We start from the raw sequence: 65458 nt of genomic DNA, 5'->3' as shown, positions 1-65458 counted from the left end.
AACTAACCTACTAACTAACTCACTACGTAAGTAACATAACCAACATAGTCAACCTACTCTCCCTCCCTCCCTCCCTCCCCCCCCCTCTCTCTCTCTCCCCCTACTTAACTAACTAACCTATTTCTCTCTCTCTCTTGCCTCGTCCTTTCTCTCTCTCTCTCTCTCTCTCACGCTCACGAATTTTATGGGTTGGTTAGTCGGGTAGAGAGAGAGAGAGAGAGAGAGAGAGAGAGAGAGAGAAGATGATGATGAAGAATGAGAGAGAGAGAGAGAAGAAGAAGAAAAAGGAGAAGAGGGAGAGAGAGGAGGAGAGAGAGAGAATAAGAAAAAGGGGAGAGGCAGAGAGAGAGGAACATGAAGAAGAAGGAGAGACAGAGAGGAGGAGCAGGAGATAGAGAGAGAACACGAAGGAGAGAGACAGAGGAGGAGGAGAAGAGAGAGACAAAAGAAGAAGAAGAAGAAGAGAGAGAGAAGAAGATGTAAAAGAAGAAGAAGCCTCCATACTGGACAAAAGGCACGTGTTAACCTTGAGAGATATATAAACCATTCTCTCTACCTAACTAACTTGCTAACTAACTCACGCAACCAATGTAGTCAACCTACTCTCCCTCTCTCTCTCTCTCCCCCTCTCTCTCTATTGCCCTACCTAATCGACCAACTAACATAACTAACCTACTTCTCTCTCTTACCTCCTTTCTTTCTCTCCTTCGCTCTCTCTCTATACCCAGCTAACCAACCCATAAATTTTGAGAGAGAGAGAGAAGAAGATGAAGAAGGAGAAGAGAGAGAAGGAGAAGAGGGAGAGGGAGAGAGGGGGAGAAGAAGAAGAATAAGAAAAAGGAGGAGGAGGAGGAGGAGAGAAAGAGGAGGAGGATGAGGGAGAGAGAGGGGAGAGAGAGAAAGAAAAAGGAGGAGAGAGAGTAAAGAAGAAGAAGAAGAAGAGAGAGGGAGAGGGAGAAGCAGAAGAGAGAGAGAGAACAGAAAGAAGAAGAGAGAGAGAGAGAGAGAGAGAGAGAGAGAGAGAGAGAAGAAGAGGTAGCTAACTAGCCAACTTACTAACCTGCTATCTCTCTCGCTCTCTCTCTCTCTCTCTCTCTCTCTCTCTCTCTCTCTCTCTCTCTCTCTCAACCAACAACAAATAGACCAACAAATAGAACAAAACAATATTACAAAGAGAGAGAGAGAGATCACCAACTTGGATAATTGTTGTCAAAAACTGCCAAAAGACCAATTCTCGCAAGCAAAACCCATTTGCCTACAAATACACAACTAAAACAACAAAGATTAATAAATAAATCAATACACATAAATAATAACAAACCTCACCCACTCTCCCTCTCCCTCCCTAACTAACCACTCTCCCTCTCTCTCTCTCTAACCAACCCCCCTCTCTCTCCCTCTCTCCAACCAACCAACCAACCCTCTCTCTCTCCACCCCCTTTTTACCCCCTCTCTCCATCTTGCATATACACACACACACTCTCACTAATCCTCTCTCTCTCTCTAACCAACCTCTCTTCCTCTCTCTCAAACCTCTCACCACCACACACACACATATTGCACACACACACACACACACACACACACACACTCTCTCTCTCTCTCTCTCTCTCTCTCTCTCTCTCTCTCTCTCTGTGGCTCCTGGGCGATCGACGATGGCATAGTAGCTACTCGTGGGCGGTGCCTCTCTGTCAATGATGGGCAACAAGGATTGCTACTAGGTGGCATCTCTCTCTCTCTCTCTCTCTCTCTCTCTCTCTCTCTCTCTCTCTCTCTTTGTGTGCTATGCTGCTCATGGGCCCCACAACGGTCTCTATTGCACGTCTCTCTCTCTCTTTCTCTCTATCTCTCTCCGCTATGATGTTCCTAGGCATGATGACAGTGGCTGTTAACCATGGTAGCCATAGCTCCCATGACAGTAGTGACGTCTCTAATAATGATGACGATGACGGCATGACTCCTGGCATGTGACATGGCTCTAGCCATGGTGGCCCCAACACCTCCGGCTCTTGGCCCTTGATAGTTCTAGCCATGTGACCCATGATGGCTCTTGGGCAGCGGCCCTAGGTGGTTGCTCCTGGATGCTTGACGACTCTTGGGCGCCTAATGACTCCTAGGCCCATAGGGTGGCCACAGAGAGAGAGAGAGAGAGAGAGAGAGAGAGAGAGAGAGAGAGAGAGAGAGAGAGAGAGAGAGAGAGAGAGAGAGAGTAGAGTAGAGTAGTTTATTATCGTCCATGGAAGGCCAAACTATGACCCATGGGACCTTTCCAAATATACAATGATTCTCCTCCCCCATGTTAGGAAAGGGTAGCTATAGTGAAAGAATGATCTATGTAGTGTGGTTCTCTCGAAGGCGTAACATGCGGGTGATGAGAGCTCCTAACTTAGATATAGAAGAAGTGGTCAAAAACTGGTGAAGTGGCCCTTGTAAAGGGATATCAAAGTCAGCTCGTATGTGTGCATATGCTGGGCATGTCATAATCATGTGCTCCTCTGATTCTACACTCTGTAGTCCGCACAGCTTGCATAACCTCGTCTCTCTTGCCTATCCACTCCATGCACATGTCTCGATCAATAAAGTGTGTGATTGAGTTCAAAGTCGTGCAATACTCTGTCTAAATACCACCGAGAGTGGGTTGGCTATGTATGGTTGCGTGTGTGCCTCTGCCTGCATGTAGGATTCCCAACATGAAGGATAGATATGCATATTGTAATAAGCAAGTTTGCCATTTGCTCCCTTGCTTTGATATTTTGCTTCATATGATTGTAAGAGGTCTGATTGAAATGTGTCCATGCATATATATTCGGATGCCCCAGCACCCATACTGTTGAAAGCACTTTACTTTTCCACATTTTTTGTAAGTGTGTGCTAGCATCTCATGCTCGTTTGGGGAGCCTACTGTCATCCATTTGACGTACTCAAGTGACATATCTCAGTACTCGAATCATAGCATGTACCTCAATTGGCCGACGACTAGTTTCCAAAAGCATAAGTACATATGGTGTAGTGCTTTTGATGCCCAAATGTCTACGAATAAAAGTTTTTTGCAGCTTTTCAATGTCATTCCATGCAGATGAGGAGATGCTCTCCCCCCCCCCAACTTCCACTCCATATAATATCGTCTGTAGAACATACACATAAAAAATCATACATCATATTTTCCAACATTTAGTATCTGTATGGCTGTAGTCATTTTGAAAGTGATAATACTTGCTTTTCCCTGTCGCTAATTGTGCTCCACACATGTATGCCATCAGTGGTTTGCACTATCTCAATCCCCAAGTATTATACTACCTCTATAGATTGTCCTGCATAATGTACTTTGGGTGGGGTCTTTGGTTGCTTGGTGCGCATAGCCATTAGCTTTGTTTTTGATACATTCACTGTCAAACCATTATCTTGACAAAACCGTTCAAGAATCCCCATGAACTGCTACATACATTCCCCAATATATGTAAAGAAGACCACATCATCTGCATAAAGCAGGAGAAAGATAGCAAACATCATCTTCATTCATAGCCGTGAGAAGTATTTCCTCTAGCTTATCGATGCATAAACCAAATAATGTAGGTGAGAGCGGGCAAGCTTCTTTGACTCCCATATTACTCTCAAATACTTGTGACAGCCCGTTGCAACCTTTGAGGTGGCACACCACTCGTTGATATATCTTGTAAATTCCCATATATAGATCATTTGGGACCCCTAATTCTTGCATTCGTTGCCATAGGCCAACCCTTGGTACGATGTCAAAAGCCTTCTTAAAATCCACAAAACAGCAATACAAGGTTGCTCCCTCAAGCCGACTCTCATCCATAAGCACACGTAAAGTAACCAAACAATCTATGGTGTTATGACCATGGTGAAAACCTGCTTGTCCATAAGCTCGTTTGTTATTACTTTCTGCCCATTTACTCAATTGCATTTCCAAGATAGTGCTGAATAGCTTTGCCATGGCTAAATTGACCATAATTGTGCGATAGTTTGTGATCAAATTGCGATCTCCTCCCTTATACAATGGTTGGATCCTATTCTCTTGCCATTCTTGGGAAAAGACATATGCAAAAGCATGATGTATCACATGCAACATAAACAGTCTCGTCTCCTTTGTTGTCCATTTCAACATCTCCACATTCAACTGCAAAGTATCACATGCTTTTCCAGTAGCCATCTTGTTGAGGGCTACCTCCAATGTTTCTAAATCGAACAGAGCACTAAATGACTACGTATGTACATCACATTTGATGGGCTGTACCCCTTTATGCATGTAAAGTTCTGTAACATACGATAGCATGTCAGCATCTGTAAAATCCCCCATAACATTTGACCGTTTGGTTTGCAATTTTCTCCATGCTTGCCTTGGACATTTCTCAAACTCCCTAGCATCTTCACTTTCTTTGGCCATTACAATTGTCGTCGCTTTTTACGCGTGAAAGCATTATATCGTTTTTCCACCTCACTTCGTTCTTGTCCCTTAGGGAGGATTTCAACTTTCTACTTGTAGCCTTACATTCATCATCAAACCATTTCTTGCATTGCATCTCTCAGATTAGCCCATGTGCTCCTAGTAAGATTGCTTATAAGATTATATATATATATATATATATATATATATATATAGAGAGAGAGAGAGAGAGAGAGAGAGAGAGAGAGAGAGAGAGAGAGAGAGAGAGAGAGAGAGAGAGTGTGTGTGTGTGTGTGTGTGTGTGTGCAATCATGAGCCTCATTTTTACCACTCGTCACTTTCACCTTTCTACCTTTCCCATCACTAATTCAAATTTGTTTCAGTTTGGGAGTTGCAAGTTCGAGAGTCAGTACCTCCCAAAACCTGTAGCTCAAATAATATAGTATAGATATAGATACATCTTTATTATCATTTTGGCATTTTCTCATTTAACATCTATTTCTTTCTTTACTTCTTTATTTTGTGAGGTTCTATGAATCTTAATCATGCCTCGTGTTGGCATACTCAATCATGACACTATGATTCTTCTGTTAATTTCGAGTAACTTTGCGTTGTCATCTTTCATTGGATATTATTGTTTGTAACATACAACATAAATCTCTATGCAATTTGAAACATATTGTTAGTATTATAACCTGATGATACTTGTATCGAGTGGTTAACTTTCCTTTCAAATTTCTCACGGCGAAAAAAATATGAAGTGTATTAATATATGCGAAAAAAATACATTTTGACCTATTCTCCTACGTGAATATCATAATATTCCTATTTTAATAACTATTAGTACTAAAATAATCTTAGGCGAGTTACATTGAAAGCTTGATATTATACACGTATTTTTGCTAGGACAAGTTCAAGAAAAATTTTGCTTTATTTTTGCTCTTGGCTGCACGTGTCTACGATGATGCCCACGTCTAGGCAAAAGCTTTCGGAGGACACGTTCGTTCTTTTGAACAGCGAGGGCTTGCCTTGTAGGCTTATTCTAGTGTGGCATTAGCAACAGTGGTTAGGCCAGCTGCCCACCCATAAACCCAAAACCCTGTTCTCTCTCTCCCTCTCTCTCGGCTTGAAGAGTAGCCGCCGTTACTCCCCCGGGCTCTCTGTCTCTGTGTGGTGGCTCGAGGCCGCTCAAGCTGCTCCTGTCCGACCGGAGAGCGAGGCTGGATGGTCTGACTGGAAGCCCTCCGATTGTTTCATGCAGCAGCAATCAATCGCTCCTGCTGCTGCTGTTCCAGTGCCCTGGCTTGCAGGAGTTCACCTCGTATCGGTCGTCATCGACAAGCAAAGAGACCGAAGCTCTGCAGTCCAAAGATGCTCCCTCAGCAGCCAGCATTTGGACCCGGTCCCCATCATCAGCCGTCCCTCCCGCCGGGCTTTGCCTCCCGGGCCTTCATCAACAGTAGCGGTATCGGCGCGGCCCTCCCTCCGCACCATGGCTCGCCTGTTCCAATGGGCATCCCCATTGGTGTGCCTGTTCACCTCCAGAATGGTCCACATAATAATGGCAATGCTGGAGCCGGACCCGTCTCCAACCATCCCCCAACGTCAGTGGCTTATCCTGCAGGCACAGCTACAGCGGCCGACCATATGAATGCTATGCAGGCAGGAGGAGCAGATGACATTCATCCTTTCAACTCTCGGCACAGTGATCATCCTGGTCTGCATCCCTCGATGCCAATGCTTACAGAAAACATGGCCATGGATGGTGCAAATTATCATCATCAAAACCTTGCTCTTGGAGGTCCGAATCATCACCAGCATCCACATAACCAGGCATTGGGAGGTCCAAATCATCATACACATCCCGATACTTCAATGCAGATGCCTAGACAGAAGATTGGCTTGGGACATCCAAACCATCATCCACATGATGTGGCCTTGGGAGAGCAAAATCATCATCTACATCCTAATTCTATGATGCCCATGTCTAGGCAGAACATAGCTTTTGGAGGTCCAAACCAGCACACACAGAGTATGGCCTTGGGAGGCCCGAATCATCATGACCCTGCAATGCATATGCCTAGACAAAGCATGGGCCTGGGAGGTTCAAACCATTATTCATGGCCTGATGCTGCAACAATGTCTAGAGAAAGTATGGTTGTGATTCATCACCCACATCCCGGTGGCCCTAACAACTTTGCACATCCCCAAACCTTGAGTAACAACTTTCCTCATCAAGATCCCACAGCTCAACATGCCCATTTTGTTTCACCTACATCAAATGTGCAGCTCTGTGATGCCAATGGAATTGCTATGGGGTATCCTGTGATGGGAATGGCCATGCACATGGATGGTATTCACACCGTACCTCCTGCAGTGGTGCCACAACCTTTGGCCATGTTTCATGGTCAGAAATCTTACCAATCATCTCCAGCTCATCGGGGAAATCTAGCGTCATCTGAAGTACAGTCTCAGGTAGAGGTCCTAAAACTTGATCATACAAAGCATTTGTAGTTCAAAACATTTCTGCCTTTTCTGTTGCACTGTTTGTGTTTGTTGGTATCTGTATTTTAAGGACAGTGTGGAACACCTGATACTCTAGTTGTTTGTGGAATTGTGAGAAACTCCCATTTAGTATGAGTCAATTTTGCAAGTCTAGAGTTTTGAATAAGCTAAGCACACATTTTTGCACTTTGGTGTTGATGGAAGCAGGGATTTATGAGTGCTTTTGCACCCAACAATCATTATTGGATAGACAGTCCCAAATCTTGTCCACCACCTAAGATAGAGAAGCACAACTCGCCAAATGGTTGGCAAGCAACAAATGCACAAAGGCGTGATCATCATGCATCTACACACGTGAATGAGCATGGTTGGCAGAGACCAGTTTGCCATACTGATTCTTGCAAAGGTCAGGAGCTATCAAAGGATAATAGAAGGCAAGAGTACCTCACCAATGGGGCTTGTTTGCAGCAAGAATGTTTGTCTTTGTGTAAAGTGGAAACACAATCTGCAAATGGAGCCCAATTTAGGATTGATAGTTCAAGCACCAATTCAGTCAAAAATGAATGTAAAAGGCAGAGTAAAGGCAATTATCCTGAGTCACATGACAATGCTAGAAGCAAGCATGAGCTTTTACAATGTAGTGCCAGAACAAACAGCTTCAATGTGGAGTCGAAATTGCGAAATTTCGAGCAAGAAAATTTACCTTTTAGAAATTCTAATATTGAATCTTGTGATTTTAGAGGAAGGAATGTTCCGGTGCACAAAGTGAAGGGAGAAAGGTGATTCCTCTGTTTACATCCTATTTATTCAAAATTTGATTCTGTGGCACATTGCAGCAGTGACAAAGAATATTTTGTGGAACAAATCATGCAGATTAGCTGGACATGCACCAGATCGTAGACAGTTGCGATGTGACACATGTGAGCGTTTTTTTACTAGTGCAGCGGATTTGGATGCTCATTTGGGCACACATGTTAAGTGTGATGAAGAAGGGTGTACGTTTGAAGCCATTGGTAAGCTTTGTGCTAACTTCTTTGACTCCTGGCTGCAAATTTGGCTTGGATATTTTATGATAGTCAATGCTTCTTTGGTGTTGTGATGGTAGCTGATAGAGGTTGCCCAATGTGATGATGGCTACCAGGGGTGAGTAATGTGGGTTGGTTCAGTGACAGTAATAAATGCAAGATTTGTAGAAATGGCTTTATATACGTGTTTCAAGATGCTATGCATGCTTATGTTACTAGGCTCATGACTGAAACCATCATGGTTTTTTCTCTGCTATCTGGAAGGGCTCTGTTTTTATCTGAGGTGCCAAGTAGTTTCCCCGGTAGTCAAGTCTGAGATGCAGCACACAAACTGTACTCCTGTCATGACCAAAACCGGCTAAAATTTAGTGCACTAGCATGCTTAGTACATGTTATTGGGTTTGCTTATTGAGGGTTACAATGCTCCAGCTAGGACAAGTTAGTGATATACACACTAACTTGTAGTCAAGTCCGAGCTGCAGCACACAAACTGTACTCCTATCATGACCAAAACCAGCTAAAATTTAGGGCACTAGCATGCTTAGTACATATTATTGGGCTTGCTTATTGAGGGTTACAATGGTCCAGCTAGCAAAAGTTAGTGTTACTCCCCTTCGCAGTATTCAAGTCGGTCAATACTGGTAGCTCTGTACATTCATAAGTATTAGGGCACTTTATCTGGCTGTTAGCTGGTGACATCCTTCTGCTCCTGCTTGGCTGTATTTACTGCATTGTGTAGACTGCTACAGGCTGTGGCAACAGTTTGCAGCCTGTGTTTCTGCTCCAGCCACCTGTCTACTTTGCAGGTTGTAGACCAGCACGTGCCGTGTGTTCAGTAGTTTCTTGAACCTCCAGTCTCATGTACTCTCCCTGTTCTCCACTTCTGCACACCAGATATTGCTGAACAGTAGATAGGTCCCAAATAGGCAGAAGTAATTATCATTCTGGACATCTTCCACATTAGCAGCCACTCTCTTGTGTGTTTTTGCAAGTTTTCTTGAAGGACATCTATGGTAGAGCAGTGTGGCTGGGGTGGTTGTGTGGATTGGGATTGTGAGGATCATTGAAGTGATGTCCAAGACTGAGAAGACTAGCTTTCAAAAAGCGGTGACCTTGATGATCGTGACATTGTTGTTTAGACCATTGAGATCAACATAGTGATTGTGACACAGATCGTAGGACGGATTGTGACTAGGTTCCAACCACCATACCATTCTATCCTTGCTCCATCTTTTGTGGCCACCAGTCCACGATTGGCTATTAAGGCATCCCTTGTGTAGATGCCTATCATACCCTCTTGTCTTGCCTCAAATAAGTTGGGACGAGATGAACTATACTCTTGTCCGGGTTCAAAAAATGGCTGGCCCCATTATTATCATCTTCATCTCTTGCCTCAGTTTGGCACCCACATTGATGCCTAGAGTTGCTTGTTGGGGCTGACTATTGCAGCCCTTTAGTGGTTGTTCTTTTGTCAGTTTGGCCCTTCTTTCTCTTGTGTTTCTTTCCGTCTGCTCTATTCACTTTGTGTTTACTTTCTTTCTTTTTGGGGCACTCTTAACAATCTTCGATTTTGGTGCTATTTGCTCATGTTTACCAACTATTGTAGGTTTGAAATCCAAGCAATAGTTACATTGTTGCGTTTACGAGTTTTGGCCCCAAAGATTACCGCGTTTCAATTTCGAGCCTGTTGCCATTTCATTTTCTGTATTATCTCAACTCTGATTGGTGGTTGTAGTGCTTGGGATTCGTCTCTCGTAGATATTACACTTGGACTATTGCCTCAATCACTTTGCCCTTGAGCATCTTGTACACTTTCCTTCATTTACAACATTCATTCATTCACTTCAAAGTTATCATTTTTTCTCTATTTGTGTTTGTGTTTGTATTTTGTATTTTGTGTTTTGTCACGGGGATGTGAAATTTTAAGATGCTTTAATCTTTCCGATAACTTTAGATTAAGTTATTAATCAAATGTGCAAGGTTGTTTAGCATATGTGATACACATGGTAGTTATTTCATGGTAATAGGCCAAGGACCCTGAGGGTGTAGTGGGTGTTAAAGGCAAAAGTTGTGATAAGTTATGCTATCTGGGCTTTGGGGGTTAGTTGGTGTTAGTTTTGACCTAGCATAGTTGTTTGGCCAATAAGTGTCAGTGATGACAGTAGAGATTACCATTAATAAATTGATTAATACCAGTCTAAGGATTAACAGAGATTGGGGACCACTCCATGTTGCAAATGGGCCTAGCCAATTGAATTATGGATGGGCACATTTAAATTTGGGCATGGTGAGAAGGGCTGAAATTAATTTTCAAAATGATCTAATTCAAAAAGTATTAAATGGTTGAATGATATTGAAAAATGGGTTTAGAAGGCTGCCACTTGGAAAAAATTCCCATTCAAACTGAAAAAACGTTTTTGGGGGCTAGGACTCAAGTCTTTCAGTGATTTTACAGCTTGGGAGAGAGAGAGAGAGGGAGTTGCCGGTCCATTTTTTGATCAGAGAACAACAATTTGTTGTAGAAGACAGCCATCTAGAGGCTTCGATAGGTGCGGGACATCGAGGAGATACCTTTCAAGGGCTGGCAACAGCATTGCTGATTAGGTGACAGCATTTTGGAGGTGCTTGGTAGCAGGTGATTGCATTAAATGTAGGTTGGAGCAGACAGCAACTAGATTTTAGGGTTTTCTTGTGAAGAAAATCAAATTTCTATCTCATCTTGACTTTCTCTCACCTTCTCCAGTAATTTCTCTATAGATCTTAGCATTTCTCAGCTGTTCTCAGCCAAATTTGGTGGACAAAAGAAGAATCTGTGGTGTAAACCCTCAATTTTTGTAGAAATTAGGATTTGACAGCCACCTAAGGACTCGTGACAACAAGAATAGGCATCATATACTGAAATCAGCATGTGAAATTTGCGGAATCGATAGGGGTTTTAGATGCTAGGTCATCCAATGTAAATTGGGATAGTGTTTGGCTAGTTGGTTCCATTGATGCAATTCGTGGGTGAAAATCAATGGGCAATTGGCCCAACTTTCTTGTTGATTGTGTGTACAACAAGGGGCTTTCGGACAAGCAAAAGAGATTGTGGAATCTTAACTTGTAATGTGTCCCCTAGCAATTAAACATAAAGAAATACCAAAAGAGGCGCCAGTTCTAGGGCCAATGGGGTGTATATTGTCCAAGATTGTTAAGGTAATGTGTGCATTTCAGTGTATACTAAGTTATTAATTGTTGTAATTAAGTGTTTGATGATGTTTTACTACCCTTTCCGAGGAGGAAGGTTGGTTTCAAGGTTCCATTGTTGGGATACCATTAATTTTCTCAAATTGGTGGGCTTGAGGTACCTAATTGAAGGTCAAAAGCTTTGCTTTAGTACTGAAATTGTATTCAGCTGAGCATTATATCAAGAATGTTTGCAGATAGTGAGATGGGATCAAGTAAGGATGATGCCTTATAATTTGAAAATTCACAAAGTGTTGGGAAAAATGCAATGCTTGGTCTTAGACAAGGCACGAAGTATAGGCAACAAGCTGAGAATGAGGGAATTGGACAAGAGGTGGGTTCTTCTAGGTCTCTTGAAGATGATGACCAGCAAGAGGAAGAGGAATTTAATGACCAGTGTAAAGATTAGTTGAGGACAACAACTGAAATGTGAATGCAATTGGCAAATGATCCTTAGTTCATACGCTTTTTGAACCCCGTAAAAGGAGGGCACTAAAGGCAAGAAGAGAAAATTGTCTTAAAGAGCTTCGGGGCAGCAAGATGCACCGAAGGAAGAGACATTACAGTAGCATGATGTTTCAGACGTGGATAGTGAGCATAAGCAAATGATGTTAGTGGAGCAATTGATGCATATGCAAGGTCAACTTGAATGTGCTAATCTAATGTTTTTTGGATAGTAGGTCATACATGCAATTATAGTGCAACCATTTTACTTTGGGGGTGGCACTAGTTTCCATGCTATGGTGGGTTAAGGACTATGTACGGGGATGTATGGCACAACTCCTTATGGTATGTAGCAACCAATGCATGGTGTGCAAGACCAAATGTATCGTGGTATGGCTAATAAAATGCATAACCCCATGTATAGCAATGTTGCCATGATGTCAGGGCACAAAGTGACAAGTTTGGCAATGCATATATGCGGGCCACTTTGTTTGGGACCCATGGTATTAATATTGGTCATGCAAATGCTTCATATAGTATTTGAATAATGCATGCAATGTATGGGAAAATGTATCTTGGTATGGTTGGTAGTATGTAAATTCCCATGTACAATCACATTTCAATGGTTCAAGGTATGCAAACAAGAATGTTCTCTAATGCATTTGGTGCTCCTAGCATGTGAGGTATACACGAGGGGCTAGTCAATTGGATGCAATGTTGCATATTAGTGAAGTTGGAATTGCAGTAGTATGAAAGAATAACGCATTGCAATGGTTAAGGGGAAGAAAGGCCTACAACCTAGTGGAGGTTCAAGGCAAGTAAGATTGAGGTAAGTTTGCAGATGCTTCTTGGTGAAGCTTTAACATTGTTTCACCAATAGATGCAAAGTGGATGGAAGAGGATGTCTCGGTAGACCGTCCTCAGTTGTTGTAGCTTTATCTAGATGCCTTTCAATTATAGTTGAGGTCAGTCTAGGCTTAGTCAGATTCAACAGAGTAGGGGTTCGGAGTATTATCTAATGCTTAAGGGGGAGATAGCACTTGTAAAAAAATGACAAAGAGACTAGAGAGACAATAGGGTTTGCGGGGAGAAACAAAGTATCTGTACGGAAAACATTGAGAGAAGAGAAACACAAAAACACAAGAAGAAGATGGTGATGATGCACTGAATCATGCTATGAGAAGAAAAGCTAATACAACAGAGCCAAAGCTTAGAAGATAATTGCATTGATCAGGCGGTAGCACTTGTGGGGAATCTGTACATGGAAGAGAGCGAAACTCAATCCTTTGGGAGGTGGGCTATCAACTAGTCACTAGAAGGTGAAGAATAGCTATCAAGGGAGTGAATTGCAATCCTTTGATGTCGTTAGGGATGAAGTGATCACTAGGTGTTGAGGGAGCGAATTGCAATTCTGAAATACTAGAAGTGAGCTAGGATGCAAAATGCGAATGTTGATGCCTGTTGACTGTCAACTGCAAAGATAGATATGCAGATACCAGGGTGACGCTAGATGGAAAGAAGAAGATGCCTACTGGTGGAGATGCAAAATGCAAGAACTTGTTGCTAGATGTGGGAGAGATGACGCCAGGCAAGAGATGGAAGAAGGCCATAAATTGCGATTTTCTTTGATAGGGGTGTGGGCTGCAGGGGTGCGAGGAGAGAAGAGTATTGGAGTGACAGAAGAAGAGTGGAGAATGACTGACGTAGAGGTGGTGATGAATGAATGAAGTGATAGTCTATTTATAGGCACAAGCTATTTAGGATGGCGCACCACTTTGTGGGCGCCCATTGAAAAAGTCGCCAAAATGTGGATATTAATCCTTTTTGGGGTTGTCAGTGTGAAACCCTAAATGAAGTGTGTAAACTGAAAAAGTTGTTTCTCAACACCTCCTCTCAAGTCCAAAAAGGGATGAAGAAAGAAGAGCGAAGAGAGAGATGATGAAGATGTAGAGGATCTTGTAGATCCAAGGTTGCCACTTGAAAGGTAACTTGCAGTAAGAAATAGTAGACGGGATGAACTATAGAACTTGTCTCCACCTCAGGAGAGAAGCCACTAGCTTCGTAACTCCATGTTGGAAGGAATTTGAAGGTCTTGTTACCAATTCGGGGTTGAACCTTCAAGGCATTGATCTAGGTGATACCTGAAGATCCTGAGTATTATTAGGTGAAATGGTTGCTCGAAGATAGCCATCCCAAAAGGGTGAAGGGTGGGTGACGAACTTTAGGATGAGTAGTGCTCCCCTGAGGGTGGAGGTGCAGGGCCCCCCTCTGAAGCCAAGGAAGAAGCAGGAGTCTCCTCAGAGGGCAAAAAGAGTACATCCCCCTCTACGAGAGAGAGGGAATATAAAAACTCATGGATCACGGACGTCGAATCATTTGACGGCAAAGGAAGTGCTGTTGTGCGGAAGAAGGTATTTGGGCTATCGAAGATGTCGAAGAATCCAAGAGATGGCCTTTCGAATCTGAGTAGACGAGGGTGAGGAAAGATGAGGCTTAGGTTGAGCCAATGGTGGACAATAGTCGCTGGCTCTTAGTGGAGTGGATTGCAAAGCCGAAGTAATGCAGGGTATCAAATAGCTATTGTCTCTTGAAGGACGGATTGTCTAGGAGATGATATCCAACAATCATTGTCTCTTGGAGAAGCAGATTGCAAAACCATGGGTTGTCCAGGTTGCATTCTTGAAACCCCAGAAGAGGTAGAAGCAATCTTTGTAGCACATCGTGGCAGGCATGAGGAGGAGGTGTGGTACTAGTTGATCCTCTTGTGGCTCAAAAGGGCTTAGGGCGCATGAGATGCGGCTTATTGCCTTGAGTATAAAAATTTGAAAGCTGGTGTATCTGTGGTCCAGAAGGGAGAGGTGGCACAAAGAGTGCGTATGGGTACACGTATATGCTTCAGCGGTATAGAGAGCAAAGGTCCATGGTGGCAAGTGAAACTAGTCTTTCTTCCATGAATGGGTGGTAAATCCTTGATTACAACTTAATTACAGTAGCAAACAATTAATGCAAATCTGAAAATATAAATTTACCTACTGATCTTGGACAATGGACACCTTGTTGGCCCCAAAATTGGTGTCCCTTTCGGTATTTATTTAACTTAATTGAAGAAAAAGTTGATGTACAATGGGATTCTCCCAATCCCTTTCGGTATTCCAACTCCCCTTGCTGTTCAAAATGACTAGCAAGTCTTCAATCTATTTTGCCCCTTGATTTGGGCACTTAATTGCCCCTCATCCACTTCATAGATGATGAAAATGCCCCAAATTCAATGGCTGGCTAGTCCTCCACCTGAATTTAGCTGAAATTCACCTTAAGCCCTGCAAAATCCAAGTCTCGGAGCTTCCAATTTTTGGCACACTTCCTGAGGCTGCTGCTAAACCCTAATTTTTGTTGTAAATTAGGGTTTACAACAGAGAAATTTGCAATTTCTCAACCGCCAAGGGTCCAAATACTGAGATCTTCGGAGCAAGGGTGTGAAATGATTGGGAGATGAGAGAGAAAGTTGTACAGAGAGAAAATTCAGACTTTCTTCGTGAAGAACTGAGGAAATTTGTCATTTATTGTTGTTGCTCTGTCTCAATAGCTTGTAGATGCAAAGAACTGAAGAAAATCAGTCATTTACTGCTGCTGCCTTGTCTTAACAGCTTGTAGATGCTGTCATCTGCTGTTGATTGGTCTTCTCTTGCCTATGGTTGTCTCTCAAGGTCCTTCAATGGCTGCAAATGAGACCGGCAGCATCTCCTCTCTTTCTCTTGCAGACTGAATACACTAAAAATGCTTCTCTCCAGCTTCTAAAGACGTTTTTTAGTCTTGCATGGGCATTCTTTACAAGTGGCATTCTTTCCAAATGTTTTTTTCAGCATTATCTATAATTAAATACTAATTTTCAGGTCTTTAAATATTGAAAATTAATCTAATATCTATTTCGGTGCCTTGAAAAATGATTTGATTGGCCAATAATTAAACTGGTTAGGCATCTTTCACTCTGGAGTGTCTTTGCACCATATTTGACCATCAGATTGGCGTTAGGTACCATTAAATGCCACTTCTCTAGTGTCACCAACTAACACTTATGGCCAAATGAATGATCTAGGCCAACAATTGGCACCAGATACCACCAAGTACTTGTGCGGCATAACTTATAGCAACTTTTGCATTTGATATCCGATGATTTCCTTGGGTCTTGGGCTCGTAAATTTACTTTAATCCTAGTTGCACCTCACATGTGCAACATTTACTTAATCATGTGATTAAAAATTAATCCACATATTAAGTGAGATTTCAAAAGTCCGGTGGGAGTTCCGGCGATGTTGAAAGTGAAGCTCCCAGTGTTTTGTCCATTTGCTCGTGGAGAAGTCATAGCACTAGAGTGTCAACTTGTAAAAGGGAGGGTGGGTGGGAGAGGAAGAGAAGGGCATCTTTGTCTCCTGGTGATTTAGTGGAAATAAAGGGGAAAATTACTAGATGATGTCGAATTTGCAACTTGTCTTTGCCTTCTCTGATGTAGAGGATCTTCGTGGCTTATTGACCATGTCAGAAAAATGACAAAGAGACCAGAGCGACAGTAGGGTGTGTAGGGAGAAACATAGAGTGTGTATGGCAAACATTGAGAGAGAATAGAAACTCAAAACACAAGAACACGGTGATGATGCATTGAATCATGCTATGAGAAGAAAAGCTCATACAACGGAGTCAAAGCTAAGAAGATAAATGCACTCTCTTGTTTGAATTAGGTGGTAGCACCTGTGGGGAATGTGCATAGTGAAGGAAGCGAAATGCAAATCCCTCAAGCAATGGGCTATCGAAGTAATCACTAGAAGGTGAAGGACAATTGTCGAGGGAGTGAATTGCAGTCCTCTGATGCTGTTAGGGATAAGGAAGATCACTAGATGTTCAGGGAGTGAACCACGTTTTTCAAAAGCCGAGGAGTGAGCCAGGATGCAAAACACAATTGCAAATGTCATGGATGAACAAGATGATCACCAACTGTTGAGGGAGTGAACCGCAGTCCTCAAACGCTGGAGAGTGAGCCAGGATGCAAAACGCAAATGCTAGATACCTCTTGACTGCCAAACACAAAGATGGATATCGACGCCTGTGTAGGAAGCCTAATGACAAGCTAGAGAATGACGACGCCTAGATGTGTAATGCCCTCCAAATTGCCAAACATAGATATAAGGGCGACGCAAAATGGGAAGAAGGTGATACCTGTTCGTCAAGATGCTCCGGAGATGCAAAATGCAAGAAGAACCTTGCTAGATATGGGAGAGATGACGGTAGGCAAGAGATGGTGGAAAAAGGCCACGAATTGCGATGTTCTCCGATAGGGGTGTGGGCAATAGCGGCGTGAGGATGGAAGAGTGTTGGAGTGACGAAAAAAGAGGAGTGGAGAATTATTGAAGTGATGGTGGTGACTGAAGAAGGTGGTGATGAATGAATGAAGTAACCGCCTATTCATAGACATAAGCTATCTAGAGTGACGCACCATTGTGTGGGCATCCATTGAAAAATTGGCCAAAATGTGACATAAGCCCTTTTTGGGGCTGTCAGTGCGAAACCCTAAATGAAGTGTAAACTAAGGAAGTGGTTTCTTAACACCCTCTCTCAAGCCCAAAAAGGAATGAAGAAAGAGGAGCGAAGAGAGAGACAAGAAGATGTAGAGGATCTTGTAGATCTAAGATTGCCACTTGAAAGGTAACCTGTAGTAAGAAACAATAGACGAGATGAATTGTAGAACTTGACTCCTCCGGAGAGAAGCCACTATCTTAGTAACTCCATGTTGGAAGGAATTTGAAAGTCTTGTCACCAAGTTGTGGTTGAACCTCCAAGGTCTCGATCTAGGTGGTACTTGAGGATCTTGAGTATCAATAGGTGGAATGACTGCTTGAAGATGACCATCCCAAAAGGGTAGAGTGATTGATGAAATTTAGGGGGATCTTCGTGACTCATTGAGCGCCTTTGGCTGTGATACTTGGTCAAAAAAATGATAGAGGCTAGAGAGACAATAGGGTTTGCAAGGAGAATTATAGTGTGTGTACGACAAACACTGAGAGAAGAGAAACTCAAAAACACAAGAACATGGTGATGATGCATCATGCTACGAAAAGAAAAGCTGATTACAGCGGAGCTGAAGCTCAAAATTAGGTGGTAGCACCTGTGGGAAATTTGCACAGTTAAGGAAGCGAAGCGCAATCCTCCGAGTAGTGGGCTATCGAAATAATCATGGAAGGTAAGGATAGCTGTCGAGGAAGCGAATTGCGTTTCTTTGATACTGTTAAGGATAAAGAAGGCGATCACTAATTGTTGAGGGAGCAAACCGCAGTCCTCAAATACTGGTGAGTGAGGAAGGATGCAAAACACAAATGCAAATGTCAGGGGTGAAGAAGATGATCACCAATTGTCAAGGGAGCGAACGGCAGTCCTCAAACATTGGGGAGTGAGCTAGGATGCAAAATGCAAATGCTAGATGTCTCCTAACTGCCAAACACAAAGATAGATGTTGACGTTAGTAGGTGAAAATTCATGCATGTGTAGGAAACTTGATGCCAAGCTGGAGAATGATGACGCCAAGATGTGTAAAGCCCTCCAAATTGCCAAACATAGATACGAGGGCGACGTCAGATGAGAAGAAGATGATGCTTGTTGGTTGAGATGCTCCGGAGATGCAAAATGCAAAAAGAACCTCGCTAGATGTGGGAGAGATGGTGCCAAGCAAGAGATGGTGGAAGGCGGCCACGAATTGCGATGTCCTTCGATAGGGGTGTGGCAGTAGTGGCTTGAGGGGAGAAGAGTGTTGGAGTGATGGAAGAAGAGGAGTGGAGAATGAATGAAGTGGTGGTGGTGACCGAAGAAGGTGGTGATGAATGAAAGAAGTGATTGCCTATCTACAGGCATAAGCTGTCTAACCCCTAAATGAAATGTGTAAACTGAAGAAGTCGTTTCTCTACGGTACTTTCACCAAGTCACATGGGATGGGGGATGGGGATGAGGATGGGGGGGACGGGAAAATGGGGGATGGGGGACATGGACCTAATAACGATATATTTTCTAGATACAATTGAGACACTTTATAATGAAACTAGACAAATATGATACCTTAACTAGAAACCTCCCTAAAATCATAAATGTCACATAAAAGTCTTGAAAGTTGAAACTTAACAGTTATTAAATGAACAATCAATACTCAAATTGAAGAGTACACGTGACAATGCCAAATGGTGACTTTAGTATGAGAAGTTGGTACACCAAATAAATACAAGAAACAATTAAGAGCAGAAGATTAGAAGTGATTATCAGGGATGAGTACTTGGCTGCTCACAGTAGTCATTGAAGACTACAAGAAAGTTAAATTAATACAAATTGATAAATGTCAAAAGACTCAAATGGCTAGGAACTAAGAACTGCGAATCTATAGCCTGATCATCAACTGGAAGGAGAATGCTCAATCTCATGTATGACATAATCATCCTCTTGGGGATCTCCTTGTTTGGCATGCTTTGCTTGCTGCTCTTGCTCATCCTCTTGTTGTTTCTCCCATACCACAAATGGATTTGCAGGTGTAATTGCTCTCTTTCTCCCAACAGGCGCAAATTGGCACTCACAAACACCAAGTTATTTTCCTTTTGCACACCTAAACTATTCCACTTTTTTGAAGCAATATGGGAATAGGAGCTCCATAGCTGCTCCAAACAAGAGGAGCTCACAACAGAACTGAATATACGTATAGCAAATGCTTGCAACTCAGGCCCCTTGGCTCCATAGTCCTCCCACCGTAAGGCAGCCCCAACTCTATACCTATCATCTTGTTCATCCTCACTACCATGTATGCTAGGACAAGATCTGTACCTTACAAGATTGTCTCTAATTTTGCGTCTCTTGTCAGAATTAGGCACCATCTTTCTCAAGACTTCCATCCAACCAACAACAATCTCATTATCCCTATTTTGACGACTCCCTAAAACTCAGGATCCGACACAAATGTAGCTGTATGTAGAGGAGAATAACAACTATTTCACTGTGTGACACGTGTGTATGTAACTCCTCATATCTTTGTGCCATCTCACAATCCTCATCATCATCATCAAAAGGAAAGAAAGAATGCAGCTTCTCAATTATTTTGTCCGTAGCCTCGTAGACTTTCCCAATGCATGGCTGCATACTGTCCACAAGTCTTAGCAAATGCATCATTGGCTGCATCATGGCATCAATCCGACGCACATAATCCCAAAATGAGGCATCTTTTGCACATTCAGCACATTTTATCCCTGCAGCAGTGGAAGATGATGCATTTGCACAATGCTCGTCACTAATGAAGATCTGTTGCAAAGTAGCATTGCATGTCAAGGGGACTCGTGAAGACGATGCCATGGCTTGCAAGTTGCTAGTCACTGGTGACTGCAGTGACTCATTGTCAAGTTTGTTGAAGTTTGAAGGCTGAAAGCCTGAAGCTGAGACAGAGAACTCTGCACAGTTCAAACAGCTGAGACACTAGTAACCAGTTATAATGTATCCTAATTTTACTTTTATGTCATTATTTTAAATTTTGAATTCATAACTTGTAAGTTCTTACTGTGCAACAGTCAACTGGTTACTGTGCACTGTGCAGGGCCCAGGTAGCTGCCAGCAGGGTATCTAACATTTTTACTTTTTAAAAAAATTATTTATAATTTAATAGAATATAGTTGTCAGCCTTGGGACCTGACTGCTGAAGATAATAGATTCAATAGTCCGACCAGTGACTCTACAGACTACAAGATAGCATAGGTGCAGGTTACCTGGATGCTCGAGCAGTGAAGCCTCTTCATGAGGGATGTGACACGTCACACGTGTGACGGTTAGCTACTCAGGTCAGTTGATTGACAACTGGCCATTGCAGGGGACTGGGGCAGACCGTGGTGTAGGCGACAGAAGGGACAGGTCATGACTGCAGTACGGGTCGTAGGAGAAAGGTATGGGTGCGGAAAAATGTGCTGAAAGTGATGGGTTTCAAACCCTGCCATGTGGTGTCCCCCATCGTGTCCCAAAGGGCTGTCCTCCGTCCCTACCTGTCTCGGGACGTGTCACTGTGTGACGAGGAGATGCATGGGAATGCTCGTGTTTCGAGTCATGTTGGGGTCGGTCCTGCATCCAAGTCGGGTCCTCGACGTCTCGGGCCCACATCCCTTGCATCCCTTGTAGCTTATGACTTTCACTCCACTAGTTTGTGGAAAGCTCTCGTATGTGGTGGATCTCAGATGTATTCAGCATGCATCCAAGATACTGTGTTGACAATATGTTTGCCATGAGGTTACTACTTAGTATATTAGTCACTGTGAGATGTATGCAGATGAGTATGAGTTTCACCCGGGCATTGAAACTATACTTTTGCATCAGTTCACGATCAATTGGGCATGAGCTTTTGCCTCAATTTTGAGATCAAATTTTGATCAGTTTCAGCTCAGTTTTTGATCAGTTTGAGAACCATTTACGGTCACTTTTGGGATTAGTTTTGCATCAGTTTTTGCAATTAATTTGTGATTAGTTTGAGGTCACATTTGCAACAGTTTGTGTTTAGGTTTAGATCAACAAATGATCCGATTATGCTAAGTTTTCAATGGTTTACAGCTGGTTTCATGGACATCAGCATGTTAGTAAATGCCATTGATAGTTTCAGCCATGGTTTATGTTGCGAATATGCTTTACTATGGTTGTGAAGTCAAAATAGTTGAGAAACATAAGTTATGGATACATCCAATGGGTTTTTAGTAGTAGTTTTGGGCTAATTCTTAAGATTATTTGATCTTATGTTGATTGGAAAATTTTAGCAAGGTTTGGGGCATATGGCATGGTTAGACAACAGTGGCCAATATTGTAACTGTGATGCTTTATTGAAATTCTAGTGCAATATGCTTTTGGATTGGCACTATATAATGCAATCAAGGACAATCGCAAGGATTTTGAGGCGGAGGTTTGTCACGAGGACATGAAATTTTAAGATGCTTTAATTTTGCCAATAAAATTTGATTAAGTTATTAATCAAATGTGCAAGGTTGTTTAGCACATGGCAATTATTTTATGGTAATAGGCCAAGGATCCCAAGGATGCAAGGGATCTCAAAGGCAAAAGTTGTAATAAGTTATAGTAGTTGGGTTTTGGGGGTTAGTTGGTGTTGGCTTTAACCCTAGCACAGTTGTTTGGCCAATAAGTGTCAATGGTGATACTAGAGACTAGCATTAATTAATTAATTAATTCTAGTCTAAGGGTCAACAGAGGTTGGAGACCACTCGAGGTTGCAAATGGCCTAGCCAATTTAATTATGAATGGGCATATTTAATTTTGGGTAGGGTGAGAAGGGTTGAAATTAATTTTCAGGATGATTTAATTTTGACAATTAACTAAATGAATAATGCTAAAAAATGGGTTTAGAAGGTTGCCAGTTCGCAAAAATGCCCATGCAAATTAAGAAAACGTTTTTGGAGGTTGGGTCTCAGCCATTCAACGAGTTTACAGCTTTGAGAGAGAGAGAGAGAGAAGAGAGAGAGAGAGAGAGAGAGAGAGAGAGAGAGAGAGAGAGAGAGAGAGAATTGTTGGTTCATTTTCTGATTAGAGAATAGCAATTCATTGTAGAAGACAGCTATCTGGGAGTCTCAACAAGCATAGGATAGTAGGGAGACACCTTCCAGGGGTTGGCAACAACATTGCTGATCAGGTGACAACATTTTGGAGGTGTTCGCAGTAGGTGATTATAATTAATGTAGGTTAGAGTAGGCACCAAGGAGATTTTGGGGTTTTCTCGCAAAGAAAATCAGATTTCTCTCTTATCTTAACTTCCTCTCACATTTTTCGGAAATTCTTGAAAAGATCTCAACATTTCTCAACCATTCTTCAACTTGGTGTCTATTGTCCAAGATTGTTAAGGTAATGTGTGCATTTCAGTTTATGCTAAGTTATTAATTGTTGTAATTAAGTGCTTAATCAGATTTTACCATCCTATTCGATGAGGAAGGCTGACTTTAAGGTTCCATTGTCGGGATCCTCATCTCATATGCTTTTTGAACCCCTTAAAGGAGGGCACGAAAGACAAGAAAGGGAAATTGTCTTCAAGAGCTTCAAGACAGCAAGATGCACTGAAGGAAGAGACAATACAGTAGCATGATGTTCCAATCGTGGGTAGTGAGCATAAGCAAATGATGCTAGTGGGGCAATTGATGCAAATGTAAGGCCAACTTGAAAGTGCTAATCCAATGTTTTTTGGATAGCGAGGCCAAGGCATGTATGCAATTATGGGGCAGCTATGTTACTTTGGGAGTGGCACTAGTTTCCATGCTATGGTGGCTCAGGGATTGCATAGGGGATGTATGGCACAACCCCTTATGGTATGCAGCAACCAATGCATGGTATGCAAGACCCAATGTTTCGAGGTATAGCTAATAAGATGTATAACCCCATGTGTAGCAATGTTGGCATGATGTTGGGGCACAAAGTGACAAGTTTGGCAATGCATATATGTAAGCTACTGTGTTTTAAACTCATGGTATTAACGTTGGTGATGCAAATGCTCCATATAGTGCTTGCAGGAGGAAAATTGTAGTTAGTAATACATGCAATGTATGGGGAAATATATCTTGGTATGGCTGGTGGTATGCAAATTCCCATGCATAGTTACATTTCAATGGTCCAAAGTATGCAAAAAAGAATGTTTTCTAATGCATCTGGTGCTCCTAGCATGTGAGGTCTACATGAGGGACTCGTTGACTGGATGAAATGTTGCATATTAGTTAAGTTGAGATTGTAGAAGTGTAAAAGTATAAAGTATCACAATGGTTAAGGGGAAGAAAGGCTTACAACATAGTGGAGATTCGAGGCAAGTGAGGTTGAGGTAAAGTTTCCAAATGCTTCTTGGTGATGCTTCAACATTGTTTCACCAATAGATGCAAAGTGGATGGAAGAGGATGACTCAACATACCATCCTTTGTTGTTGCAGCATTACCTAGATGCCTTTCAAATATAGCCACTCGAGTTGAGTCAGGTTTAGCAAAGTGGGAGTCCAAAGTATTGCTTGATGCTGAAGGCGAGGTAGAACTTTTCAAAAAATAACAAAGAGATTGTCATGAGGGCATGTGTCTTTGAAACCTTACTTAACATGTGCATTTAATTTTTAATCACACGGTTAAAGTAAATGTTACACATGTGAGGTGTAATTGGAGTTAGAGTAAATTTACGAGCCCAAGACTTGAGGAAATCACGGGATATCAAAAGCCAAAGTTGCTATACGTTATGTCGCACAAGTACTTTGTGGTATCCGGTGCCAATTGTTGGCCTAGGTCATTCATTTGGCCATGAGTGTCAATTGGTGACATTAGAGAAGTCATGCTTAATGGTACCTAATGCCAATTTGATGGTCAAAGATAGCACAGAGATCCTCGAGAATGGAAGTTGCCTAGCCAATCTAATTATTGGCCAATCAGATTATTTTTCTAGGTACCAAGCTATGTATTAGATTAAATTTTAGTATTTAAAGATTGAAAATTAATACTTAATTATGGATAATTCTGAAAAAAACCATTCAAGGAGCTTGCCACTTGTAAAAAATATGCATGCAAGACCAAAAAACGTGTTTAGAGGTTGGAGAGAGGCATTTTAGTGCATTCAGCCTACACGAGAGAGGGAGGAGATGTTACTGGTTTGATTTGCCTCCATTGGAGGACCTTCTGAGGCAACCAAGGGCAGGAGAATACCAATCAATAGTAGGTGACAGCATCTACAAGCTGTTGAGACAGGGCAACAGCATCAAATGACTGATTTTCTTCAGTTCTTTGTATCTACAAGCTGTTGAGATAGGGCAACGGCATTAAATAATTGTTTTTCTTCAGTTTTTTGTGAAGAAAGTTTGAATTTTCTCTCTCAGCATTCTCTCTCATCTCCTAGTCTTTCCACAGTCTTGCTCTAAAAATTACAACATTGAGATTACCAGAGGTTGAGAAATTTTAGATTTCTCTATTGTAAACCCTAATCTATAGTAGAAATCAGGGTTTAGCAGTAGCCTTGGGAAGTGCGCCAAAAATTGGAAGCTCCAAGACTTGGATTCAATTAGGTTGAAGTATTTTCAGTCAAATTTAGGTGGAGGGACTAGCAAATCAATGAATTCGAGGCATTTTTCATCTCCATCAAAGTGGGTGAAGGTCAATTGATTGCCCGAATCAAGGGGCAAATCAGATTGAAGACTTGCTGGTCATTTTGGACAACAAGGGGAGTGGGAATACTGAAAGGGATTGGAAGAATCCCATCGTGCATCAACTCTTCTTCAATTAAGTTAAAGAAATATCGAAAGGGGCACCAATTTTGGGGTCAACAGGGTGTCCATTGTCCAAGATTGAAAGTTATTTTGCATTTCTCAGTTTTGTAAAAAATGTTACTAGTGTAGCTAAGTTGTAATGAGGGAATTACCACCCATTCACGGAAGGAAGGCTAGTTTCATGGTTTTGTTGTCAGTTGCAAGCCAAAGCTTTGTGCTAGTGTTGATTTTTACTCTTAGCTGAGAAATTACAACAATATGTCTTCATACAGTGAGATGGACTTAAGCAGTGATGATGCCTCTTAGTATGAACATTCACATTGGAATGAAGGAAATACTATGCCTGACCTTGGACAAGGGCTCAAACCATGGACAACAAGAATTTGATGACCAGTTCAAGAATCGAGTTAGGACAGCAGCAAATCTATTCGATGAATAGACAAATGATCCTCAATTTACCCGAATTTTGAATTCTTTGAAGAAGGACAACAAAGGCAAGAAGAATAAGATATTCTCTACACCTTTGGAACAACAAGATGCATCGAAGATAATGCCAAACCTTTCATTTGAAGTGCCAAAGATGCTAATGAAACAAAACTGTCGGTACCTATGAGGCAAGGAATGCAAATGCAAGGCCGTTATAGAAGTGCCAATCCAATGGATTTTGGACAGCCTTGTATGCATGCTATGATGAGGTAGCGAGGATAGTTTGGTGGAAGCATGATTTTTTATGCTATGGTTGGATAAGGATCACATACGAGAATGCATGGCACAAATCCCTATGGTATGCAGCAACCAATGCATGGTGTGCATGGTCCAATGTATTCGGGTATGACTAGAAATATGCAAAACCTTATGTATGGCAGCATTGGCTTGATGCTTGGGGCACAAAGTAGCATGCTTGGTACTTCATTTGCACCTCTGAATGCTAATGGGGCTCAAGGATGAATGTTGGTAATGCAAATGCTTTGTTTGGCATTGGTTTGGATGTAAATTCGGCAAATGCACCCTTTTTGTAGTAGCCAGTGTATGACAACTTTGTTGGGTGTAAAGTCCCTTAATCTTCGTGTGTATAAACTTATATGGGTGTGAACACACCCTTATTTGTAATCTAACATATAAATACATTTTATTCTTTGTGTATCGTGACTTGCTGGTACACTCATCTTGGGATTCTCTCACTCTCACTCTCACTCTCAAGGCTACTCTTGCTCCATTTTTGACTCGCATTTCATTGTGTGCTCATCCCAACAAACTAGTATTAGAGCTGTGGCAAGAGTGTGCACGCTTCTTGAGGACAGTATGAGTCAACTTAGTGTGCATGTTCACCTTTGATTTAATCGAGGGGCAGCATGCATTCCTCTTGACCAGGTGACAGGTGAGGTTGGTCAATTGTAGCTTTTCTAGGCCAGCGTAGTAGCAGGCGTGTGCAACGGGTCAGTAGGTGTCCGTAGAAGGACCATGCGACAACTTGGCAGTTAATCGCAGGTAGGCGACAGGTCAACGACTGGCATTTTCGTCACATTTCAGGCATTTTTCGTCAATTTTTTAAATTTCTGCAATCAAGCTCCCTTCTCATTGACGGGGGTTGATACACACAAGCATAGTTCTCAAATTTGTGCATATTTGTGCTCAAAAATTCGGGGGTTTTCCTAGATTTGATGCTGTTTATACATAGTGACATTGGACCCAAACATTGCAAGAATTGTGCACATTAGCCTTGAAAATTTTGGGGCTTTTCATGTATTAGTGAAATTTTTCTTAGTTGAGCTGAATTTTGCCGACATTGGTGCACATTTGGACTTGAGAAATTTGGTGCTTTTGCAAAGTTTTGCAGAATTTGCCTATTTTATGCTCTTACGAACATGTACTAATGCAATTGTGGCAGATTGGTCAGTGAAATTTTGGGGATTTTGCTGAAATTTATGAATTTTGGTAAAATTGATGTGTGAAATGAACATTGGGGACATTGCTAAAGCAATCTTGGTGCCGTAAGTAGTGAAATTCGAGTTCATTATTTTCCACTCTTGAGATTTTGAAGAAATTGCAAAGAAATTTGGTGTTTTTTGTATATCAAAAGTGCTTTTGGGCACATATGTATACATTACACATGTTAGATAGCTCCTATTGAGTTGATGTATTGCTGAATATTCATGCTGGAGTAGTCTTAGTGATCATTTGCAGATTTGGGATTGTTGCAAATGTATTTTTGGTGATATTGCTGAAGTGGAAGTCACCTTGCAGTGGTGGATGCATGGAATGTTTGTTGAAATCTCAGTTATATTGATAAAAGTCATTCTTTCTACTGCTGTACATGTATTTGGATCAAATCTTGCTCTTATTTTCTGAAATTTTGGGTTGAAATTAGTTGAGTATTCAGCTTGTAGTTTACTATCATAAAATACAGCATTGGTACTTGGCACTTTGCTGAATAATGACCACTAATGCTTCTAGTAGCAGTGACATTTAATCCCTTCTTGAAATCAAGAGATTTGATGGGACTAGCTTTGATTTGTGAAAGGATAGGATGCAAGGCATTTTGTATCTCAAGGATTGTGATAATGCTCTCTTGGAAACCAAGCTTGCAACTATGACAATTGAGGATTGGGCTAGACTCAACAAGCCGGCCATTGCATACATTAAAATGGCTGTGTTTGATGATGTACTTACAGACATTAAGCATCTTGATAGGGCTTATGCCATATGAAAAAAATTAATGGGCACTTATGAAAATACCACTCCAATGAATCAAGTGCATCTTATGCACAAGCTTGTAAACATGGAGTTGGATGAGTCTAAATCAGCATCGAACCATTTGAGTGTTTTCACAGGGATTTTAAGTCAACTGCAAGACTTTGGTTTGGAGTCCTTCAATGATAAATTGAAGGCTATTTTGATGACTTTGCCTAATAGCCGGGAGTCTTTGGTGGTTTCATTAAGCAACAACCTTGCTTTAACCTTTGATGGTGTTAGGGCTCTATTCTCAATGAGGAGATAAGAAGAAAGTCCAGTGGAGAAAGCAGTGGTTTAGTCTATCATCTTAGAGGCGGGTTAGAGAAGAGGGGTAATTCAAGAAATAAAGGCAAAAGCAGGAGTAAAAGCAAGGGCAAACAATAGGATGTTCTTGCTATCAATGTGGGCATAAAGAGTATAAAAAGCTCGATTGTCGGCTCTACGAGAAAGAGCAAGAAGGAAAGAAACAGCAAGGAAAGAAAAAGAAGGATGGCAAGAAAGATGATGACGACTCTTCCTCAAAAGAAGATGCAAAAGCAAATGTTGCATCTAGTGTGGTCATAGAAAAACACTTTGATACTGAAGAGATACTTGTTACAGTCTCATGTAATGATGTAGATGTTATAGCAATAGCAGGTGATATGCACATCACCAAAAAGGAGGTGATTGATGCCTTACTTTCAGCTCATGATGGGTTGTCCCCAGTCATGGATAAGTGTCTACTTTCATGTTACTTCCTCTTTGTAGTCATTTTCAGAATACACTGCAAGTTGCCTAGGCAAGGTTTACTTGGGCAACAACTATGCATGTGAGATAAAGGGTGTAGGTACCATTCACATGGCCCTTAAAAACGGCCAAGAGTTGATTTTACAAGATGTCAAATATGTACCTCTTATAAAGAAAGGCCTATTGTAGTTGGATAGATTGATACAAGATAATATTTTTCTACCTTTGGTAGTGGATCTTGGAAGGTCCACAAGGGCTCTATGCTGATTGTTAAAGGTAGCAAAACGGGGACTCTATAGTATTTGCATTGTAAAGCATTACATGGCAAGTTTTTGGCTGTGGCTGAAGTTCAATCACAAATGGAGCTTTGGTACAAAAGACTTCGCCATATGAGCCAGAAAGGCCTTCAGGTTCTCTCCTCTTTAGGGAGATTTGATGTAAAAGGCTATGGCCTCGATTTTTGTAATGATTGCATATATGAAAAACATGTGAAGTCTCCTTATTACTCTGGTGTCGCTAAGAAGTCAAATGCTCTTGATTTAGTGCACTTTGATGTGTGCACTATGCTTGTTATTTCATATGGGGGTGCACGATACTTTGTCACTTTTATTGATGATTTCAATAGAAAGTTGGGTGTGTGTGTGTGTTAAAGAGCAAAAAGAAAGTATTGGATATCTTTAAAAGGTTTCATGCTTTTGCTACCACACAAAAAGGGGTTAAGTTAAAAGCTATAAGAATGGATAATGGGGGCAAGTATGTCTCTAATGAGTTCAAAAAGTTTTGTGAGATGTATGGCATTAAGAGGAAGTTGACAGCCTCTTATAATCCTGCATCAAATGGTGTGGGTGAAATATATAATCACACACTTTGTGAGAGAGTTAGATGCATGTTGTCCACAAGTTAATCTCCCGCAACAGCAAATGTGGGGAGAGGCTCTTAAGATTGTAGTTTATGTATGCAATTGCTCTCCCAATCGTGCATTGGAAAATGGGATTCCTGAGGAGGTTCGATCTGGCAAACTTGCTTCATATGACCATTTGCCAGTCTTTGGTTGTGATGCCTTTGTGCATGTTCTTGTAAATCAGAGGACAAAACTAGACATGAAATCCATCAAGGGCAACTTCATGGGACATGGAGATGAGGGAGAGATGGGTTATAGAGTTTGGCTTCCTCAGGATAGGAAGATAGTATGCAACAAAGACGTAGTATTTAATGAGGCAAAGTTGCTGAAAAATGCAACATAGAGCGACCATGACAAAAAGAAGGTCAAATTTCAACGTGAATAGCCAACCATTCAACAACCATTAGTTGAAGATTTTGTTTCCTTTTGATGTGGAAAATGAGCAACAGCCTTTTGTGCTACAGCCAACCATTCAGCAACCATTAGTTGAAGATTTTGTTCCCTTTTGATGTTGAAAATGAGCAGCAGCCTTTTGTGCTACAGCCAGAAGATAATGGACAGCAAATAGATGCACAGAATGGAATAGGACAGCAAGAAGAATATGCTGAAAACAGGTTACAGCAGCAAGAAAATGTTGAAAATAAGCCACTAGGTGATGGTCTGCACATACGAGAGTATGTAAGCCCATTGCCTAACAATATAGATCATTGGGGAAGAAGGTCTACATGTGTCAGAAGGCGGCGCCACAGAGGTTTCAACTATCTTTGGATTGCATTTTATTGATTGATGAAGGTGGGCCTTTGACATTTAGAGAGGCATAGTCATGTGAAAACAAGAGAAAGTGAAAGCTTGCTATACAGGAAGAGATAAAGTCCTTGTATGCAAATAACACATGGGAGCTTTTACCTTTGCCCAAGGATAGAAAAGCTATCCCTAACAAATGGGTTTACAAGGTGAAACGTATTGATGGGAAAGCCCAAGTACATGCCACATTTGGTTGCTAAGGGCTATACACATACATAGAAGGAAGGCATAGACTTCCAGGAGGTTTTTTCACTAGTGGTGAAGATGTTTTGTTTGCTCTCATTGCATTCTTGGATTTAGAGTTGGATCAGATGGATGTGAAGACTGCTTTTCTTCATGGTGACCTGGATGAAGAGTTGTACATGAAACAACCCGAATGTGTTGCTATTCCAAGGAAAGAGCATTCAGTTTGTAAGCTGAAATGCAGCTTATATGGGTTGAAACCAGCCCCTAGATAGTGGTTTAAAAAGTTTGATACTTTTGTGCTCAGTCGTGGATTTTAACATGGCCATGCAGATCATTGCTTGTACACTTAAAAAGTTGATGATGGAAGCCTTATTGTGTTGGTCTTATATGTGGATGACATGCTGATTGCAGGAACGCACAAGAGTATTTTGAATGCTCTTAAAAGGCAGCTGAGTTTAGCCTTCTCAATGAAAGATTTGGGGGCAACTGAACACATTCTAGGCATGTGGATTAAAAGAGATAGAGGGTAGCACTTGTTGTTTCTCTCACAGGACAAGTATCTCGACAATGTACTTGACGGATTTAATATGGCTGATGCTAAGCCTCTTGGTGTGCCTTTACCGCCACATACAAAGCTTAGCAAAGCTGATTGCCCAAAGGATGATACAGCTGCTAGTGCTATGAAGGACATACGTTATGCTTCAGCTTGTGGTTCTTTGATGTATGCCATGGTTGCAACTCGCCTTGACATTGATCATGCAGTGGGAGTTGTTAGTAGATTCATGTCTAACCTTAGTAAGTCACATTGGGAAGCAATGAAATGTATCTTTAGATACTTAAAATATACACAAGAGAAGTGTATATGCTATGGAAAGGGTGCACTAGAGTTGTAGGGATTCTGTGATTCGGACATGGTACAAGATCTTGACAAATCTACCAGTGGGTATGTCTTTACTTTGGTTGGTGGGGCTATTTCTTGGTGTTCAAGGTTGTAGAAAAATGTGGCATTGAGTACTACAGAGGCTGAATATATTTCAGCCACAGAAGCTTCTGAGGAAGCTATTTGGCTTGGCCGTTTGGTCTTGGATTTTGGTCTCTCTTTCCATACTCTAGTGCTTAGTTGTAATAGCCAGAGTGTAGCATGTCTGACTGAGAATGCCATGTTTCATATATGTTGTCATGAGGACATGTATTTTTGAAACCTCACTTAACATGTGGATTAATTTTTAATCATATGGTTAAGTAAATGTTGCACATGTGAGGTGTAACTGGGGTTAGAGTAAATTTACGAGCCCGAGATCCGAGGAAATCACGGATGTCAAAGGCAAAAGTTGCTATAAGTCATGCTACACATGTACTTGGCGGTATCTGGTGCCAGTTGTTGGCCTAGGTTATTCATTTGGCTATAAGTGTTAGTTGGTGACACTAGGGAAGTGGCGTTTAATGGTACCTAACGCCAATCTAATGTTCAAAGATCGTGCAGAGACACTCGAGAATGGAAGTTGCCTAGCCAATTTAATTATTGGCTAGTCAGATTATTTTTTGGGGCACCGAAATATTTATCAGATTAATTTTCAGTATTTAAAGACTAAAAATTAATGTTTAATTATGGATAATGCTGAAAAAACCATTTGGGAAGGTTGCCACTTGTAAAAAATGCCCATGCAATGCTGAAAAACGTCTTTAGAGGTTGAAGAGAGGCATTTTTAAAGTGTATTCAGCTTGCAAGAGAGAGGGAGGAGATGCTGCTGGTCTGATTTGCAGCCATTGGAGGACCTTCTGAGACAGCCAGGGGCAGGAGAAGACCAATCAACAGTAGGTGATAGTATCTATAGGCTGATGAGACAAGCCATGAATAGTAAATGACCAAATTTCTTTAGTTCTTTGCATCTACAAGTTGTTGAGACAGGGCACTAGCAGTAAATGATAGATTTTCTTCAGTTCTTTTTGAAGAAAGTCTGAATTTTCTCTCTTCTCAGCATTCTCTCTCATCTCCTAGCCTTTCTACAGCCTTGCTCCAAAAGCCTTGCTCCAAAGATTACAGCATTGAGATCACCAGAGATTGAGAAATTTCAGATGTAAACCCTAATCTGCAGCAGAAATTATGCTTTAGCAACAACCTTGGGAAGCATGTCAAAAATTGGAGGCTCCAAGACTTGGATTCAACAAGGCTGAAGCTGTTTTTAGCCTATTCAAGTGGAGGGACTGACAAATTTTTGAATTTGGGGCATTTTTCATCTCCATCAAAGCGCGTGAAGGCCAATTGATTGCCCGAATCAAGGGGCAAATTAGATTGAAGACTTGTTGGTCATTTTGGACAGCAAGGGGAGTTGGAATACCGAAAGGGATTGGGAGAATTCCATTGTACATCAACTTCTTTTTCAATTAAGTTAAATAAATACCAAAAGGGGCGTCAGTTTTGGGGCCAACAAGGTGTCCAACGTCCAAGATTATATGGTAAAGTGTGCATTTGAGTTTTATGAATTTGTTAATCGCTGTAAATAGTGCTTAATCATGTTATTTACCACCCTATTCGAGGAGAAAGGCTGGTTACACACGTACCAAACATATAGATGTTTGGTTCCACTTCATTCGACAGGTCTTGTACGATGGTCTTGTTACAGTGACTAAGGTCAGAACCCAAGATATGCGCTCATCCCAACAGACTTGACACCCAAAGGGGCAGCAAAAGACTATGATGAGGGTGGAAAAGAAGTGAAGTTTGAGTCCTTCAGTAGTTCTCAAGATAGGTTGAAAGCTTTGACTTTCATTCAATAGTTTGATGCAGCCTATTTAGTGGGAACTTCACCGAGTCCTCGAAGATTTGAAAGGCAGTCACTTTCTTGAAAGGGAATGCATTACATTGATGGTCCACTCTTTTGATGCAAGGTATAGCACTGTCAACGTGGGTACAATTCAAGCAAATGTTTGCATGGAATTGGTTGACAAGGACCTTTGAGGTGAAGATCTTAACAACTTGGAATAAGCTGGATGCTAAGGAATGTGAGAATTTGGAGCAATATAATAAGAAGTTTTGGGATGCATTGCTGCCTATTACTTCTTATTGTCCTTTACTCCTTCATGAGCAAGTGGAAAAATATGTTTATGGGTTGTCCAAAGGAATCAAGGATTTTTGCATAAATCCACCGTGTCTAGAATGTCTCAACTCATAGAGACTTCACCTACAGTCGATGCTTTGCTGTATGGGAAGAATTCGGGCTTCTTAGAGAGTGGCGAAAAGTTGAATAAAAAGTTGTTTAAGATTGAGAAAAGGGGCAATTCTGAAAATCAGCTTGAAAAGAGGCCAAAACAACAAAAAAAGGGCTAAAAAATATTGTCACAATGTAGGGAATTGATGACAACAAATAAATGTTTTATTTGTGAATAGAAGAGTCGCATTGCAAGGGACTATCCTAATAGGTAGCAACTTGGAAAATCAGAAAATTAGGGAGATTCTAAAGGAAAGAAGTCCAAAACTTTAGTGGGATTGGTGCCAATGTTATTAGTGATCAATCCAATGATGATTTTACTGAGTTTGTAGAGTATGGGGCAAAATTAGTAATCAACATGCATTGGTTTTCTTTGATAATGATACACATCTCTGTTGACATGGTAGTCTGTCTAGGCATCAGAGAGGATGAGATGGGATCCATGGGGAAAGTTGAAATGGCATATAAAGGCCATGTAGAGCCCGCCACACTGCTCATTGAAAAGCTGCGGTTGCATATACAGGGATATATGGATAGCAAAAAGTTCTTCATTGCTTCACTTAAGGGTTGTGATATATTGCTTGGTATCCCATGGTGTTACCTTATGCATGCAGTAATTGATTCTCGTGCAAAAAAGATCACTATTCAACAAAAGGAAAAGATTCTTATACTTGATGTAAAGTTGAAAGGTGAATCTTTCCGTGTTGTATCTGCAACTGTCATTTCTAAAGTAATTTAAAATTATCTTTTAGCGTACTTGGTTTTTACCAAGGATAAAGACGATAATGAGAATGTTGGGAACATGTCTAAGTTAGAGAAGGATTGCATGCCATTTCTCAAAATGTATGTTGATTGCTTCGCTCAGTTGCTTCCAAGGCAGCTACCTCTTAAAGACCAGAAGATTATGGCATAGATCTTATCCTTGGAAGTAGCCTACCTACTAAGCCACCTTATAGAGTCTATGCAGCCTAATAGGAGATTATGAGTTAAGTGAATGAGTTATTAGAAAAAGGGTTGATTCAACCCAGCTCATCTTCTTTTTTTAATCCAATGCTTTGGTGCAAACAAAGGGTGATTCATGGCGTATGTGCATTGATTATCATGCCCTAAATAAGATTAGGATAAATAATCGCTTTTCGATACCTTGGATCAATTATGTTATGAAGAGATTGTAAGGGGCGGTCATATTCAGCCGTGTAGATTTGAAAAGTGGGTATCATCAAATACGTATTAGACGCGAGGATGTGTGTAAGACACATTTCAAAACATCTTTTGGGCTATATGAGTTTCTCGTTAAGCCTTTTGGGCTTGCGAATGCTTGTGTCACTTTCAATCGGATGATGCGTTGCATTTTCAAGCCACAAACAGGGGATAGATGTAATGCTATGAATGAGACCTCTCCATACATGTTTTGGAACTGTCCTTGTTCATAGGGGCTTACTCATGTTTTTTGCTCTCAGACTCCATTTTCCTTCTTTTGGATTTGGCAAGCTCTTTTAGCTCTTTGGCTTTTGCCCAGTCAGGTTGAATTCCTATGTGACTTTCTTTTCTTTGGTGCGCTTTTGGACACTTTGGACTGTTTGGAATTCCCTCAACGTGCCTACTTCTGGGGCCAATGTTTTTGATGATTATGCTTTAGAAGATTTGTGGGCCAATCTCTTTTGACAGCCTTGTCTTGAAAGCATTGGATAGGCTTTTATATGATCTTTCTTATTGAGTATTTTGAAACTTTTTAGGCTATGCTTTTCTAGTGTTCAGTCTCTTTTTGTTGGGAATAAAGGCCTCGTGTCTTTAAATGTGCTCGGGTGTGAGCACACCCTTAGCACTTGTACTTACACATATATATCTATCTAAAAACCTAAAGGTACACACTCGTCATTGTATCTAAAAACGTGCTCACTCTCTACTTTGCTCCCTCTCGCGCACACTCTGTCTCTCATTGCGCGTTAGACAGTCTGTCTCGATCGTCGTGCTCAATTGGTCCCTACAAACTGGTATCAGAGCCTAGGTGCTCAACACTCCATCAGTCTTGCAGAAGTCAATGGTAGAGTCGGAGTTGCAGGTTGGGCTACAAGCATCGTGGGCGACAGGACTGACGAAGTTGAAGTCAATGGACTATTGGACGGGGTGCGACAGGTCGTGAAGAGGCGACGGTAGGTGATGAAATGAGCTGACCAGCAAGGCGACGACCAACAGTGACTGACGGGACACTCGGGTGCAAGCGTAACGGGCAGACGCTTGGTTGGGGGTCCAGCGTGGACCACGACGCCAGCAGGCTTTGTTGATAGGCGACCACACGATTGTCGACTTGTAGAATGACCCGGGGGAGGGGGGGGGGCTTCATGACAGGGGCCCCACGATTGACTCGCGAACAGGCGACGGGGGCGACTGCACGACGACCAGCTGACGCGGCGACTTTCTGGCAGGCGATTTGACGACGCGATGCGTGACGGGCGACACGTAGGGGACCCACATAATTTTCGACAAAATCAATTTCGTCTTGAAATTCCTTTTTCCCACTGATAGATGTTCACACGTGGAGGCACAACTTCCAAATTTCGTGTAATCTTGGCCAAGAAATTTTGTCCCCGACATTTGGGGCTTTTAATGTACATGCGCAAATTGGGCTGAAATTAATCCATTTTCTAGACATTGAGGCACATTGGACCCCGTGCAATTTGGGGCTTTTGCAGTTTGGGCAAAATTTGTGCAGCATTTGGTCATTTTATGTACATGCAGGATGAATACCGTGCAATTTGAACATCAACACTTTGTAAAATTTGGGGTTTTGCTGAAATTGCTTTATTTTGGCAAAATTGGATTGTCCTATGCATGACAGAGGAAATGCAGATGTGTGTTTGACGCTTTGAGCACAAAATTTTGGGGCTTTTGATTGTTCGTGTCAAATTTTATGCCCGTGTGTACATGTACAATAGAAATTGCAGCTGAAATTTTGGGATTTCTCATGTAATGTGATGCACATGCCCTTGGAACAATTGTAATCAGTTGGATAATGCTGTAGCACATGGTTTGGTGCTTCTGAAAATTGAAATACAGATCTGAAATCTGTATTTCTGCATGGTCATTTATTGCTGATTGGTACTTGTTTCTACCTTGGTCACTTGGGTGACAGTTTGCGTCTGCATTTGCTGTTTTTTTTGTTACATTTGGGCTGAAAATCATGGCTGGCAGCAATGACAGCAGTAATCTGATGCACATAAAGAAGCTTGAAGGCGCACATAATTTTGCAGTGTGGCAAAAACAGTGCTATAATATCGTCTTACAAAAGAAGCAGGCAAAGCCGATCAAAACCCAAGAGGCAAAGCCTACGGACATGGATTAGGACGATTGGGATGAGTTGAATGAGCTTGCACGCTCAACCATAGAGTTATTGATTTCTGATGCCTTGCTCTTCAACATTGAAGGTTTGGATTTTGCATATGCTATATGGACTAGATTGGAAGAACTGTATGCATAGAAGAGTGTTGCAAGCAAAGTGTATTGGCTGAAAGAGCTTATGGATTTGCATATGAAAGAAGGTACATCAATGCCTACTCCCTTGAGTGAGTTTAACTCCATTTTCAGCGAGCGGATTGCCTTGAAGTTCATGTTTGATGAGGAATTTAAGGCTACTTTCTTGCTTTGCACTCTACCAGAGAGTTGGGATATATTCAGGATTGCTATGAGCAATTCTAATGTGATCCTTTTGTGAAGTGAGTGATGCGCTGCGGAGATGCAATGTCTGGCGATGAAATGTCAGGTAAAGAGCAAACACGTGAGCAACAGCAGCGAGTGAGAACGAGAGATGCAAGATGTTATTGGGTACAATTGGAGTGTGTCCCACTTTAGGTTTTTAGATAGATATATATGAAAGTACAAGTGTGCTAAGGGTGCGTTCACACCCGTGCACATATAAAAGGCACGATGGCTCTTTATTCCCAACAATCTCCCACCTAAAGGCAATGTGCTTTAAGAGGAGAAAAGAATCAGCTAAGTCTAAGTATGTACAAAGCTGAAATACATATATCTATCCAACTCCCATCATCTGTCGGCAATGAGCAAACCGCTCTGCTGGAAGACCTTTCGTGAGAAGATCTGCAGGATTATCATCTGTATGCACTTTGACAAGCTCAATGCTCTTGCTGTCAAGTACATCTCTGATGAAGTGATACTTCACCTGTATGTGCTTCGTCTTTGCATGAAAGACGGGATTCCGTGCTAGCATGATAGCACTCTGACTATCACAATGAAGAACGGGTAACTCTGTAATGCCAAGATCTCCCACCAGACGTGAAAGCCATAAAGCCTCCTTGCATGCCTCAGTAGCAGCCACATACTCTGCCTCTGTAGTAGACAATGCAACACACTTCTGTAGCCTGGAGATCCAAGAGACTGCTCTTCCTGTGAAGGTAAACACATACCCAGAAGTGGACTTTCTACAGTCCGCATGACCAGCATAGTCTGCATCCGTAAAGCCAACGACAGATGCTTTCTGCTTTCCAAAGCAGATGCACAAATCACTTGTGCCTTTGAGGTATCTCATAATACCTTTCACTGCTTTCCAATGCTTTTTACCAGGGTTTGCCATATATTTGCTAACCACTCCCACTGCAAAGGCAATGTCAGGACGTGTAGCAACCATAGCATACATCAAGCTGCCAACAGCTGAAGCATATGGAATCTTGGCCATTTCAGCCTTCTTATCATCAGATGTAGGGCTGTCCTCTGCACTGAGTTTCACATATGGAGGCAATGGAACACCAATTGGTTTCCCCCCCTCCATATTGAAACGTTGCAAAACCTTAGAGACATACTCCTGTTGAGATAGAAGGAGTAATCCTTTGGACCTATCTCTGAGTATTCGCATGCCAAGAATGTGATTTGCATCACCAAGATCCTTCATGTCAAAGCTGCCGTGAAGACTTTGCTTCAACGAATCCAAGGCATGAGTATCCCTGCCAGCAATCAGCATGTCATCAACATACAGAACCAAGATAATTAGGCTGCCATCTGCGGCCTTCTTGGTGTACAAGCAGTGATCCACTTGACTTCTTTGAAAACCTTGAGACTGCATAAATGTATCAAACTTATGATACCATTCTCTTGGTGCTTGCTTCAGCCCATACAAACTCCGTTGGAGCTTACATACCATCTTCTCTTTGCCTTTAGCCACAAACCCTTCAGGCTGCTGCATATATATGTCTTCATGCAGATCACCATGTAAAAATGCAGTCTTTACATCCATCTGTATGAGCTCCATATCTTCAGCTGCAACCAAGCCCAAAATGGTTCTCAATGTAGTCATTTTGACTACAGGAGAGAAGATCTCATCAAAATCAACTCCATGTTCATGCTTGTACCCCTTAGCAACCAATGTGGCTTTGTACTTTGGCGAGGAACCAGAAGTGACCTTCATCTTATAAACCCATTTGCATGGAAGCGTTTTCTGCCCTTTAGGCAACTGCACCAAGTCCCAAGTGCCGTTTTTCTCAAGAGATTCCATCTCTGACAGCATGGCTTTATACCATTTCTTGCTGTCCTGTCTGTCCATTGCTTCCTTGAAGCATGACGGCTCACCACAGTTAGTGATCATGACATAATCAGCCACATTATTTGCACCAGGAACGAATCTGTCGGGCTGTCTAGTAGCCCTAGACGATCTCCTAACCCAATGATCATTGTTTGCTGGCTGTTCAGCCTGCATATTATCATTTACAGCTTGCTGTCCTGGCATTTCAGCCTGCAAATCAACATTAACAGCTTGCTGTCCTGGCTGTTCCTGCAGATTTAGTGGCTCATCATTATGGGCAATGGCTGGCTGATCATTTCCAGCATCATTTTTTGCATTCGCAGGTTCATTTACAGCAGGTATTTGCTGCTGTACAGTGGGCACATTTTGCTGTCCAAAAGGTACTTCTTCCCGGAATACAACCCTATGAACCTCCTCAGTCTTTTCGGGCTGTTTATGCATGCGACCTTCCCGGAAGATAACATCATTGCTGCGCACTGTTTTCCTTTTCATGGGATCCCACAATCTATACCCCATTTCACCCTCGTCACCATATCCTAGGAATATGCATTTACAGGACTTTGGCTCAAGTTTGCTGCGGTCTTCCTTACGAATGTACACAAAAGCCTCGCAGCCAAACACTCGTAAATGAGCATAAGAAGGTGGCTTGCCCGACCACGCTTCCTGAGGGACTCCCCCCCCCAAAGACCTGTTTGGTGACCGATTGATCAAGTGAACGGCTGTCATAACAGCCTCTGCCCAAAAACCATGGGGTAATGCAGCATGAGACAGCATAGTACGGACTTTATCTTGTATAGTCCTATTCATACGCTCTGCAACTCCATTCTGGGGTGGATTATGAGGGGCAGTGAGCTCCCTTTTTATCCCTTTGCTGTCACAAAATGCCTGAAAGGCCTTGGACACATATTCCCTACCATTGTCAGAGAGAAGACACTTAAGTGTCTTATCAGTCTGATTTTCAACCAATGCCAAGAAGTTTTTAAACTTGTCAAGTACTTCATCCTTGCTACGAATGGGGTAAACCCATACCTTCCGTGTAGCATCATCGACAAAGGTGACAAAGTACTTCTTCCCCCCCAAAGACAATCCTGGCATCTGACATACATCTGAATGTACTAACTCTAGAGGTGAAGATTTCAAAGAAAGAGATTTCTTATGAGATGTCTGCGCATGCTTACCATAGACACAATGATCACAATGCTCAAAATCAGCATAACAGAGACAAGGCAAGTAACCCAAACGAGAAAGAACTTTCATTCCTGTTTGACTCATGTGTCCTAACCGGCCATGCCACAAAGAAACACTTGGCTGCTCGGTTACTGCGACAACATGGTCACGCACACTAGATACATGAAGAGGATACAGAGTATCACTCTTTGAACCCCTGGCAATGACTCTAGATCCTGTACTGATCTTCCATTTTCCATCGCCAAATGTGGTATGATAACCATCATCATCTAGCTGCCCGGTACTGATTAAGCTCTTCTTGAGCTCAGGTACATGACGAACATTCTGAAGAGTAAAGACAGAACCATGCTGAAACTGAAGCTGCACACTGCCAATGCCTGCAATATCACATGCTGAGTTGTCCCTGAGATGGACAACACCATGTCGACCGCCTGTATAATCGGAAAACCAATCTCTGTAAGGGGTGACATGAAAGGAGGCACCCGAATCTAAAATCCAGGTATGCATGTCATCAGCCGAATCGGCAACCAATGCATGGGCATCAAAACATGAAGACACGAAGAGTACATTGTTCCCACTGCCACTGTCCTGAGTGACTACATTCACCTCTTCGATCTTGACACTGCTCTTCTTGGGCTGGCTCTCTTTCTTCTCTTCCTTGCTGTCCTCTGTCTTCTTGCCTTTCCCTTTCTCTTTCTTCCACTTGTAACAGTCACGTTTGAAGTGACCCTTCTTGCCACAGTGGTGGCATTCCACATTCTTGCCGCGAGACATGCTGCGACCCTTGCCATCAGATTTTCCCTTCTGCTGTGATCTGCCCCTGGTATGCAAGGCACTAGATGACTTACTTGATGCATTATTTTGCCTATTCATCTCTTCCATAAGCAAAGAGCTTTCCACGTCAGAATACATAAGCATAGCATTCGAGTTACTCAAGGCAGTCCTGAATGTATCCCAACTCTCTGGTAGAGTGCAAAGCAGAAAGGTAGCTTTAAACTCGTCATCAATGACAAACTTCAAAGCAACCAGCTGGCTGAAAATTGAGTTGAATTCACTCAGATGATTTGACATAGCAGTTCCTTCTTTCATCCGCAAATCCATAAGCTTTTTTAGCCAATACACCTTACTAGCTGCACTCTTCTGAGCATACAATTCCTCCAGTCTAGTCCAAATGGCATAGGCAGTGTCCAAACCCTCTATGTTAAACAGCAGAGCATCAGAGACAGATAGCTCAATGGTCGAGCGTGCAAGCTCGTTCAACTCATCCCAGTCATCTTGTTTCACATCTGCGGGCTTTACCCCTTTGGCCTTGATCGGCTTAGCCTGCTCCTTCTGCAACAGGATATTGTAGCATTGCTTTTGCCACACTGCAAAATTATGTGCACCCTCAAGTTTCTTGATGTGCATAAGATGGCTGCTATCGCTGCTGCCAGCCATGATTTTCAGTCCAAAATATGACCACAAATTCAGCAAATGCAAGCCCAAACTGTCAAACAAGTGACCAAGGTACAAACAAGTACCAACCAGCAATAAGTACCAGTTAAAAGCAGAAATTTCAGATCTGCAAATCAATTTTCAGAAGCACCAAATGTTGTGCTACAGCACTCCACAACTGATGACAGATGTTCCAAGGACAAATACATCACATTACATGAGAAGTCCCAAATTTTAGCTGCAATTTCTGCTGTACATGCACCCACGGGCATAAAATTTGACCCGCACGGTCAAAAGCCCCAAAGTTTTGTGCTCAAAACATCAACCATACATCTGCACTGTCTCTGACATGCATAGAGTAGACCAATTTTGCCAAAATGAAGCAATTTCAGCAAAACCCCCAAATTTTTCAAGTGTCGGGTGCCAAATTGCATGAAATTAAACCTGCATGTACATAAAATGACCAATTTGCGCACAAATTTTGCTCAAACAGCAAAAGCCCCAAATTGCACAAGGTCCAATGTGCATCAATGTCAAGAAATTGGGTCAATTTCAGCCCAATTTTAACATGTACATGAAAAGCCCCAAATTTCGGAGGCAAAATGTCACAAATTCCTGCAATTTCTGAGACAGAATCTCACTGTGTGTCTTGCTCATGTCAAATCTGGACAAATCCCCAAATTTGTGGCTCAAATTTGCCCAAAATACAGAACTGTGCTTACACGCGCGAACTCCCGTTAGTGGGCAAAGGGGGCAGCTTGCAGTAAACCTTTGAAAATTAAAAAATTTTGCAAGAGAAATTTGACGAAAACTGTCCCGTAACGTGACGACTGCTGTGTTTTGACCTGCCGCCAGTGTTTTGACCTGCCGCCAGCTGCACGTGGCCTGGAAAGTCACGAACTGACCTGGCGTGACCTGCGTGACCAGCGCCTGTGCAAAACACGTCACTTCTGACCTGCGCCTGACCTGCACGCTGCCTGGAACTGCACGCCTGACTGCACACTGTCCAAGAACAGTGACGAGCTGACCAGAAAATGACTGACTGACCTGCGCGCAACCTGGGAAATGTCGCCTGGCTGAAAAACGTGACCTGTGGACTGCGAGAAGCACGAACACCTTAACCGAAGCTCTGCACGGACTGCGAGAAGCGCGAACACCTTAGCCGAAGCTCTGATACCAGTTTGAAGTGAGTGATGCGCTGCGGAGATGCAATGTCCAGCGATGAAATGTCAGGTAAAGAGCAAACACGTGAGCAACAGCAGCGAGTGAGAACGAGAGATGCAAGATGTTCTTGGGTACAATTGGAGTGTGTCCCACTTTAGGTTTTTAGATAGATATATATGAAAGTACAAGTGTGCTAAGGGTGCGTTCACACCCGTGCACATATAAAAGGCACGATGGCCCTTTATTCCCAACATTTTGTATGTTGATGTAGAGAGTGCTCTACTTATGGAAGAGATGAATTAGCAGAACAATGTATCCAGTAAGTCTTCCAGTGCTTTGCATACTAGGGGCAGATCACAACAAAAGGGTAAATATGATGGCAAGGGACGCAATAAATCATGTGGCAAAGATGTTGAATGCCATCATTGTGGCAAGAAGGGTCACTTTAAACGTGATTGCGACAAATGGAAGAAAGAGAAAGGAAAAGGTAAGAAGACAGATGATAGCAAGGAATAGAAGGACATTCAGCCTAAGAAGAGTAGTGTAAAAATTGAAGAGGTGAATGTAGTCACTCATGACAATGACAGTGGGAGTGACATACTCTGTCTCTTCACTCTTTGGTGCACATGCTTTACTTGTAGATACAGATGATGACGTGCATACTTGGATTCTTGATTCAAGTACTTCCTTTCATGTCACTCCTCATTGTGAGTGGTTTTCTGCCTATACAGGGGGCCGACATGGTGTTGTCCATCTTGGGGACAACTATGCATGTGAGATTGCAGGTATTGGTAGTGTGCAGTTACAATTTCAGCATGGCTCTGTCTTTACACTTCAGCATGTACGGCATGTATCTTAGTTCAAGAAGAGCTTGATTAGCACAAGGCAGCTAGATGATGATGGTTTTCATACCACCTTTGGTGATGGAAAATGGAAAATCTGTAAGGGATCTAGGGTTATTGCCAGAGGTTGCAAGAGTGATACTTTGTATCCGGACCATGTTGTTGCCGTGGCCGAGTAGCCAAGCGTTTCTTTGTGGCATGGCTGGTTGGGACACATGAGTCAAACATGAATGAACGCGCTTTCTCGTTTGGGGTTCTTGCCTTGTCTTTGTTATGCTGATTTTGAGCATTGTGATCATTGCATTTATGGCAAACATGCACAGACGTCACATAAAAAGTCTCTTTCTTTGAAATCTTCTCCGCTAGAGTTAGTACATTCGGATGTGTGTCAAATGCCAGGATTATCTTTAGGGGGAAAGAAATATTTTGTCACCTTTGTCGATGATGCTACACGAAAAATATGGGCTTGTCCTATTCATAGCAAGGATGAAGTGCTTGATAAGTTTAAAAAATTCTTGGCATTGGCTGAAAATCACAGATAAGACACTTAAGTGTCCTCGCTTTGATAATGGTGGGAAATATGTATCCAAGGCCTTTCAGGCATTTTGTGGCAGCAGAGGGATAAAGAGGGAGCTCACTGCCCCTCATAATCCGCCCCAAAATGGAATTGCAGAGTGTATAAATCGGACCATACAAGATAAGGTCCATACGATGCTGTCTCATGCTGTATTACCCCATGGTTTTTGGACAGAGGTTGTTATGACAGCTGTTCACTCGATTAATCGGTCACCAAACAGGTCTTTGGAGGGGGGGGGGGGAGTTCCCCAAGAAGGGTGGTCGGGCAAGCCACCTTCATATGCTCATCTGAAAGTGTTTGGCTGCAAGGCTTTTGTGCACATTCGTAAAGAAAAACGCAGCAAACTTGAGCTAAAGTCCTGTAAATGCATTTTCCTAGGATATGGTGACGAGGGTGAAATGGGGTATAAATTGTGGGATCTCGAGAAAAGGAAAGTAGTACGCAGCAATGACGTTACCTCTGGGAAAGATCGCATGCACAAACAACCCGAAAAGGCTGAGAAGGTCTGTATGGTTGTATTTCGAGAAGAAATACCTTTTGGATAGCAAAATGTGTCCGCTGTATAGCAGCAAATACTTGCTGTAAATGAATCTGTAAATGCAGGAAATGATCAGCCAGCTATTGCCCATGAAAATGAGCCATTACATGTGCAGGAACAGCCAGGACATCCAGCTGTTAATACTGATTTGTAGGCTGAAATGTCAGAACAGTATGTTGAAAATGGAAATTTGCAGGAACAGCTAGCAAACAATGACTATTGAGTTAGGAGATCATCTAGGGCTACTAGACAACCTGACAGGTTTATTCTTGGTGCAATTAATGTGGCTGATTATGTCATGTTAACAGACTGTGGTGAACCATCTTGCTTCAAGGAAGCAATGGACAGACAGGACAACAAGAAATGGTATAAAGCCATGCTGTCAGAGATGGAATCTCTTGAAAAAAATGGCACTTGGGACTTGGTGCAGTTGCCTAAAGGGCAGAAAACCCTTCCATGCAAATGGGTTTACAAGATGAAGGTCACTTCTGGTTCCTCACCAAAGTACAAAGCAAGATTGGTTGCAAAAGGGTATAAGCAGGAGCATGGAATTGACTTTGATGAAATTTTCTCTCCTGTAGTCAAGATGACTACATTGAGAACCATTTTGGGCTTGGTTGCAGTTGAGGATATGGAACTCATACAGATGGATGTAAAGATTGCGTTTTTACATGGTGATCTTCATGAAGACATATATATGCAGCAACCTGAAGGGTTTGTTGAGCAAGGGAAAGAAAAAATGGTTTGTAAACTCAAAAGGAGTTTGTATGGGCTGAAACAAGCACGAAGAGAATGGTATCATAAGTTTGATACATTCATGCAGTTCCAAGGCTTTCATAGAAGTCAAGTGGATCATTGCTTGTACACCAAGAAGGCAGCAGATGGCAGCCTGATTATCTTGGTTTTGTATGTTGATGACATGCTGATTGCTGGTAGGGTCACTCATGCCTTGGATTCATTGAAGCAAAGTCTTCATGGCAGCTTTGACATGAAAGATCTTGGTGATGCAAATCACATTCTTGGCATGAGAATACTCAGAGATAGATTGAAAGGCTTACTCTATCTTTCTCAGCAGGAGTATATCTCCGAAGTTTTGCAGCGTTTCTATATGGAGGGGGGAGTATTACCACCTTCAATTGTAATCCCATTCTACATGGAGGAGTTAATCAATGGCGATTTCGCCAAATAAAGTTGTATGCATGTACATTCATTTTTTCATGAATCTTATGCGGGTCTAATCCGGTTCTACACGAAGTAGTTAATGGCAATTTCACCGAATAAAGTTGTGTATTTATGTACATTCATTTTTTCATGAATCTCATGTGGGTATACAATTATTCCTTATTTATGTGCATGGCCACATCTAGTATACTCTTATTTTAGTTTTGTCGTGGGCATAGCATGTTGAATGTCTTGGAGGGTTTCATGATCTGTACCAGTTGAAACTTGCAATGCAAGGTACGACCTGGATAGGAACATGACCATCAATGTAACGAGAGCCACTAAGATAGGAACTTTAAAACTTCAAGTCTGCCCATTGTTCTCTTAGAGTTGTTTTGTTTTGAATGTTTGAGGGAATGGAAAATTACAATTTGTTGTGATTTTATCAGGCAGAATCATCAAAGAGCATAAGGTGATGGAGCATGGCAAGGTCAGTGCTCCAACAACATCCGTTGGTCGCAGGTATCTGGCTTTGATTGCATTGTGTAATTTGAGTCTGGGATCTTTTTGGTAAGGAAACTGTAACTGGTAAGGATGCACCTGCAGGGCTTTAGCTTTACGATCGAAGGAAAGTAAGGAAGAGATAATTTGTTGGCGACAAGAGCGCAAAAAGAATTATCCAACACGTGCAAATGTTTTGCGCAAGGTTTGGTCTTGATTTATGTATTGCTAGAGCTCTGATGCATCAAACAAAGTGGGTAGACGTATAATGTTATTGTTGACTTGTATTCCTCACTGACAGATGGAAGAAACGAAGTTAAAAAAAAGCAAAGAAGAGTTTCCTGACGAGGAATCACAAAAGCGTTGCCAGGTATACACCACATAGAACCTGCATAATGAAATACTGTTGAATGTGAGAAAACAAATACACCAAGTGGTCAAAAGTGGTAAACTTATTGCTATGTTCAAGTGGGTCAGTTTGCTAATGGTAATTTTTTTCTCCCTGTTTCATTTTCTTGCAGCGCCTAAGAGAGGTCCTTCAGATGCAGAAAGCACTTGGCTGTCCAGTTGCAGAGGTTCCTGCCTATTATCTGCGTCCTGTCAGACATGACCGGTCAAACAGAAACAAGAGGAGTAAAGACATGAAAGAGGAGGACATGGTAAGAAAAGCAACTGAGCTGATTGGTAAAGAACCTGGACAGGATATCAGTGAGAGGCAGGATATGTTGGGGACGAAAAGAGGCTCACAACCAGGAGATAAACGTGAGATTGCACAGAAAGATGATGAGTTTTGTCACAAGCACCAGACCAAAGCGGCAGAGGAACTCCCCCAAAAGATGCTGAAGGTTCAGGACAGCAGCAAAATAGTCGAGCTTGAGCCAGGTTTATGCAGTGAAAAGACTGACCTACAAAATTTTGTCAATGAGACCTCTAAAAGTATCAAAAAACGTAATAATGAGGTTTCTTCTCAGAAACCTTCACGCAGAAGCAAGAGAAGTAAAAAGCAGGGTTATACAGATCTGCTGATTAGACGTGGTCCTTCACTTCTATCTAAGTTACTGAATTCTGACGTTCAAAAAGAGAGGAGCGCTCTCCTTCAGTGCTGCAGATTTATTGTAAATAACGCTTTTCTGCAGGAACATCCGACAGTTCCTTTAAAACATTTTGATTGGATAGAACCTGACTCACTTGATGGTGTTATATCAGATGCTGAAGGTACATGTGCAGACATGTCCGCAGGTACACATTTAGGCAGTGGAAATGGAGTACAAGCACCACCTGAAGAATCAAATGCTGAGGTTGCCTCCAATCCTGATGCGAATTCTTCTTTGATGGTCTTAGATTTGGCCTGTCCTGCTGATGTCAAAGTGGAAAAGAGATCTCTAAAAGTGGAAGAGAGCAGTGACAAATGGGCTCCACTACAGAGTAATGCAACTGAAGAGGCAGTATCCAGGCTGAAACCTGCTCAAGGGCCTTTCAGAGTTAGTAGCTTGCATACTGACTCACAGTGTATGCAAAATGCTATGTTTAAAGCAGAAGACCCTGGAGATTGGAAACAGTCTCGGCATCCCTTCATCAGGGAGCAAACTATTAGCGATGGAAGTGAGTCTTACCTGAATGAGCACTTGGAAGGGATAGTTTCTGATACAGATATTTCTGAAGAGCCCTTCGATGTCAACACCCTTTTTGCTGACAGCACAGATGCACCATTGCTAGTTGAGTCCAAGGAATTGCTGTCAGTCACGGAGGTGCTTCTACAGAAATAGTTGAAAAAGCACTGGCAAGCTGAACAGCTGCATTGTTGAGTCAACAAGAGGTTCTTGCCAAGATGTGTTTTATGGCTGTAATTCTTGAAGAGAGAATCCAAAACATATTGCTGGAGGGGCTGCTGAATACATTATGTGTGGGAAAATTACAGAACTTTGTTTGAAACAGATACATACAGGAAAGTGGTTTTGCATGAGCAAATGAAGCACATAAAGAGCTGGAAACATGATCCTTGCAATCAAAATCTGCAGTATGGCTAGGAGCATTATCATTTTATGCTCGAGTAAACCAAGACTTCAAGCAATAGAGTGATCTGATACGAAATTGAGCTTCTTGGGTCTTGCAGCTCGACCATCCAAATTTTCCCTCAACTGTCCATGATTCAGATTGGGTGATATTCTAAGGGTAATTATTCCAGTAAAATGTGATCCTAATTTCTTCCTTAGTACCATGTTCTGTGGGTAGAAACAGGGTTATGCTAGAATGTGTATATTGGAGGGCAAAAACTTGTCATGTAGATCCTTTTACCCCTGGATTTCAACCTGGGGACTTAACATCTAATCAATATCTTGGAACATTACTTGCACCTGGTAATGCGTAGTTAAAGAAGAAAAGGGTACGATTGGTTTAGTATGGTTTTAATTTCTGCACAGTGAAGCAGATTAAAATGTGGCATAACCAGAAATCGTTGAATCTCCTGCCATGCTTTGGGGAACTTCACTCTCTCCCCTACTGAATTGTGCACTCCTGTTACCTTAACCTTAAATTTTCTTCAAAGCAGTAAGTTTTGAATTGCATTTATGCACCAAATACATAAATTATTGTGGAAATTTGCTAAATACGCCTACTTTTTGTGAAAATTACCAAAATACAATATGAACAAGTTATTTATGGAAACAAATGTGCCAATTCTTGAACTTAATATGATATTATTAGCTTTGGATTTTGGAGATGGTTTTAATCATCTCTCTCTTACACTTACACACACACACACACACACACACACACACACACACACACAACAATATTAGTAGGTGCAACAGTACTAGGAGTAGTAGTGGCTGTTCTAATCAGTTTAAGCTCCATCTGATGTGCCTCCTTGATGCTGCACTGTGATCTATCAAAACAAACTGATGACTGATGACCCACTTTATGGGATTCACGATCATCATTCTCAATCCATCCTTGTACATACACAGAAATGCGGCATACCCAACCTAGGTCGTCATGATTCTCGATGTTCTCTATGTATGTTTAGGGTTGATATGTTGCATTGCATGACCAAACTAGGTTGGCATGGTTCTCAATGTTTTATTTGTATGTTTTTGGTTGACATGTATGTAGTAGCACGAATGCCTTCCTAGCACATCCCATGAACATAGTTTAAGAGTTTTTGAGGTAGGATTGGTGGTGACTTGTAAGTAATAGGTATTGATTGGCCATTGCGTAGTATCCTTGAGTAGTTAATGGTCTATAAAGACATCACAAGCCGTGTTATGAAAAGTGGGGCTTTGAAGTCCTCTTTTTGTATGCTAGCCATTCCTATCACTTTGCTTTAAAATTTTTCTTTTTACCTTGCCAAGATGCTTTTCATTAGTGTGCTCTTTAGAGACCTAAAATACGAGTGTAAAATTTAGTTTAAATTATACAACAAAATTTTTGTATGTTAAAATAATGTGACTTTAGTCATTAATTTTTTATGTTTGCTAGGTATTTGTGGATTAACTTTTTTATTTCGAGATGATTACAAAGTGTAACTGTTTTAATGTGCATGGGTTACACCATGAGAATCATGTAAATGCTTCTTGTGTATAGTAATCACTTGTGAATGACTAATGTATGTGGATGTCCAAATCATCGATGATACAAAGATGGGTGTTGAATTTTGTACTTATATATATTGCACTAACAATTTTTGTTCCTAGTCCTAGGATTTTTTTGACCTAAGCAGTGAAGATGCAAACATGCTACACCATGGCACTACTATTTTCTAATATCTATTATTTCCTAACCTAAGTACGTTGTTACAGGATGCAAGCATGCTACACCAAGGTGCTACTATTTTCTAGTGTGTCCTTTTCTAATTCGAAGCATGGTGTTACATGATGTAAGTATATTGTACCAAGGTGTTACTAATACCTATGTTTCAATGCGACTTATTATTTTCTAAATTGTAATAAAATTGTTATTTATTTTTTGCATGTTGGTGTAGGGTGTAAGTAGACTATACCAAGATGGATAAAACACAAAATTTAGTATAGATTTATATTTAAAATAAATAATAATTATTTATGTATTTTTAGGCTAAGTAGTATGGTATTTAAAATAGATAAAAAATATTGAGCTACAAGCTATTAGTGAATAATAAAGGAATCCTTAGTGATTAGGACCTTTAACTTAAATACCTTGATATCTTTGGTGAGGTTGAAATGATTAAGGTCCATATTGCCTTTGGAATAGTCATATACTATCATCACATTTGATCACCTCAATACCAAGAAAGTATCTCAACTCATCCAAATCCTTTAGTGATAACATGTTATCTGGGGTATTATTATGGAGTATATGGTTGCATTGTTCATAATTAACATAGTTCTTAGTAATGTATACATATAAATGCAGCTTAGATTTCAATAGGAACACCACTTGTATGGTTTTCATTATAAAATGGGTCACGACTCCACTTATTTTAAGATAAAGTTTCCCATATCCTTTTCCAATGTGGGGAAGGAAGAATATGAATCAATTGAAAATATAAAGGACCTTTGAGGAAAAAAGGGCTTTCATGATGTTTTATTGCAAATGTGTTCAAAATCCTTGGCCTTAGATGCTTGTATCTCTTGAACAAGAATTACACATTTTAATCTCTCCATTACACCAAGTGCAAAAAGTGTTGCACCACATTGTATCCAAGAACAATCATCACTCTCTAAGTATGGAGGTATACTATACATAGTAATTGTTGGTTATGCAGTATCCAACCTTGGCATGTGCACGCACATCATTATGATAGTCCTTATAATAGTTTGTGATCTGTATCGCGTGCATGCGTCCACACATTTTTTGACTATGATTCTTGCACTAAACATACTTGTAGGCCTTCGATCTCTTTTAATAATGACACAAGCACTTAAGTATGAAGTTGTGTCGTAGATAATCTACAAAGTATAGGAAACTTTGTCTTAGGCATTCGAAGAATTAATTATATGTCATTTATATCAAGGTTTGTATGCTTTCATCCCTTTTACGGGTGATACATGTACTTAAATATGAAAATCTAATGGTAGATAATATATAGAAATGATATGAAACTTTGTCAAGGTAGGCATCCATAGAATTATGTTACTTATTATATCAATGTCGCTCCTTTAAAGACTGTACATGCATTGCAATTCTCGGCTCAACTCTCGCTCATGGCTGGAAACACACAGACGTACACACAACTTTTGTAGTTTCTTACATATTCACTCACACAAACGCAAAGTTAGGAGCTATAATGATATTTGGTTAATATATTAAGGCTTTTCCGATGAAGGGACCTGTGATAAAATCGTGGCACGTCGATAAATCAGATCAGCCTCGCACGTACTGATCTGCCCATTCATCGAACTAACAAACCTCAATGGATAATCAATATGATTCGAGATCATTTTTAATCAGGTCCGGCCTCTGTCTCTTCGTACCAGCATATATCTAAATACAATTTCCAAAGTCTGTCTGTCTGTCTTGCTCTCATTGGCTGACAGACTAGTATTATAATTGCTTTCATGATCATGGGATGGGACGCGATCAGTATTCCTGTTCTCTTTCTCTGAGTTGGAGTATATTCCTGCCTATATACACTGCATGCAACAACTGACCATGGCTGCCATCGTGCTTAGGCTCATCATAGTACTGCGCAGTTTTAGCTAACCGTCCTATCCCACCACCACCACCACCACCACCACCACCACCACCACCACCACCAAGCTCTAACGATGGAAAGAGAGCGGTCATAACATCAAACAAACAAACAAATATATTCATGGCTATACGTGTTATATTTTTTGTCTCCTCTCGACGTACTGTGAAGCAGGCTCCGTTTTTTTGCGTGTTGAGCCTTGAATATCATATATACATGGCGAGTTAACAAAGAAGTGTGTGTCGAAGTCACGTCTCCTAGACTTCTTCACTCAACTTGAAATCAAGGCAGTTAAGGGTGGTTAACAAAACGGCAAAGAAGAAAAAACTCGAAAAGATACTCAAGAGGGCAAGGAAAATAGCATTAAGATCTACATTGATTGAGGAGAGACCATGGCTACCCTTAAGAGTTGGGATATTCTATGTGTAAAAGTGTATCTTTTATGCATAATCAATTGTGACCCTTGCTTTTTGAAAAAGAAAAACCCAGCCATGAATGTAAACCTAGCCCCGTCGCAATGTGAGTTACTGAAAAAGGGTTGCCGGAAGAAAAGGGGTTGTCCAGAAATGACAAATCATAAACAAAGTTAAAAGTATCCATTCTAACATGTCCATAATAATAGTCTAGTGGTTTCAAACTTCGCGGAATAACATGAAGAAGAAGAGGAAGAGGAAGAGGAAGAAGAAGAAGAAGAAGAAAGAAGAGCAAATTTGTTTCTTTTCACAGTGGACATACATACTTTTAACATTCTTTCATTCTTACTCTCACTCACAACCATTCGCTAATGTGGATATTATGACAAGATTAAATGGTTAATTGTGAGGAAAACAATAGTGCATTTGAATTGTGGAAGAAGATACCAGTCTTTAATTATCATTGCAATTGATGTTAAATGAAGAAGGCAACCATTTTTGTCATGTTTTCAATCAACTTTTGCAAATCTCATGATTTCAAAGGCATGATAGCTTATCACATGATACTACATACTGGCTTTAGTCACGTGCTCAAGGGATTTCAAAGGTAATAATATCCAATAGATTATGCTTTTTGGCTACAATTACCTATCATCAATTGGATTCCAAAAATGGAAAAGTCCATCAAATCATGCCTTTTGCGAGAAACAATTGGAATCATATGCTATCATTAGCCAACATGAGGCCAACAAAGAGAGAATATTGTGAACAATGCAAGCACAAGAGCCAAGTTGATGTGATGGAGATTGATTAATCTAGAAAAGGAAGAATGGCGATTTACACAATGAAGTTCTTTAATAATAGCACCCAAGGTATGGGGACACAACCAAGTTATGAAACATTTGATGGCATTCTACAACACCCTAGAATTTCATTGTATAGAGAAGGGCAATAAATGCAAGTAGCACTAGTAGCCCATGTGTGTAATACATTAGCCCTTATGAAACATATAGTGAACATGAAAGAGTTGTTTTTAAAGACAATTCACAAACCATACTGATGAACTCAATTGAAGCCACGCCCATTCATAAGGTGAAAAAGGTTCTACAAGTTTTCAAGCGATTCTTGTGCTAGGTAAGATCTTGTGTTCAAGCCACTAAAGATGATGGAAATTGCTTATTCACACTGTCAGCATGCTAGAAGCATCAATAAAGTAGTATCATGATTAAATAATTAACTTGATTCTCCTAGTTTCAAGGGTATCTTTTAATGATATCATTAGTATTGTTCCATGTTGGCACCATACCTTGTATACTAGTTGAGAAATCTTTCATTTCATCCTAGTAAATCGATCCATAGTATTAAAATAACTAGCTAGAATAAATGTGCTGAAAAGCATAATGTTTAGTGTTGAGCAATTGTTACTAACATATAAGTTAGTATTAACTAGCATAAATGTTAGCATTGGCTAGGATACATTTGTTAACTAGCATACCGTTTATGGTTGAGTAGCATTCTAGCATGCAATTGATTACTAAGTAGCACAGATATGAGCATTTACTAGCATACTGGCATACATGTGATTGCTAACTAGCATGGAGGTGAGTATTGACTAGTGTGCTAAAATACATGTGATTATTATAACAAGCGTATATGTGATCCTTAGCTAGCATACATGTATTAACTAGCACACTAATTCTTTTTACCAACATTTTTGCATCTTGTTGGTTAGCATATTGGCTGATAACATGACTTCATCTTAAGTATGAGAATTTCATGCTAAGTAGCATATTTGTTATCCTTAATAGTATGCTCATAGTATGAGTTTCATGTTAAGTACCATATATTTTTGGCATTTCATTTGCATATTGGCATGTTGTTTGGAATGGGAAATTCAATTGTGTCTGTTTGATCAATTGGAGCCTTTCTTTGTTCGTCAAGTGAAGGATAGATATATTGATGCTATGAATATCATGTTTAAATTTCTTTCCTCAAAGATGCAATCAACCACATGTTCTCTTTGAAATTTGGTCTCCATGTATTTGGATATCCATGAAATTGTGACATTTGTTGGGAACATGGTGCCCACAAACAAGCTTATCTCTAGGCATACGTTCAATGATGTTATAAAATTATGCAAGATAATAATCTATCCAAAGTTAGAAGAAAAACCCTTTCATGATAGAAATTACTTGATGGGAGAATGCCAAAACTATGGCATGAAGAAGTTGGCATGCCACCCTTTGGAGACAAAAGGGAGATAATCCTATTATTGTGAAGGTATTTGCATGTGTTATGTTGTAGATAAAAATGAAAAACAAAGGAAGAGGAAAGATCTTTTGAACAAAGAGATGTAGTGTTTTGAGTTCCTCCCCTTATTAAAGTTCAATATTAGATTTTTCATAACTCACAATTACATTACTCCATGGAAGCATAATAAGTTAAATAATATACATTGGTAGACTCTGTCAAAAACTATGCTTTCAAATGGTACAATGAGATCCAATTTATGCATTGGTATTTGACACAAGTTATCGTACTTGTACACATAATTTATCAAGAAGACTGGAGAATTCATCAAAATTATCCACTTTTTTATTTTAGATGATAAAGTTGATGACACATTATATGTGCAATACTAATATACATTACACTTCAAACACTTATAACAACAAAGAGTAATAATGATTGAGCATTGGGTGTGATTTGATGGTGGTGCTGCACAGTTCAAGGCTTATAGATCATTCTACTTTGTAGTAAGGTGTATGCAAGATTCACATGTATTGAAATGGGTCATCTCACAATTGAGACTTGGCAAGGAGGAATGTGCCACAATAGAAGTTGTGATCAAGAGAATATCAACCGATGAAAGATTGAAGCCAAATGACACAACATCAAAATGTGTAGCTAAACTTTAAACATATAAATTGTGCACATGTAATCTATGAGGTCCTTCTTGGAGATGTGAATAGGGAGATAAAATGGAATTGTGAGTGAATCCTAAACACATGCCTTGCATATGCCAATTTTTCTCATAACTCATAAGATTCTATAGGAAATTTCATTTCTTCTCATAACCCATGGGATTCTATAGGAATTGCCATTAGACAATTGTCTTGCTTTTGTAATGCATGCATGGTCATTGAAATATATATGTCAAAAAAGCATATATTCCTTGTTGGGATTACCATATCAGGGAGTCCTTAGCTAATTGTAAACCCTTTTCTAAGGATCAATATGCATACGATGTGGGACAACATAATGTGTTGAGCCATGGTGACACATTTTTAGTACAAGCAAATGTTACTGCAACTAGATGCTACAACCATCATAGAGGAATTCTATTTTTACCTCATCAAATGTATTTCAAAGAAGGAGAGAAACGAAGATAATTAGATGGGTGCATAGTACAATGAGATTTTTAGATGAACATATTAACAAACAAGGGCTTGTATTACAATCAAGTAGACATGTATTTGTTTGAACTCCTTACAAATTTATCGCTAGTCTACATACTATCACATCTTCTTTGTGTATTAAGATACTCATGGAGAGTATCTAGAACAAAATAAATTTGTATTGTATCACTTCAAAAACCTATAAGGAAATTTATATTAGCATGCTTTTGGCACTCTACATGGACTTTCATGCTTGATTACAATTTATTAAAATGAATATCACCTTCCATGCTAAAACATTTTATTGAATTAAAAGTTTTTCAAATAACTATATGAAATATTTGAAAAAAATATTAATTTTGTTATTAATTTGAAAGCTTTACAATTTACTTCAAACATAAAAAAACCCTATGATAACATGCCAAAAATATTCACAATATAAGGCCACAAGTAACTACTTTTTTGTCATTGTGTTCAACATATCGAGGCTCTCACTATCCAAGGATGTTAATATTTAATACTCCAATGCATATTGTTGTCGAGATTTTGCAAATAGCCAATTTATTAAGCTAAGTTGAGATCTCTAACTTTTCAAGGTCTTTCAAATTTGGAACGATCAAACAATAGTGATGTAGATTTTTGAAGCACTAATATCTTGAATTATCCACTCTCAAAGTGTTTGCTTCATTAAAATCTTGAAATTTTCTAAAAAAGTTGGCAAGTCACTTGAAAAGAACTTGCTTATTTGTTTCAAAATTGTTTGAAAAGATTTTAAGATTTTGATGATGTGCTTAGTGTAAACTTTGGTACATCTAAAAATGTTGCTTTGAATACTCTATTCACTTTCTTTGCACAAGCACAACTCTAATTTTAAATTATGAAATATCCATGTGCCAAAGGAAAAAGTCACTAGCTCCTAGTAAGATGACCACTCTGTAGATTTGCATTTGACCTTTTCCATGTGCCTTACATGCACAAAAATTTGCATTTTTTACTTTACTGGCTCACTATCACACTATTAAGATCCTTATCTAGAGGAGACATGTCTTTGAAACTTGGGACTATATATTGTGGTAGAGGTGGCTCTATCTCAATGTCTATTATTTCACTATAACAACTTTGTGCTTTATTTTCCAAACTTTTCTTTTCTTGAACCACTTGTGTGACTAAAGACAATAATAACTAGCCTCACACACAATTATGGGTTATTGTTTGATACATATGCAAACACATTTTTAATTACACTTCAACCCTCAACAAAGGTATCTAAAGAAAGAATTGGAGGCATCCATATACCATGCATTGAACATCTATTATAAAATAAAATTCTGATATAGAATTTGGAGGCACCCATATCACTGAAGTGCTACCATTGCTAAGAATAGTATATCTTGCAAATAGAAGTAGTAACACTTAGACATTTACACATGAACTCAAGAACATGGACTAAATATGGAAAAATGAAACTTTTTGTCATATAGTTGGACAATTTGAGAAACAAAAGAAAAAAATAGTGTGATATATTTGAAAACTATGAAAGGGACTACTACCTCCATGAGCCTCCATGAGGTGCAATGCTATTGATAATCCACCATGAACCACAAATAAATAGATAAACATGAATTGAATTAGAACACAAGGAAAAGTAGAGAGACAAATATACAAGGAAGAACATGAGACACAAATAGGGTGCAATCATCCCCCCATGCATTGGGAGGGCTCTCCTCAATGCATGCATTTACTAAAATTTATTAGTCTTGTGCTCAAAAGAACATATTGCATCAACATTTTTCTCTCTTTTTGTGAATGGCTCCCCTCTCCCTGACATGTAGAAAATATCTAAAAATCTGTACAATGTCTTGGGATAAATAATAATAATAATAATAATAATACCCAACCTTAGAAGCATACACAATATCTAGTGCTATATGTGCACAAATGTATTATTGAAATGACTACCACTTTTATACACAAATATATTATTTTGCCAAGGCTAATTGTTTGTGCTCCATTTATTGCTTCATAAATTCTAAGATCTTCTCTATTTTTTGACCTAAATATTTGTCCACCAATATCACAAAACACTTTAATCCTTTTTATGTCCATCTTGCACAAACAATGGGATTGATGCTATGCGAACTCACACATGCAACAAGTCATGATCATATGACGAATTAGAAGACCATAAATCCATGTACGATATTAAAATCCAATCACTTTTCTAGTATCTATAAATCAATAATTAATATTTACTTAATATATTGATATTCATAACATTGCAGGGGTAAAAAAGCAAGTATCATGAATTGACAAGGTAGAAAAATATCAAGGTTGATCAGCCATATGCAAGCGCTACCTCATGCAACATATTAATACTAGTGATCCAAGAATTAATATTAATAGCATGAATAAATGTGTTGCCTCAAAAGTAACGAATTGGTATAAATAAGAGTGACCATGTACAACAAACACTACCTTGTGTGGCACATCGATGTTTGATTAATATTTCAATGTGTTTATTAGTGGTAGGAAAAAATTAGATCATCATAGATTGTAGAAAGGGAGGTCCTTAGAATCCATTGTGATTCTTCTTTATAATGGTTCTTATATTTGATTAAATAATGATGATACTAATGACCTATTCATATAGTAGTTTTATCATGATGATAAAGAATAATATTTGGGGTTAAGACCTCACTACTTGCATCAAGTAGTGGTGTTGTAGGTGGAGTGCCTTTAAACGGTTTTAATAAAACAATATGAAAAAAATTGTGGATTTGCTAATGAGATGGTATCCCTAGACAAAAAACATTATCATTAATCTTATAAATGATTTTAAAAGGTCCATAATATCTTGGAGCAAGTTTAATTTTGGGGTGCCATTCAACCCATTTCAATCTTCTTTTTTGAACTTCAAGCCATACCAAGTCATTTTCTTAAAGTTTATACCTTTACGATGCTTATTTGCTTGATTAGTGTGGTGTAGTTATGATTGCTTGGTTAATGTGGTGTAGTTATGATTGGTGAATTTTATCAGTGACTTCATAGAAGCTTTCCCTATCGTCATTGGCTATTGAGTGAGCTACAACATGTACATCAATGGAGATGGCAGACATGGGTGTTGGTAAATTTTTACTGTATTAAACTTCAAAAGGTGCATGACCAATAGTTGAATGAGGGGTGTTCTTATAAGCAAAGTGAAGGATGGGAAGGTGTTGATCTCAATTCATAGGACGACTAATATTGTAAGATCGGAGAAGATCTAAAATAACACTATTAGGCTTTGGTTTCTGACTATTGTTCTCAAGTGAAAAGTAGAGATAGAATTTATTTTTTTGCTTAGATTTTTTAAAGAGAGTAACCCAAAAATGATGGCAAAAATGGCCATCTCAATAACTAAGGATGGCATTAGGAAAACCATGATGAGAAAAGATAGTATGAATGAATAATTTAATAGCTTGAGGGGTGGATAGGGTCTTTTTACATGGTGTTATTGATGTCAGGAGGCATATTCCACAGTGGATTCCGTGAGGTTTTTATTCCACGGTGGATTCTGTGAGGTTTCACTATAACGTATAGACCTAATAGCGACGTTTAAAGCGACAAAATTATTCATGGAAAAAATTACCCCCGTCATCACTATTCGCGTCGCTATTAGCGACGCGATCGATTCGTTGCTATTAGCGTCACTAATTGGGTTAGCGACGCAAATAGCGACGGTTGCAGAGTAAATTTTCGATGCAAATAGTGACGGTTACAAAGGGAAAAAAAATTAAGTGGTAGGGCATGCAGCCCTACCACTCTTCTAGCTATATGCACTAAATATTCTTGCATAATTCATTTGCCAATGTCACCTACACCTAATGTCTAAAAATTGTGTATTAGATTTTCAAAAAAAAATAATTGAATCCTTTGATTGCAAAAGCTAGATATAATCAATTCGAAAAGCTATTTGCGGCGCTAATTGCATTGCTATTAGTGTCGCTAATTCTATTAGCGACGCAAATAACGACGCAAACAGGGACGCAAATAGCGATGCTTTTAGTGATACTACTTTTTTGCATCGCAAATGGTCGTCGCTATTGCCCCATTCCCTTGTAGTGTTTTGTGGTGGATTCTGTAAAACTATATTTATTTGCTGGGGCTCGTACACAAGGTGGATTCCTTGTGTGAGAAGTTGACAGGGACACCTATCATTTTCGGGTGTCATGTTAGTTTAATGTGCACATGGGTGATTCCACAAAATACATATTTAAATTAATAGACTTTTATGAGTTTAGAGTACTCTCGTATTAAATTAAGGTTAGGACAAAGTTCCAACCTATTTATTTATTTTGTAGCTGAAGACTGCTAGGTATTCACTTTTGTCGATTTAATTTTATTATTTTCTAACAATTGTGAATGCTTCAGTTGATGTGTAGAGCAGGCAGCGGTGGCGTTGTGAAGCATTGGGTGATAGCGTGAATTTAGATTATCTAGAAGAAATTATCATTTTTAATGGGCGCGCACCTTATTATTAAAGGCGTGGTGCTAATATTTATTTAGGTACCTTTATTTATTAAAGCACTTGACATACATTTATTATTTTGTATGTGCATAGGCACTCTGTTTAAATATTTTATTATTGGATATTGTATTTGGGTACAGCCTGACTTTTGGGCCGCTCAATCGATTTATTCTTTATTTGGACAAAAGCAAAGATAAAAGCTAAAAGCATGCTAATTGTAAATTTGGTTATTTTTGAGCTTTGAGATGAATAAATTTATAAATACATGCCTTGTGAAGCGCTCACACAAGGCATGGGGGGGGGGGGGGGATTGTACCCAATTCGTCTCTTTTCTTTATGATGTGCAAATCTTTATTCTTGTTTTATGAGCTTTAGTAGAGTTCTTTTATTCTTTGGGACCTTCCAGCGCTCGCTACGCATGCATCCAACATCCGATTACACACCAGTGGTATCAGAGCAAGCAAAGCTCCTGGAATGACCATGCTCTATATTCAATACTAGCATGTTTCTAGCAGTGAAGAACCCCTGCTGTGCTATTGGATCACGAAAGACCACTCTCTGGCCATGGAGGTGCATCTCCTAAGCTTTCTTGCAAACTAGTCTTATTGACAGAGAACAGTTGATTAAGTGTGGGATTATAAAGCTTAATAAGCTTTATAAAAAGCTTAACCTTTCTAATTTCAATGAATCTTTGCGGAAGGACGTACTCACTACAATCAACGTCGTCAAAAAACCACCGCCATCCTGTTACTCAGAAAACGGTTACCTTGAGCTTTTTATCTAAAGCTTAAGCTTTTTAAGCTTTACTAAGACTTAAAAATTTCAAGCTTAAATCTCCTCCTTAGTAGGCATTCACATTGAGCTTACCTTGAACTACTCTTGAAAGCTTCAGCAAGCCCCTATTCGTATCTGCACCTTGAGACAGAGATTGTTTCCAACAAGCAAACTAACATGCACTGTCTATTTCCACTTGGAAGAAGACCTTCATCAATTACCATAATCGCAAAGAAGAAAGATCACAAAAAATCCATTTATAAAAAAAAGCAAGCATTGTAAACCCAAAACTTGAGCCACACTCATCCCTCTAACGAGATTTTGAGTATATAAGGTTGTTTGAGATTTTGCAAGATGTCCAATTAAACCATGGAAGATTTTATGGTTGAAGGTGATTTACCAAAACCAATGGTAGAGCAAAAATTGGATCTAATCATGATGCAACTACAAGAGGAACGAAGAGCACATGAAACTTTGCAAGCTCAATTGGCTACTCTTCAACGATCCACTGTCGATCAAGATGGACTCTAACTTGAAGATGTTATACGACGTATGATTGATGTGACACTTGAAGCACAATCTCTCACAAAAGAAGCCAAGATAAGTAAAAAAAGTTTCAAATTTCGTACTTTTAACGGGCTATGTGATAAAAAAATTTGTTCTCGCTTTTATCAGTCAGTTTGATGATTGCTTCCATGAAGAGTAGTACGCTAAGAAAGATAAACCCAAATGTGTCACTAACCATTTAGTGGACAGAGCATCGTTATGGTAGACTGTTGTCTGCAAGAGTATTGATTGTCGTACTACTTGGGAGGCTTTTCAAAAGAAAATTTTGTAGAATTTTCTTCCACCTCAATTCCATGAAAAAGCAATCAAACAGTGGGATCTTCTGCAACAAAAAGATCGTGATCCTATTCCGCAATACATTGAGCATTTTTGGAGTGCCTTATTGCAACTTCAAATGCTTGAAGATGTTCTTGAGGCGATCCAAAAGTGCAAGTATATGTCTGGTTTGCTTGGTCACTTCTATGTGGAGGTAAATATGTTCAAGCCAACGACTCTGGAGGATGCGATTTCTTTAGCCCATGATGCTGAAGACAAAATTCATGGACGAGAGAAGCGACCACAACAATTGCCAACTAACGATAACTTTGGTACAAAGAAATTCAATTCTAATTTTTGAAGATTCAATCAAAATCACATTGTTCCTTGTTCTTTCCATAAATCCTGGACACGACCCCCTGCTTTACCATCAAACAAAAATTCAAATCCTAAGCCTTCTCTCCAACCAAATCCTAAAATACCTAAACTTCCAGCCATTACCAATAATGTTTCCAAAGCCAAGCCTATAGTTTGCTACAAGTGTCAACGACCAAGACACTTAGCAATAAAATGTCAATCCAAGAAGCCAACGGTTCAAATCAACTACTTGGGAGTGAATGAAGATGAAGACCATCAAGATATGCTAGATTTCACGGAAGATGATGATGATATCGGCCATGCTTCAGAAATTTTACCAGGTATACCAAATCCTCATTCATTATTAACAATGAAATGTCTTGTGCAGGGTAAAGAAAAGATTATTTTACATGATGATGGGAGCACATATGATTTTATTTCTGCAAAATTGGTCAAAGAATTCAATTTACATCCCGTTCCAACTCATTATCGCATAAAAGATGCATTCTTAGGCACTAGATACAATGGTACACAAGAAGTTCATGATTTAGAAATTAAAATTGGTGATTATGTTGAGCGCAGAAATTTCTTGGTTGTGCCTTTGCAAGCTAGTGATATTATTTTAGGAATGCCTTGGCATCACAAATATAATCCCGATATAGATTATTTCATACATTCAATGAAGATTCATTCTAACGGAAAACAAATTACATTACATGGTACGCACACCTTTGATAATTTTCCATTACTTAGTCACACACATGCTAAACGTGCATTGAGAAAAGGTAGCAAATTATACTTAGTATGGGTGAATGAAATTGAAGCTAAGGAAAATAAAATGCATCTTAGGCATGTACAATTTCTTTCACAATTTAAATATTGTTTTGTTGTTGACTTACCACCTAGTTTACCAGCTACATGTCCTGAAGACCATAAAATAGATTGTCCCAGGTTCTCAACCACCGTGTAAAGCACCTTATAAACATAATCAAATTGAACAGAAAGAAATCCAAGCCCAAGTTGAAGAACTGTTAACCTAATGACTCATTAGGCCTAGTAGTTCTCCTTTTGGTGCACATGTTCTATTAGTCAAGAAGAAAAATAATACCTATAGGATGTGCATTGACTATCGTGCCCTAAACAAGATCATTGTTAAGAATAGATATCCGATCGCTAGGGTAGACGACCTCATGGATAAACTACAAGGAATCCACATTGTGTACGAGTCCCAACAAATAAATATAGTTTTACGGAATCCACCGCAAAACCTCACGGAATCCACTATGGTCTCATAGAATCCACCGTGGAATATGCCTCCTGGCATCAGTTATATGAGCTTGCTTGCCAGACCTATCAACACTTGTCCAAATCATGTCTTTATAGGATGGTGTAGCAAGTAAACTGGTTTTGAAATCCATATTCATTTTTTTCCACGGGCAACTAGGTATTGGCAAGAACATAAGTAAACCATAATATTTACCACAATGACTTTTGATATACTAGCAACTAATACATTAGATACATAGCTAGCAACATCATGCTTTAAATTTGGCCAATTTATTATTCTTTAGATGGAGCTAAAGTAGACTAAATGCCTCTATGTTCCATGTAGGGTAGTGTGTGTATTTCTCCCATAGGAATGACCCTATAAGGTGCAACTACACACAATTTTTGTTGATCATACAAAAATCCATTTATATATTCGTATTTGTTAAAGATAGCAACATTTGAATTTTGAAATTGTTGCCACACATTATCAAAATCATTGTCACATGCTATGTAGGAAGCATGAAATCAAAAGTTTCAAATTTCAATGGTAGAAATGTGATTTAAGTAGACGTTCTTTATCTTATCAAAGCCAAGTGTAAGATGCAATGAAATATTTTCATGAGGTCTTTAATTAAGTGCATTGGCTACAACATTAACATACCCAGGTTGATATTTGGATCATGGGATGGAAATTTGGTACAAAGGAAGCCTAATTAAAATGGATTCAAAGATTTAAGATTGAGAAAGAAAATATTTAGTACTGTGTTGATCCATTTTAATGAGAGCTTCAGACCCCATAAGGTAATGCTTTTAGATGTTTAAAGCATCTATGGGTAGCTAGTAGTTCCTTATCATATGTACTATAGTTTTTCTTAGAGGGTTTTAACTTTTGACTTTCATAGACAATAGGGTGAACATTTTGCATTAAAACTATATCAAAATATTGCTACTGGCTAGGTCCCATTGGAAAACAATGAAAACAATGTTTTTATGCAACAACATAGTCGAAGGTAAAGTAATCAATGAAAATTTTCAAACAAATTTTTGATGCAAACTTGCTAATTCAAGAAAAGATTTGACTTCATATATATCCTTAGGGATAGGTTAGTCTTTTCTTATTTGAACTTTCTTGGGATCTATAGTTATATCTTTAGCCAAAATGACATGTCCCAAGTACTCAATTTCAATTTGCCTATGTTTTAACTTATTGAAAACAAGTATATCATTTAAAAAATTTACAAAACCTTGATAATTTCAAATATATTTTATTTATTATCCATGTGAATGTAATTGGTCTATTAGTCAGATTAAAAGACATAACACTAAAATTCATAACGAACAAATTGGGTCCTAAATGCAGTTTTAAAATACATAAGCAAAATCCATATGAATTTGATGACATCTAGCTTTGAGATATCTTACTAAAAATTGTGCCCCCTAAGTCTATTTGATAAGTTATCTACTCTTGGAATGGGGTATCAGTTTTTAACAATCACTTTCTTTAATAACCTATAATCAATGCACATCTTATAAGACCTATTTTTATTTTCAGCCAAAAGGACAGGTGCACCAAATGGAGAAGAAATAGGATGAATTAAACATTTATTTAATGTCTGAGTCATTCACCTTTTTATTTCATTTTGATGCAAAGGACTGTGTCTAGATGGAGCTTTGTGTGGTGGAGTTACCCTAGGGAAAATTTCTATCTTGTAATATAAGTCTCCACGAGATAGTGATAGGTGGATAATCATTGGCAAAGCAATGCTTATATGAATATAGAAACTTTTTCAATGCATTGGTCAATGCAAAAGATTAAGAACTTTCTACTTCAATCACAATAATCATGTATGCATATGGTTGTTTTTTTAATGCTTGTTTA

General features: G+C 40.0%; 1 protein-coding gene across 1 annotated transcript; it reads left to right on the top strand.

Moving 5' to 3' along the window:
- The first annotated feature begins 5641 nt into the window (after positions 1-5641).
- NUFIP (GATA zinc finger protein) lies at positions 5642-48755 on the top strand. The gene is made up of 7 exons (XM_087671691.1): positions 5642-6880; positions 7118-7689; positions 7784-7923; positions 46320-46392; positions 46477-46576; positions 46673-46741; positions 46893-48755. The coding sequence occupies exons 1-7, from the start codon at positions 5777-5779 to the stop codon at positions 48135-48137; spliced, it is 3303 nt and encodes a 1100-aa protein (XP_087527817.1). The 5' UTR covers positions 5642-5776; the 3' UTR covers positions 48138-48755.
- The last annotated feature ends 16703 nt before the right edge of the window (positions 48756-65458 follow it).

The sequence above is a fragment of the Lygodium microphyllum genome, chromosome 29 (assembly GCF_053477565.2).
Source record: "Lygodium microphyllum isolate KBCC chromosome 29, Lygodium_microphyllum_v1.1.10, whole genome shotgun sequence".
NCBI lineage: Eukaryota > Viridiplantae > Streptophyta > Polypodiopsida > Schizaeales > Lygodiaceae > Lygodium > Lygodium microphyllum.
This window is presented reverse-complemented; position numbering and strand designations above follow the sequence as displayed.

Coding starts and splice junctions, on each gene's coding strand:
- NUFIP (XM_087671691.1), top strand. CDS start 5,777: ATGCTCCCTCAGCAGCCAGCATTTGGACCCGGTCCCCATCATCAGCCG. Junction 46,393..46,476: donor ACAACATCCGTTGGTCGCAG/GTATCTGGCTTT, acceptor ATGCACCTGCAG/GGCTTTAGCTTTACGATCGA. Junction 46,742..46,892: donor AATCACAAAAGCGTTGCCAG/GTATACACCACA, acceptor ATTTTCTTGCAG/CGCCTAAGAGAGGTCCTTCA.